Raw genomic sequence first — 72089 nt, 5'->3', positions numbered from 1 at the left:
ACGGGCATTTCTCTAGTATTTCGTAACTTGTTGAGAAGCAGAACTAATGAGGTTTTCTGGAATCAATAGTGGCAGTCAACAGCACTGGCCCCTTTTTTCGCACTAACCATGGTAACAGTGTTAAGTGTTGCCATTAACGTAACTCTATGTCACTTGCCATACTATGCATTATTTAATGACCTTTCTCAGATGTTTAATTGCTTTTTAAAATCAGCAGGTGATTTGTAAGATTGTTTGATTGTATCCCTTGGAGCTGGCTCATCATACCAGCCCAGCATATTGCTGTTTTTTAAGAGCACAGGAAGGAATGAACTGGCTAAATAAAGACAGCAAGTGTTCACACAATGCCCAGACTGGAAACTCAGAGGGATTTCATAGTAATCTGATGTTCAGGGAGTAAAATAATATAAATGACCAGTTCAAAGCCGTAGAAACAGCCACAGAGTTTAGTAAAAGGTCTTATGATTGTCTGTTACCTTCTCATTTTGAACAGATCATTTCCTGATGTTTTTCCCCAATTGATTCAATGGCTTTATCAGTTTTTAGTGACAGTATTTGATTTCTACATCCTCTTCAAAGTTTCAATATAAAATCAGAAGCTTTTTGTCAGACTTGGATGTCATCCCTCATTCCTTCTTTTCAGCTGTGACTGTTTATTTATTGAATTTATTCCACCTACCCTCCAGCTATTAGCTTTATATTGTCTCCATAGCAATCCCTCTCTTCTCCGCAGCATGGAAGCAGAAGGAGAGGCTTGGTAATTGTGATTTTAGATGCAAGGTGTCATTTGAATTCTTTCAGGAGCGCAAACAGCAGGGGATATGGCATTTCTGACACTTTTGGATAGCATCACTGTGTGCAGCATTTTTTCCATATTCATGTTTCATCAACCATTTGCAAATTTTCATTTAACTTGACTTACTTTAACACTGGCTTTGCTCACATTTTATAATCATTAACAATATGAGCTTAATAATACCACGTACTTCTCATCAGGCTGCTTTCCTGATGCAATTTTACATTTATACTACAAGTATTAAGAGGCCTTTGCAAATTATCCTTCCCATAATGTAGCGAGAAATGACTTGCTTAAACTCCCAAGAAAACAGGCAAATAAGACTCTTTCTCCCACAAACCTTTGCCATATCTTTTCTATCATTTTGGCTTTTTTTACAACAAACTAGTATTGTTAATACTAAGAAAGTTCACTTTCTCTCCACAGTCGACAACAGTATGCATCTTTTTCCTTGAATCATTCACAACTAAACCCATACTTATGAGAAAGAATACTTTTTTGTATGTGTACATTCAGAATGTCATCCAAGGGACTGGATGTTCTTTTCTGCTTCATCCAAGTTTTTGCTTCCATGTTCAGTCTCTGTGTACCAACAAAAATGGCACCCTACGTTTAGACTTTATGACAAAGAACTAAGCTGAGTAATATACACATGTACCACTGATTGCAATGTTGCTAGATAGAAGCTGAAATGTAGAAATTATATCTACGTCACCATGAAGCCTTTTTTATTTTGTATTACTACTTATAGAGTGAATTAAGTGCAGAGGGTTCTTTACAACACAGTGAACTTTAGGTTATGCCTTGGATAGTTTGCTGTCCACCATGAGCCTTAACTAAACAGTATGTAGGAACATGGCATGAGGAGCAGACAGGTTTATATATAATATTGAGTTGGAGCAACTAAGCCAAAGAGGGTTGACAGACAGAAAACTGATAGTAAAGATAGTCATATTTAATGTGGAAAAAGCAAGATGTGCCCCAAAATGGTCAGTGAAGTATAACATTTTCCAACCGATAAGAACCACAGGGGAAATTTAAATGAAGGCTAATGACCCAAAGTGAAGTTCAGACAGCATCATTAAGACCTACTTTTGAAAAACACAGCAAAGGGTACTGTGTTATTAACACTATACTTATTTCTCAAAGTCTATACAGGTTCATTAACCTAAACTAAATAAAAAGGATTAAATATTTGTAAGCTTGCAATTTTACTTTGACTTGAGGTAAAGAAAACTCACTATCAGATACTCTGTGCAGCAAGAATATTGTCTGAAGTTCACTCCAATTCTTTAAATATTAATTATAAATTCAGTGGGATCAAGGTAAGGGTCTAGGTAAGAATTTAATATCCTTTCTGTTGAAAAGTACTGCACTTTGAAGGAAACTTTGCTTTTCTGTCTATATCTTTCAGTTTATTGTCATTCAATTTCTACCAGATTTTATGATATTTAGGTGTATTACAGTTGGAAAGGCCAGTATTAATCAATGAGTATAGTAAACAGAATTAAAGAAGGAATGATTAATCTGTCACGCTTTTGACTATTTGTTGTCAATCAGCCCTTGATTGCTTTATGACTTTTTAATATGTTTTTGGCAATACACTGATTCAATACTTTCGTAATGGACACATTTCCTACTGTCAAGGACCTGTCATTCCAGAATTCTACGCTGATATGCAGAGATGGTGCACTGGTTCAGTTAAGGACCAGGTACCAGGGTACTGCCAAAAGATATTGCTCTACTTATTTATGTTGTTTCCCTTGCAGTCTATATATACAAGAGCCCACGAGGAGGATATGAACTTGGATAACTTGGAAGAGCAGAAAGAGGGTTTGGAAACAAGTTACTTTGAACAAGAAGATCAAATTACAGTTTATCTTTGCTGTTATTTAATAGTAAGGAAGATTCCATGAAAGATTTCAAGCTTAAATCTTTGCATATTTACTGTGTTAAGAGATGGAAGTATTTTGGAATAATTCCCTACCTGACTAGCCTTTGGAAAAAAAATCTGACGAAAAACACCCTCAAGAGATTAATTAGTAGCAAATTCAGGAGAATCACGTTGGTAACAGGCAGCGATTGACAACGTAAGTTATAAAAACATTTCTTATTAAACAACACTTGTTCAATGTTCGATATTGTTTTGAATCAAATTTAATTTTCACTCTTCTCAGATTCAGTCTTTTGTATATTTGTTCCCCAGATTGACAGCATGCATCTTGGCAAAAAGAAGTAGTAACTAAAACTAGCTAGTCTCAAAGCAGAAAAGACTGCATGACAAGTAGTAGAGTCCTTTTTTTAATGATTTAGCATTAAAAAAATGCTTCTTGAAAAAATTCACCACTGTAATTCAGTTTATACATATTAAAAGCAGGAACCTAAGGGCAGATATGGAAATCTCATTTTTAATGCAACTTACAATTCACTTCTTCGCTACAATAAAGTATCTTTGTGGATATAAGAAGGTTTAAGGAGGAAAAAAAAAGATTAGAGTAAATAATAAAATATTGTCTTTAGTCACACAAAATCAATGCCAGTTTGTATAAACAAACCAGTTACTAGCCTCAATTACAAAAAAATTTCCTCATTGATGTGCTTTTACATGATTGTCCGTTACAGTATTTTGGAATGTTTACTGGGGTACAGTAGGGGCCAGCTATTCTGAAAGAAGGGATACCACAAAAGGATCATTAATTTGAAATGATATTACAATTCCTGTATGTCAGTAATTAACATTCTTGGTCTCATCCTGGAAGTGAAAGAGAGAATGCAAAGGAAGACCATAAATTATCCTTAATATTAACAGAATTCTCCAGGCTACAGTCAAAGAATAGTAGTAGAGATAGCAAAGAAACTTGTGCTGCATCTCTTCTGCAGCAGATTTTGAGATACATAGATAGATAGATAGATAGATAGATAGATAGATAGATAGATAGATAGATAGATAAAAAAGGCTTTTTAGTGTACTTCATTTTTAGAGAGAGAGAGAGAGAGACATACATATACCTATTTGTAAAGCCTTTGGCTTTTACAATATAAATTAAATACACTGAAATGCCATAATTCCTTGTATTTTAAGATCTTATTATCATTGGGAGAAAAGAAAATTCACACTGCTGCAATGTGGTGTTTACTGGTGCAAGTGTATCTTTTCAGATATGTTGTTGATATTTTTCTGTGAAATTACTATTTTGGCACAAGAAAGAGCAAATAAGCATTAATGCAAAGTACTATGCAACATTTTTTGCAGTGGAAAAAGCAGGAAGAAAAGCAGAGGTGGCAGCACACTAGCAGGGAGATAAATTATTTGGATTTGTGAATTCTGGAATTCAGCTCTGTAACTAAATTAGTCTACAGTTATTTTAGAGGCATAGTAAAATATTTCTAAATAAAAATATATGTATTCTCTATAGATCAAAAACATATATGATCACTAACATGTAGTTTCACAAACCATTTACAATATATTAGAGATGTTTTTGCAAACAGGTGTGGCAAAGTTTGAAGACCTCCCAGATTTCTTATTTCAGCCCTTTCCAATCTTCCTATTAGTATTTGGCTTTCAGACTACAAATAAATATTTCTAAATTTGAATATTATTATTTAGAAAATTGATCCACATACAGAAAATGAAAGCTTTTTTTCTGTCTTCTTTTTAGATTTCAACGTCATTAAACGTGATTCTCGTTTTGCACAATGCTGAACATTTCTGTGTTGGCTGATCATGACCCATCTGCATTATGTAACTGTCAAAAGCCTGTCTTGGCCTTGGATCATGTTGAAAGCAACTATTGTACAGAGGGTCACTTGCCATTTTTATGTAATTGTCCAGAGAATGTCCTAGTTCACATTTAAATGACTCTATGATACAAAATTTCTCCCAGCACTCAATCAGGCTTTTGTCTTGCTCTGAATAGATCCTATTAAAAAGCAGAAATGTATGAATAGAGAGAGACCCCACTGCCTGCTTCAGCCCACTAGAAACTGAACATGCTTGTGAACAAACAATATATAGACATATATAAAGAGGAAGTTAAAATGAAAAAGTTTGGTGCGAAAAATAACATTTGTATTTGGATGGGGTGGGCTGGTGTGGCCAAGTCAGTACTGCAACACCTTTTCCTGAGAAAACTGCCATGTTTGTATGATGCCTTTATTGTTCCTTGTCCCCGAAATGTGGGCTGTTTGCCCCGTTATCATGGCCTTAAATAGGGCATAGCCTGATCAACGTTCATTACTGTTTTGCACTGCGGACACTAGTAGAGGGTGTTAAGGTCACACAGGCACTTTCGAATCATGCCGAGGAGCTGGAGGAGCTGGGGAGCCAATTCTGGAGTTCAGGCAGGGTGCTGCAGCCCCCAACCTTAGAAGCCTTTGTTGAAGCACAGTATTGCAAAGTGGTTTTCTTGCACGGCCCTGTTAGCTCAGAAATTGCCACACTCCTGACCCAGCCGCAGGCATTCCCTGTGTAAAACCACCTCTCCATCAGTGCTGGTCACGGTGTCCTTTGTCTCTGTAATCTCCACAGTCAAGTCACATATTCGCATCACATGTTCACCCATGATGCCGTAACGGGAAAGCACCATCTCTTCTCTCCCCATTTCTCATTTTCCTATTTGTCAATCACATGTACTGTCCTGTTTAGGTATCAGGCGAGAGACTGAAGAGTGGGACTACTCTGCAAATAATATAACTACAAAGGTGATTTTTAAATGTCAGCTCTTTCCTGCCAGTCACCAAGTTCTGAAACTAAGTACAAATCAAAATTCAGCAGCCAGATTCAGTAAAAGGCTAGGTAAACCTGGCAGATAGACCTGTATTGCATACTTATGTGCCCATATTTCTCTTTTCCAATGGCTTTTAGGGGATTTTTAATCAGTAACACAAATCAGGTTTTGAACTCTAACTGTAAGGCCAAGCAGCCGTGAGCCATGAGCTAAAAAGGAGTTCAAAGGAACATGAAAGTTCCCCGGTATCTCCATGATGTTTCACAATGTATTAAAAGGTTCCTTTTATTCAAATTACAGAATTCTGTATCCCAGCTATCTGTGGCAAGTCACACAGCTTTAGTTTAGCTCAGGGACAATCATGCTGTTTTGAGAATCAGTTTCACTCGCTTCACAAGATCACATTGAGGCAATTTGTAATCTCTATTTAGAAGAGATTTGCTATGGTTCATTCCTAAATTATTTTATCATAGGTATACTGACGTTAAGGAAGTATAAAAATGGGATTATCTAGTTTGATTTTCCATCTGTCACTGATCCTGAAATTATACACTTGTCATTTGAGAATGAAAGTTTCAATGGTCTCCTCAGCGCACTGCCTGGCACGGGGTGACCGCTCTGAACGCACACCTCTGTCTCGGAAAAACACGGATGTGCAACACTTGCTGAAGAGACTGTCCATGCCGCTGCGAGACACAGTGCAGCCAGCTCCTTCTGCTGCTGCTCGTGTTCCTCAGCCTTCTTATTACAGAATTCTCTCTGGTGCATTTTTATCATGTTTTATACATTGACTGTAGATTTTCAACTTCCATTTTTTGGTGCATCCACACTAGCTCTGTAAGTAGTATTTCAATATTGGTTTTGTTAAAACTTCAAGAAAAGGTAAAATTGCCTCTTCATACACTTATTCTTTGTTTAAGTATATAAACATCTTTTTTTTTCCTCCAGGGTCCAGCATTACAATCATTCTAGGTGACTCTGTGTAATGTTTTGTTGGCCTGTGTGTCAGATGCAAGTTTTAGCAGATATGGTATGATAACTAATTCAAAGTTATCAAGCAGACAGTTGAACACAATAGAAATGAGTCCTGTTTTCTGTAGAACCCTTCTACAAATCCCATCCATCGATAAAAATCTGGACATAGTATTTATGTAAACGTCGCAACTTACAAAAATACATATCTATATAAAGATACCAAATTTTATATTGTCATGGTTTTAGGCTGATCCAGCAACTAAAACTCACACAGTCTCTCCTTCTCCAATAAAGTAGAGAGGAGAGAAAAAAAAAAAAAACAAAAGGACTGAGGGTTGAGGCAAGAACAGAGGGAGCACCCACCAACCATGGTCCTGGGCAAAACAGGCAGCGCTTTTCTCAAAGCAAAACAGTTTATTAATGATTACTTAGAAGGACAAAGGGAAATAAAAACCGATTACTTGAGAGGACAGAAAGAAACAAAACCAGATCTTAAAACCGACACCTTCCCCCCCCCCCACCTTCCTTTTCCTCCCGGCTCTACCTCCTCCCCCCAGCAGCACAGGGGGCAGGGACTGGGGGAGTGCAGGTCAGTTCATTCCGTGCTGTTACTGCTGCTTCTTTCTTAAAGGAGAAGGAGTCCTTACACCCTTTTCCCCTGCTCCAATGGATCCCCTACCCACGAGGAAAAATCCACAAATTTCTCCAGCGTGAGTCCAGCCCACTGGAAACAATCCTTCCCCACAGATTGCTCCGGTGTGGGCTTTACCACAGTCTCGGGTACTTAGGGAGCTGTAGCCACTCGCTCCGGCGTGGGTCGTCACGAAGACTCCAGATGCCTTTCTGCCTTGCCGTGCCCCCAACACGACCATCCTCGGGCTCAGGCATCTTCTCCCCACGGGCTGCGAGTGGGTCGCTGCTCCACCGAGGCCGTCCTGGTTGCAGGGGGGCAGCCTGCCATCTCACCATCAGCCGCAGGGGAAACTCGGCTCCGGCACACCTCCTCCCGCTCCATCCTCACTGACCTGCTGTCGATGCAGCTGTTTCTCTCAGATCTCAGTCCTCTCCAGGTGAACTCAGCCCAGTGGGCACCCTGGGAGTGGGGTGCCCCCGAGTTCCCCAGCTGGCTCCGCCGCCGCCATTCTCCGTGGGCGGCGCCGGCCCGACGCAGGCAGCCGCCCGGCCGGGAGCCAGGGAGCGGGGGCAGTGCCCTCCTCCCTTCTCTGGTCGATCCTGGGCGAAAGCACCTTTTCCGGTTCCCTTGTCCTGACTTAAATAGGGCAATTCGCAGAGGCGCCCTATTGGCTCAACCCCGAGGGGGATGGCAGTCTGATCCGGTGGCCAGAACTAAGCCTAACCCGGATCCAAAACCGGGGAGGTCGCAGGGAGCAAAACCCCTCTCCTGCCACCAGAACCACCCCCCCCTCCACATCAAACCATGACATATATATATATTAAAAATCTGCCAGCTCACTTCTCTTAAACCCCTCTAAGGTCTGAATCATGGATAAAGCATATTGCTGCATTTTCAATCTGAATGTCATGGAATCTTTAGTTAAAAATTTTACAGGTTTTCATCAAAATATTAAAAAGATTTCTTTTTGGAAAATAAAATTCAGTAAAATATTTATTTGAATTGATTTTATTTCTGCCTTTTAATTCATAAGAAAGTGAATTGTGTATCTGTTTTCTGTTATTTTGCCTCAGGCTGACCAGCCTACTGTAGCAGGGGATATCTTGGCAGCACTATTTCAAAGTTAATATCATATACTTTTTAAAATAATATTTCTATATGTATCATCTTATTGCTACTTTTTAATAGACAATACCATAACATCAGATCTGTTTTTTAGGAACAGAAACTTGTTGTAGAAACCTACTGTTTATACATTAATTGAACATACTTCAGAATATCTCTAGAAATGAAAAAGCACAATATAGCCCAAACTCATGCCAACTTTGCGTAACAAAAACAAGGGTTGTGATGGGATTTACTCTTACTTTGCTCCAATATGCCAAGGAAGCGTAAGATCAGTGAGAGAGAAGGCTTATTTGAGATGAAGGAAACCTACCAGATGGGTCAGTTTAGAACCTGTGACGACATTATAAGATTGTTGGGATTTTTTTGTGGTTTTTTTTTTTTATTTTTATTTGGTTGGTTGTTTTGTTTTGTTTTTATAAAAATGCTGTTTGTGGATTCCAAATTGTTTTGCTCGCTATCTGGTTTCAGTGTAAGACAGTTCTGAAGGAAAACTGCCCATGGCTTGCATGTCTTCTCTGAAACCAGAGCCCAGCCCACCCCTGGGCGGAGGGACTGCTGTGAGCCTCAGGGAATGGAAACCTGTGAACTGCAGCTACTCAGTGACATAATAATTCTCACGGATCAGCAAAGGAGCTGTTAAGAATTGTAAAAGTTTCTCAACTGACAAGTTTTAGCTGCAGTGAGCCCTGCAAGGCTCTAAGTTTTCGGGTGCTGAGCAGCACTGTGAGTCCATGTGCCCAGCCAGGGCCTGTCCATGGACCACCTGCGTTGCCGCACCCGTGGGAAGAGCAGCTCCTCAATCATGCCATAAAGCACACGATCATAGAATCATAGAATCGTCTGGTTGGAAGAGACCTTCAAGATCATTGAGTCCAACCATTCACCCTGCACTGTCAGGGTCCCTAAACCATGTTGCTCAACACCAAATCCACACGGTTCTTAAACACCTCCAGGGATGGGGACTCCACCACCTCCCTGGGCAGCCTGTTCCAAGACTTCACAACCCTCTCTGTAAAGAAATTCTTCCTGATATCTAACCTAAATTTCCCCTGGTGCAACTTGAGGCCATTCCCTTTCGTCCTGTCATTCATAACGTGGGAGAAGAGACCGACCCCCATCTCCCTACAACTTCCTTTCAGGTAATTGTAGAGAGCGATAAGGTCTCCCCTGAGTCTCCTCTTCTCCAGACTAAGCAGTCTCAGCTCCCTCAACCGCTCCCCATAGGACAAGTTCTCTAAACCCTTCACTAGTTTTGTTGCTCTAATAATAATGTATCAAAAGCTCCAGGGTTTTCCTGTTCTAACAGAAACACTTTGCTGAAACTACAGGTTTTGCTCTCTTGACTTTTAAAGACAGGCTTTCAGTTAAAGCATAAGGTTGGTTTTATGAAAAAAATCATATCAATGAGCAAGATACATGGTTTGGGGTCAAAATCCATATTGCTAATACAGATCCTTTTTTTTATGTGCAGCAAAATCATGATGGCATTTAAATCATTGCCACATCTTCATTTCTTTCAAGGCTCACCGTCCTGCAGATACCAACCCGTTGTTCTGTGTGCCAGCACCTGCTTGTACCTCCATTCATGATCAGGCCCCGATTACCTACCGTGTCCGTTACGTATCGCTCTGCTCAGCTGGAGCTCACTGCTTGTCGGGACCTCACAGCTTTGCCTCTGACTTCTCTGACCCCAGCTGTAATACTTTGCCTTCTTTGGAGCGCCCTAGATCTTCTTCTGGTGATAATTCTTGTTTGCAAGTTGATCCTAATAATTTAGGGGATAGTTTGACTTCTGACTCCCTTGTCTCTAATTCTGTTTTTAGCTCTTTTAACCGGCAAAGTACCTGGTGGGCCACTATGCACTGCTGACCTGGATCACCGGACCTTGGACTGAGTTTCTGTTAAAGCTCTAGTCGTTAGGGCAATGGTCGTTCTGCACACAGCATTGGCATTCGGCAGGAATAAACAGTGCTCAGTCTTTCCTGTTTAAATTCCTTATAGCTCTTTCTCAACTAAAAATATTTCCTGTTTTTGTTCCCTTAGCCAGTTTTATCAATACATAGTTTTCTTAATCTGGGTTCCTCAAATTCTTGCAGCTAAGGCTCACAACTCAGTTTTATAGTTCTGCTTCAGTTAGGGAAATATCTGGATCTTCCAAATGCCTCTCATGAGAGAAGCTAAAAACAGCATCTACTTTCTTGGGAATAAAGCCCAGATACACCGGTCAAAACTCAACATGACCGTATAAACCACATAGAATTGTCTGACAGATTATTCAGTCAGGTGACACAGGCAAGGAAGAACTATTTTTGCATACTGGAGAGGAGAAGAAATTATTTTATTAAGCAAGGTTTTTATTTCTGGATTATTTTACCTCTCTCTTGAACACTGTGCAATCCAAGGTTACAATCATGTCTTATGGATATTGATGACAGCATTCTTCTTTCATTACAGTTGATCTAGGATTGTTTATTAATAATGCTGACAGTATTTAGCTAATACATGTTACTTCTATTGCTAACCATAACATTTTAAAAACAAAATATTGCTGAAAATATTTTCTTGTTATTTTACAAATAGATTTTATGCTTGTTTCAACATTGCATTTTTATAAAAGACATTATTTGTGTTACTTGATTTTATTCTGCTAACACAATTGACTCTACAAACTTTATTCAAGGAAAAAAAATCTCTGTCAGAATCCTCCTCTGGTACATGTGAAATATTTCCTTTTTTTTTCGTGAATTTTAAGCAGATCAACAGAATACTCCAAGGCAAAACTTCTTAGCTTTCAAAAGGAAGATTATATTCAAAATGTAATATATAATATCAAGCACCATTAAACATAATGTATTATTCAGCTAAACACCATAATGATATTCAATTCACGATGAAAATTAAAAACTAATAACTTTGCAACCATTGACTTTCTGTATTCTGCACAGACACTGAGAAAAGTGAACCACTCTATTTGAAAAGAAGTAGCAGCCCGTTATTACTACAGGTTTAAAGACACTGAACACCTAAACAGACAATAGAATGAATAACATTACCCAGACAACTTGGACTAATTTCTATAAAAGTGAAACAAATGCCAAGGCAAACAAAGGAACGCTGAAATATAACCAACTGCGGGCTGGGTTTACTTGTTCCTCTTTGGAAGATGAAGGAAGAAGCATTAGAAACTGCTGTTTCCTGTAATGAGACTAGTATCTGTTTTGCTCTGAGCAATTATTCATTTCATATAAATCAACAAAATACAACCCATCTTGCCACCTCATTAGAGAATACCCTGCATCTCTGGGATAACAGGAAGTGTTCTGCTTTTTTTAGGCAATTAAAGGAGAAACTTACATGAGAAAATTACACAATCCACAGAAACACAAAATTTTGAATGGAAATGAATGTTAACGATTTCAAGGAGGCTTTGAGCAACCTGGTGTAGTGGAGGGTGTCCCTGCCCATGGTGGGGGGGTTGGAGCTAGATGATCTTTGAGGTCCCTTCCAACCCTAACCATTCTATGATTCTATGATTTTTATTCCCAAATTGTTTAGAATCAGATTTTAGACAAAAAGTTGTAATAACTAAATTCATTCAGCCAGTAAAAACAATGTTTTTGCAACAAAGTAAGTTTCAGCATAATCTGTCTCACTGCATAAGACGTGATTTCGAAAGGCGCTGAGCACTCTGGCTGTAGATGAGGAACGCACTCAAACACGTGTATAACTTGAAGCACTTAAGCAGTTCCAAAAGAGAAATTCTGGCTGTACTGAAGCACTGTAATGGTAAAGGAATAGTAATGGTAACATTTCCATTGACTTCAGCGTAGCCAGGATTTGATTCATGAACTTTGTTGCTACTAATAAACTCCTTAAAACTCAGGTTTGTTGTAGAGGTAATGTCTTTTATCTAGATCCACTGGTGGAGCTATGGAAAAAAAGACAAGCTTTAGGGCACGCAAGCCCTCCTTCAGAAGCAGCAGAGTTCAAAGCTAAGTACAAGCTAAGGGTAAAAACCAGGATAGATGTAAACATAACTCTGGATCGAATGTGGGACCTTGTGTAACTGAGGATGAAGAGGAACGTTTCGGAGATTCAGCACCCATGCAAACCACGGCGGAGGCCTTCCTTTAGACCTGTTCCACACTGCTGCCCAGTAACGATCACGGAAAGGAGACAGGCAGTTTTACGACTTTGTTTCTTCTCCATCTTTTGTAATCAAAAGAATCCTACAGAGTCATAGCAACAGAATCCCAAGGTCTAGTATTAGGCCTTATATCATTGTCATGGTTTGAAGTGGGGGGGGAGGTCCGGGTGGCAGAAGCTGCCCATCAGACTGGACTCCCGTCCCCCTCGGCGCTTGAGCCAATCGGCGCCTCTGCGAATTGCCCTATTGACATCGGGACAAAGGAACCGGAAAGGTGTGCCTGTGCCCAGGGGCAAGGAGATGGGAGGGGGGCACGGCCCCCGCTGGCGGCACCTGGCTGGGCCAGTGCCCGTCCCGTCGAGGATGGTGGCGGCGGAGCCGCTTGGGGAACTCGGGGAGAGCCCCGCTCCTGGGGTGCCCACCGGGCCGAGTTCACCCAGAAAGGACTGAGATCTAAGAGAAACGGCCACACAGATAAGAGGTCAGTGAAGATGGAACGGAACAATGTGTGCCGCAGCTGAGTCCCCCTTGCGAGCAGCCCCTTTGCAACAAGTCCTCGGTGGAGCAAGCAGAGACCCACTTGCAGCCCGTGGAGCATCCACGTCGAGAAGAGATGCCAGAGCCTGAGTACGGTACGCATCTAGAGTCCTTGGGATGACCCCTGCTGATGGGGAGGTGTTTCGTTAAAGGAGATGCCTGAGCCTGAGACTATTGTGAATCACGGGCACAGGTCGAGGCGCATTTACGCATCTAAGTCTGTACGGAGACGCATTTAAGGTTGATACGACGACCCAGCCGGAGCGCATTTAAAGTCTGTATGATGACCCACACCAGAGTGAGTGCCTACAGCTCCTTAAAAGCCCAGGACTGGTAAAGCCCGCACTTGGGGCAAATCCGATGGGGTAAGGATTTGCCCCCCAGCGGGTAGGATTCACGCTTTCGCCGTGAGTAGGGGATCCACTGGAGCAAGGGACAATGGTGTAAGGACTCCTTTTCCTTTAAGAGAAGCGGCAGTAACAACATGGAATGAACTGACCTGCACTCCCCCATTCCCTGCCCCCCTGCGCCGCTGGGGGGAGGAGGTAGAGCCAGGAAGAAGAGGCAAAGAGGGGGGAGTGGTGTTGTTTTTAAGACCTGGCCTTTTTTTCTTGTTATCCTCTTAAGTAACCGTTTTTGTTTGCTTTTCTCTTTGTAGGTAGCTGTTAATAAATAGTTTTGCTTTAAGAAAACAGCCTCTTTTGCCCGGCACCGTGGTTGGTGGTTGCTCCTCTCTTCCTGTCTCGATCCTCAGCTCTTTTATTACATTTCTCTCCTCTCCATTTTACTGGAGTGGGAGAGCTGCGTGGGGTTTAGTTGCCAGATTGGCCTAACCCACGACAGTCATCACGCCTGGGGAAAGGACAGATCCATTCTGACATATATTTCAACATTATTTTACTTTGCATTTATTGATCAGTACTCACAGATATGCAACATTCTAAAATGGAAAGACTGCTGCTATAATCCACACATAAACGTTTGCAAAAATAAAAAGGACCACTTATTAAAAAACTGTTTTTCGTTTACATGCAAATGTCATGTACCTTTCATTTGCAAGAAAACAAATAATATTTATTGGATAACATGCTCATAATCTACTCCATTCAATCAGCAGACTTTACCTGCAATTTATTTTAAATTTGCAATTATTGAAAAAGTGTCTGAATCTCTGTAAGTAAACAATTGATATGCTTTGTCACCAAAATGGTTACTGGATTTGTAACATACTTATAACTAGGAATTAAAACCTTGCATTTATACATTATAGAATCTATTTATCACAATTAGTAATGTTCATATACAATTTTCAAATGCAGTAAAAGAAAACAGACTATTCAAACTAGCTACTCATAAGAGCTGCCTTTCAGAGTACGTGTGAGGACACTAGATATGATGGTCAAAAACCTGATTTATTTTCTTATAGTTACTCTGTGCTTACGTGAGAGAAAAACAGAACATTCCTGCAGTAACTTTCCTGAATATTTCCTTTATTATAACGTCTTACATAGTTGTTTCACTCTCTACACTTTTATGGATCTTGAATAGAATGCTTATCTTAAAACTAATTTAAAAAGACACCAATTCATGATGACCTAGCATTGTAAGAGCAAACATTATACTGATGGATATTTTTCCATGAACACTGATGTTTACTTCCTGCAACTCAAAACTGAAGCAGTCACTACAAAAAAGATTTACTGAAGCTTTACACAAATAAAATGATATCCACTCTATAATTTTTGCTGATGTGACAATTGCACATGAATATACATATCATGTATATGATTTTTACTCACATGCAATAATATTTACAAACACACTTAGTGGTTCACAGTGCTGTTTCGCACCTACTGTGAGAGAATTTCAGTTTATCCATACCTGCAAAGGAACAAATAATGTAACTGCCCAGACCACACCACAGAAAGTCATGTATTTAATAATATTACGTATTTAATAGTATTACATATTTAGCTGGTTTTTTGTGGTTTATTTTACATATAAATAATTTCTGCTATGAGTATAGAAAAAGCATCATGTTCTGAAGTTCTACAGGATTTTGTGCTGGACTCTTAGCACTATGGAAACAAATATGTACCTGTGTGTGTCTCTCCCTCTCTCTCAGAAATTAATATAATCTTTAATAATAACATAATGAATTTTTAAATGAGTTCTTGCTTTGTTTATTTATACTATGAAATTCATACCATGATTGGTTCATTTGCAGCTCAGGGTTAGAACAGACAGAAGAGTCTGTAGCTTCTTTTGCCGTAACTATTCAGAATTAAATCTAACAAGATAATCTTTTGAAAACATGCAGACTGCACAAAAAGAAATCCGCCTGCTGAACGTTTGCTCCTGGCTCTATCATTTCCTAGCAGAGGACTTATCTACAGTGTTTTGAACATTGAAATAATCAATTTACAGACTCGCAAAACTTGCTGGAATCTGCTGTTTTAGAAAGCTTAACATAACGTGAATTAAATGTCAAATTCCCCTCTGCCCCATTGCTGAGCCTTCTCCTAGAAAAATACACTCAGTTCACCTTCAAGGACCTCTGGATTACACTGTGTGCATACACAAAGCTGATTCTTGTTCCACATTAGTGTAATTAGCACGGCCTTCCTTAAAATTAACAGAATCCTCACTGTGTATTTCAAGGCAGCAGTGAGTACTAGGTTGTACATACGTCTCCCCTCCCTCCCAAGAGCACCATCCTCACAATATACACCTTGGAATTCTCTTGGAATCTCCCAAGGCATTGACAATAATTACTTGTATCCATATTAACAAGCACTATTGGTGTTAGTATGCTACCGAGTAACTGCTTAATCAATCCAATATTGTTCAGCTACAGTGTTAGAAAATTTTGAAACTGAACTTGTTTTGTGGTTCTAAGAAAATTTCATTTTGAATTAAACATATAAAATCTCTTAGTCAGAAAGGCCCTTCACAGAGGTATTGCACATGACATATGAGGTCTGCCCTGTCATTAGTGACATTGCTGAAGAAGGACATTATCATAGCTAATTAACATCTAAAGTATCCATTATCTATTAATCAATCACACTAATGAGAGAGGAGAATCAGCTCTGTGTACACACACAGTGTAATCCAGAGGTTCTTGAAGGTGGACTGCATGTATTTTGCCAGGAGAAGCCTCAGCAACGGGGCAGAGGAGCATTTGACTTTTCATTCGTATGGTAGATTTGTATTTGCTGGCTTTGATGTCTGTTTCACCATTAGTTCATCTGTTTAAATTTCAAATAGCATAACACAACATCTTACTCTTGGTTGATTTAGATGCGGTGCCACATGGGAGGCATCTAGTTGATCTGTAAAGAAACGGGGGCTACCAGAAATGTAAAGAAGACAAGAAGACAAGAAGCTGGCTAAAGGCAAAACTGCAACATACACATTTTAACAGTGAAGCAGTAGCATGGAAAAAAATACTTTGCATTGAACCTCGGTAATATTTTGTTTTCTAAATACGCATATAGTTACACGCTTTATTCAGAAACTATTATATCTTGGTCTATTCACTTTTCCAAAGGTAGAAATTGAAATTCTTTCCCACTTTCCTCTATCTATTTCATAACAATTATATTCAATTTCTCCTATGTCATTCTGTGTACTCAGTCTAGTTAAAGACAAGAGCAAGTAAGGTGGCTGAATCAGATTATTTGAATGAAAAGATGAAAAACAGCAAAATAGAAAGGTGAAGGCTGATCATTATCCCCACAAAACACTGTATATTCCATACCAAACACAAGAAATTTTATCTATTAAACTGATGCAACAGCAGCTAAAGATAATCTCACAGAAAAATGAGCCCAAGAGCAGGCAGTGGTGACTCAAAAAAAGGTCACACCGAACAACAGCTATTTGTTGTTAAAGCAAGCAAAACAACGAAATCTCTTGAAATAATCCTTTCTCTGCAATGAGGCCGCAAAACACACACACAGCTCCTGAGCAATCTCCCAGCTTGTCAGATGAAGGGAAAGCTGTACAATCCTAACTGTAGGGATGAAATACACTATCTCATACAACCATATTGCTGTGAAGCAATTCTAATCAGTGTGTTTGGAATAAAACTAATGGATGGTGTACTGCTCAAATACAAACTATATTTAACTATAGTTTCTTTTACTGTGCAGTAGAATATTTTAGATTATAAGAAAATACTTTAAGACACCAGAAGTGAACCTCTGCCATGTATAGATCTATATTAGCTCCAGAAACAGACTCAGGCCTCCACTGCTCCACAGCTTAACACCATGGAAGACATTATTTGTTGTAAAGCACTGCAGTGACAAACTTTGTTCTGAATATTGGGAGTTTCTTGGCCACGATAATTAGCACAATCATTCTTCAGCCTTCTGAAGCACTGTAAAAAAGAGTATGCCTTATTGCATGATCCTGAGAGCTTCTATTGATGCAAGATTATATTCTAGAATATAATCTTTTATCAGCTGGGCCATTAGTCCCTAAGCAGAACTAAACAATTGACATTGGCAAACACAGTTGAAAAGATCTTATGTTATTTCAAAGGAGCCTGCATGAGGAAATAGTATTGGTGAATCATATGTAACCTGCTCCTGTAACATTAAAAATTAATACAAACTGGCTGCAGATTTCAATACGAGTAACATGCATGTCGGAGAAAACATATGCAAGTCGATCTTCAGGAGTAGCCTTGTTTTTGATAATGTTGTCCATGTAGAAAAAGATACACCTTATCCACAGGATTGTAATAGGAAAAAAGTAGTAGAAAAGTCCATGATTATGAAATAAAGTGGTTTTAATATAAATAGGGCTAGAATTAGAATTAGAATTGAATATGTTTATATTTAAGACTAGCTAAATGTGTAAAAAGAGCAGATATTACACAGTTCTGATTTCCTGCTACAGGGTGAGAAAAAGAAAAGGCACTTGGGTCTATTTCACCCTTTATAGTTACGGGTGCAGTAGAAGGGCAGAGACAGATCTGTAGCAGACACTCTTAATTGAAAGTATAAAGATGTGTGTGCTGGGCACATGATTAAACGAAACAAAATCCATGCAAAACTGAGGTGTCCTACTTGTAGTATCTCCAGCCTTGTAACATCTACCTCTCTCATTATCACATATTTCCATCTACCATAATCTCTGCTCACTACTTTCTTATCCCTTAATCTGCAGACTTTCACTTGCCAATATTCAAACCACGTGTTGTCAATCTCAGAAATCATTCTTTTTCCTTTGTTTCCAAACCAGAAAACTATCCCTAGGCTTATTAATTTGCTTCTCCCCTCACTCCATTCTTTCCTGAGCCGCAGATTACATCACTACCTCTGCCATTTTGTCACAGGAGACACCAGGAACCCTAAAACAGGACTAGGTTCCCACGTGTGAGCGTAACGGTTTTCTAAAAACCCTTCTCCCATGGTACCAGGGTGGAAGCCTGCGCAAGAGAACACAAAATGGACTATGGACATGAACCACTCAGGAGGGCAAATGGCTGGTGGCAGAGAAGCAGTTCACACTTCCCATCTGCCCAGCCATTCTCCATAGCAGTAGCACAATGAAGATGGCCAAATAAAATGTCTCAGAGGTCTTACAATGTCTTAAGGGTTAACGTTGTTTGGGTCTTATTTAAGAAAGGATTTTATACCAAACTTTACTAGGGTTGAGTGCATGCTTACCCAGTAGAAAATGTTAAAATTATTTAAGTCACAGTTTAATTGAGCTTTATCTACTTCATTTTTTTCTTAATTACTTACAGTTTATTTGGCATTAGCAGCCAAAGAACACTGTAAAGAAGAAAATTCAGCTCATCCAATAAAAATTGAACATTTGATACACTTTTACATCAATATTAGTATTACAGGAAAAAAAAAAAACACTTTTAATTTACCAAATATAGGAAGAGCTGATTCTGACTTAAAGACTTTGTGCTTCTGTACTGCAAAACTCAGCTCTTTTCTAGTTTTCTGGGGGTAGAAATTCTTGAGATCCTAAAGAAACAAAAAATCCTAAGGACTCACTGGTGAAGATGAACCTTAATTTAGTAATTTGCCTTGTAGGTTCTTGTGTCTTACCAGATGTTTTGGCTGAAACTTTTTATGAGATTCACAAAGTTTCATCTCATGTGCAGGCTGTTAATCTAAGAAATTCTGTGAAATCTACTTTGTTTCAAACTGAGCGTGCTCACAAGTTGGTGGGGGGTAGTGGGTAAAAGTCACGCAGAAGCTCAGCTGACCCTGCTTTGAGCAGGAGGTTGGAGCAGATGATCCCCTGAGGTTCCTTCCAACCCGAAATTTTCTGTGATCCTATTATAAAGTAATAGGATCTTTCTTTTGTAATATGAACAGCTCAACATGTGCGTGGTGGGGAAAGAGTTGGAGACACTGCGTGTAGTTTTCTTAAGGGTTTTATACTAAAGAACGAAACAAGTGAGCAACAAAACAACCCATGGATAAGAGGGGGATTTGTAGACACGTGAGCTCTGAGAAAGTACGGCAGGAGCATGAAGAGAAAGTTGACTGAGTGGTTTTGAGCCACGGGGTGGGATCGTTTTGCTCGGCTTTACTTCCACGGGGGAACAACGCTGCTGACCGGTGAGTCTCAAGGGCAGAAAGCCCCGCTGCTGCCCCAGCCTCTCCCCCGCCGGCCTCTCCCTGCGGAGGGGACGCCTGCCCCGCAGCCCACTGGCTTCCAGCGCCGGTGAGAGACGGATCCCGAGGCCCTTCGACGGACCCCGGCAGCGCAGCGGCAGGGAGCGAGCACGAAGCAGGCGGGGCTGCCGGGAGCCGACAACGTCCCCAGGCGGGGCCGTGACTGAGCGGAGCGCTCTCCTCCGCCGGCTCCTGCTTCCCGCCACGCCTCAGGCGAACTCGGCCTCCGGAGCCGCCCCTGCGGGCGGCGGCCCGGCGCGGCGCTCCCCCTCCCACCGAGGGACGGACCCGCCTCCACAGAACCGTTTGAATTCGCGCCCTCAACGGTTGTTCCCCCGCCGCTGGCAGGTGCCCGCGGCTCGCGCCCGCGCGCGGCAGCGTCACGCAGACGACGCGCGGGAAGGCGCCCCACTCCTCTCGCGCCGGCTTTTAACCTCGTTCACGTTCGGGTTCCGTCGCGCGCCCCCGTCAGCGGCTCGCGGATGCCGCGCGCAGCCGCCCCGCCCTTCCCGCCGTGCGCACGCCCGCCCGCGCGCCACCTTCTCCACCCCGTTCAACGCTCCGCGTGGGCGGTGCGCGCGACCGAGCGCCTGCGGGGGGGAGGGGGCGGGGGCGGTGCCGCGGGAGCGCGAGGGCCGCGGCGGCGGGAGCGGCAGCCTCTTGGCCGGCGGCGGCGGCGCGGGGCGGCCCCCGGTCCTTGGCCTCCGTCAGCAGCCCTCTGCCTTCTCCCTCTCCGCCATCCCCTAGAGACGGCGTCGGGCGAGCCTGCGCCCGCCCCCGCGCTTTCTTCCTCCCCGCTTGCTTGCGTGTGAGGTAAAGGCGTGTGGCGCCTACGCCGCCGTTGCGTTTCAGGTGAGGGAGGGGGGAAAGGAGAGAGAGAGCGGGGAGGCACTCACGCCCCCTCCCTCCTCAGCGCCTCGCCGGCGGCCCCGGGCGCGAAACCGCGCCGCTCCCTTGCTTCGTTTCTCCCGGAGAAGTAAAACAGCCGCCTCCCCAAAATGGGCTGCACGCTGAGCGCCGAGGACAAGGCAGCGGTGGAGAGGAGCAAGATGATCGACAGGAACCTGCGGGAGGATGGCGAGAAGGCGGCCAGGGAGGTCAAGCTGCTCCTCTTAGGTAAGGGTTCCCGTGAGGTAAGGGTCCCCCTGCAGCAATTCCCCCCCCAACGCTGAGGTAAGGTGCCCCCTTCCCTGCGGCGAGGTGTCCCCTCGCCTCCCAGCCCTGAGGCGAGGGCCGCTGTGTAGGCGAGGGCGGGGCAGGTGCCCGCCGAGCCAGCTCGCAGCTCATGTGGCACCCGGGGATGGCTGAGGAGAGAGGGCCTCGCTTCTCGGGCTCGGAGGGCGGTGGGATGCCTTCCCCAGACTGTGTGCCGGAGGGAACGCCTCTCTGCCGTGGTGGGGTACGTGCTCATGGCCCCTCAGAAGTTTTCGGGGTCAGGGGAGGCACAGCAGTCCGTTAAGGCAGGTGGGTGCCTCGGCTTCTTTCGGGGTTCGAGGCAGGGCCGCTCTGGGGAAACAGCACGGCGCACTTTGTCGCGGGGCCCCTGTTTAGAGCGGGCCCCTGGTTTCACACGAAGGGGTAACATCTCAAACTTTTGGCGTGGATTCTGTGTGCTTCTGCTCAGAGGAAGGAAATTTTAGGTTAGGGGATGTTTGCCCTTAGTGTTTCTTGTAGACCCGAACGTCTCCTAAACTGTTGCTGTTATGAATAAAGTGCAGAAACGTCAAAGGAAGAGGAGGCAAAGCACCATTTAACTTTTTGCATAGTTTTATTTTTGTGGCAGTTGCTTATGTTGCTGAAATCTTACAACGGGAAGTACAGCCTTGATGGGGGCTCTAAATGTATAATAAATAGAGTGACTCACATAATACGCTATCATGCATTCTTGAGTTTTGCTCACAAGTACTTGAAGCTTGCTTTTTTGGGGTATTTTAAGTGATATACTTGTGTGTAAAGATAAGTAAAATAAGATTGTTTTTAAAAATTACTATAGAAGAAAAAAGGAAGCGGGAGTTTTACTTGGAAATACCTTTGTGCAGAATTAAAACTACTGTACAACTTGTAGACAGCTGAATGCTGCAAGATTTGCGTTGTATTAATGTTGTGGGGAGTTTTGCAGTATACGCCATATATCTAAACCAGACTGAATCCTTCCAATCCGGAGCTGAAAAGCTGTTGATCTGCAGCTTTCCTCGTGCTGCCCTTCCCCTCCCAGAGATACACTTTCAGGAAAACTTTAAAGGACTGCGCAGTTTCTCACTCCCCTCGACACTGATTTTGCTGGATTGCTCGTGTACAGTGCTCTGTTCACTACAAACATTGTAGTAGACCTCTTCAATAACAGTTTTCTGTTGCTAAATTCTAAACTAGCTCCAGGAAGGTACAGGAAACTGAAGCACTTTCATGGGTAGATGAAGAGATGAAACAAATCTAGTATGGGGAAATCAAATATCCTAAAATGTGTTTATAGATTTAAAATTTTGCTTATGAAAGGAACAATTAAAGCTTTTCTATTTGGTTTGTTTTCCAGAAAGTGTTAGGCTTTTGGTAGTTACTATGCCTAGTCCTGTACACCTTTGCAGTCCTCAGCTTGCTGCCTGGAAAGTTTATCCTGTGTGTGATCAACAGCGATACTGCAGAAGATGTTTCCATCTTTTTCCAAGGAGGCAGAGTAATGCTTTGTATGTCTTCTGGCAAGACATTTAAAATGATTTTTCAGATCTTTACTGTTCTGTATGGAACTTCTAGTATATGTAGTTTGGTAGTTGTCTTCATATCTTTCATCATATTCTGTGGTTATGGATAAAGTCCACATCTATAGACAGATGCTTTAAACTTGAGAATGAATTTTGTCGCTGTTTTCAGTTATTTAATGATCTTGTGTGTACAGTCCTATGTTATGAGACTTATTTTTAAATTTTATGAATTCTGTGTTTCTAATACAGAAAAGCTTTTCAGGAAAGTGTGTTTTTTTTCTGCTGGTATCTCGTGAAATCTCAGGATATGGAACAAAAGCTCAAATACATGTGTTTTCTCATAGTATTCAGAGCTGTAGCTCAGTTGATCTAATATTTCCTCATCCCCTATGAACAAGAGATGTGAAAAGTAGCTGGCTAAGTCCTTTTCAGACCAGTGTTTGAATCGTTATTTAAACAAAAATTACTAAATGTTTACTGAACTCAGAATGAGATTTTGTGTTTACACTCTTGGATGCATTTGTGTATTTTACATATCTTGGAATGAAAGTTTTTCTGTTACTTTTTCTTGCAACTGTGTCAGATGTCTTAAATGTTAGGTGAATGCTTTATCTGACGGCAAAACTATTTAAAGTTACTTCCACTAGAGTCACTTTCTCACTGCTCACTTTCCCAATTGCTTGTTCAGCCCATATGTCATAGTTTATCATCTACTTGGTTGTACTCCTACATCTATTTATGGGCTTGTTCTGCTAAAAAGATACTGAAATAAAAGGAAAAGTACAAGTTGTGGTCTGCTGCCAGGAAAATACAGTATGAGAGAGGCGTCTAAAATACCCGCTTATGTAGAAAAAGAGCATGTAACTGTATACCTATTGACCCAATAGGACTGATTTATTCCAGCATCTATAAAAACTATGTTTTCGTGTGGTGGTTAGAGAATCCTACTGAAGCTTGAGCTAGAATGCTCATCTGAGGGAAGGTGTGTTTATAAAATCAGTCTGTTTCTGGCCTTTCAATCTGATTTTTTCCATTATATGCTTTTCTAAAGGTTTTTCTAAAACAGGAAGTTGCAATGATTTAATTAAGAGATAGATGTGACATTGTTCACAAAGTCATGGTTTAGTTACAGCAATATCACCGATCCATGTTAGATTTATGTTTTGTTGTCCTGTTGCTAGGAAGAAGCAGGCATATTTAAGCTATGCAAAGTACTGTTGGCCTGGATTATCTAAGTTCTTTCATCATATCCGTAAATTGGTACATCATTTTGTTCCAATTTTACTGCAGGTCATGCATCAGGTCTTGGAATAAATATATCAGATTCTGAACGTTAACTGTGTATAACAGTATTTTAACCTTGTAATTCTATGCACTTCAATGTGCTGGCCCAACAGCAGGAGAACTTTTTCTGGAAAATTTCTGAGCGCCATCCTCATTATTAAAGGAGGTTAATTTGAGCATATGGTTTGTAAGCAAAAAGGAAAATGCTTGTTTATACATGAAATTTTGTGATTTTGTTTTTTAAAATCATTAAATAAATTAGCTTCTTTTATGTAAAATTTTTTCAATCAATGTGTGACAAAGAAATACTCAAATTTTGTGTGATCTCAACAAAAAATGTAAGTGCAATCTAGTGTACTGACCAACACTAAAAATGTAACATACAAAAGTACTTTTCCTTCAGCACTTTAATATTTGTGTCAAGTTGACAGTTCCTAAACTTCTGTTTCCTGATTGTTTGAAGTAATGTGTTTTATTGTATTTTCTTGTTATTGTTGTTTCTTGCAGATAAGCTCATATACTTCGTGTGAGTGAGATTTCTGAAAAGCAATATATATTTGGCTGGCTTCCAAGCTGAGAAAGCAGTAGACCCAAGTTGTTTTTCTCTTCCATGGTTCCTCTCATCTTTAGTGTTCAACAAATAAAAATTCCAGTGATGCTTGCAGAATGAGTGTAATTCTGCTAGTGTTGGGAGATGGTGGTTCTGTGTGACTGATCTGTGTGCTGCATTAATATACATGTGATCCAGATCAGGTGTGGATTTGCAAGTACTTTTCTGTTGAATTAGTTGAAGCATGTAAGACTGAATTTATGCCAACTTCAGGGGAACAAGCAGTACCTCATTTAGTAGAAAGCTTTCTGGTATGAGGTTAACTCATCAGGTTTTATGAATACATTCAAACTGGCAGCATGAGTTTATAGGATTAGCGCGTTGTGTTGTGGATTATCACATTCTTCACCTAATATAGCAAATTCAGTGTTCAGGCAAGAGGTGAAAAAGGCAATAGATATGTCTTAAACATTCTTTAGGGGCATATCCTGGGATCCAGGAGATAACATACCATATATTTGACAGCTGTTAATTATCTATTTTTTTTCTGGATAATCACACTTGCAGATGTAAGTTCAACAGGTACCTTTATACTCCTGACCAACAGAGCTGCTTTTCCATTGCTGAAAATATTCTTGTGATTCATACTGGAACATTGGCATGTCACGTTCTTAAAGATACCTGTTTTTCAGCTTAAGACACAGTACTGCTCTTAATCTTTTTCATTGCAGTTCTTCCTGTTCCTTAAGGCAGTAACTAGAACAATTCAGTTGTTTTTCTAAATATTCACATCTCAGGCATCTTTTTCTGGCTGCTTTTCTTTTGTTACAGACCTGCATCTTTTTATCTGCTCAGTCAACTGACTCCTGCTGTATACTCATCTTTTCAACAGCACGATCCTTGCAGTCCTTGGCAATACCTGCCTTCCTCCAAACCTGACTGTACATTGCACTAAAAAATACATACATATGCTGTTTGTACCATTACTTCTCTTGCGTTTCCTCCAGAGTATTCTCTTTCTCCGTACTTGCAGACAAAAAAGACTAGAATCCGAGCTTATGTGACCTCTTGGAAAAGCCTTATTCCCACAAACAAGTATTGTACATTTCAGAGATGTTGACCTCACCTTTATAAATTATGCCAGCCTAGCCTAAAACATTTCTGACAGAACATTTCCTGTCTCACCTTCAGAGACAACTATCCAACTATCTATATAGGTATTTACCAAGTTCACCTCTTATTTAAAAGTTGCTTTGTGATACCTAAAAGAAAAGTTTAATGTTTTGTTTGATATTTTTGTGGGCTTTTTTTGGTTGTGGGGTGTTTTTTTTTTTTTTTTTTTTTGCGTGTTAATCTTGTCTGTCTGCCCACCCTGCACCCCCCCCCCCGCCCCGACTTTCTGCCTGACTTTCTGCCTGTCTGCTTAGATTTAGCAGGAGTTCTGAACTAGGAGCTCTCTTGCGTTTTAATATGGTATAGTTGAACTCTGGCAACCAGGATGTTATTTATGTAGACTTTTATATCTGATTTTGTGTTTAGGTCAATGAAATCCGAAAGCCTTTGTACCAAATATAAAAATAATTTCAAAGAACAAAGTCAAAATTGCTAGATTCCCATAGTGTAATAATCCCCCTTGCTTTTGTGAAAGGAGGCTCATAGATGTACAGAAAACACAGCCATTCAGTTATGATTATGTTTGCATAATTACAGTTTGGGTTCTTTTATGTTTGTCTCTTTCTGTTGGAATTTTGGTGTAATAATTTACATCATCATAATATTGGTCTTTAATATGTGTATAGACTTGTATACACATTATGATACAAAGTATTTTTAGTGATTTCAGGTCATCTGTTGCATTGTTATTTTAAATCTTCATTTTGGAAGTTTCTTTATACAATCACCATTTATGATTGTATCAGGATTTTAATTCTTTAACATTCTTAGGAAAAAAATTATTTCAGTACATGTTGTTTTAGAAAGGGCTAAAGAGAACCTGTACGTTTTGTACTATGTCATGATACCGGTAGTACTGACTTTCCTTTTTTAACTCTTGGTTATAAAGTGTAGTTATGGATATATAAAAATTACTTGAGCTTACCTTTTGCATCTGCCAGTAAGGCTTTTTTTAATATTTTAAGAGTTATAAAATATTTTAAGGTTAAAAAATTATTTTCCTTCAAGTCGTCTTTTAAAAACAATGTAATGCTGCCTTTTTCTTTTTTTTTTTTTTTTCCCCTCCTGAGTTGAAGACCAAAAAAGCTCTGATAAGGTAGTTTTTGGTAAGCCATTCAATCCAAGCATCAGTGGGGCCTCAAGCCTACACATACGTTCTGTAATACACTGACTTAATTAGCTTCTTCCTGCTTTTTCTGGGAGCACAGTTTATTGTATCATCGTGCTGATATGACAATTTACTTCAGTCCTACAGATTATGTTACTGAAATGATTGTGTATTTAAGCTAACCTCCTTTTGTGAAGTTATTTTTAAATCACTTCAGAACTAAAGTTTACAGTGTAGCTCCTTGCATAGTTGTGTTGGCACAACTTTAACGTGGGCTTTGTGCTCTAAAGAGTTAGGCTGTGCTGATTTATATAACCATCGCCAAAGTGGTTTGTTCTTTTGCTGCCACGTTTTACCCTGTAGTTGCGTTGGTCTTCTGAGAGGGAAGAATTGGGTAGTCGGCACATCCTTAAGTCTGTCTAAATATTTTGAAACCGAGCCATGAGTCAGGCTTCAGAGGGCATGAAATTCTGAAGTCGGTTTTGCTGCTGAGCTTGACGGATGTCTGCAGTGTTTCCTGTAATATGCTCTCTGGCAAATGTCAAGGTAGAAAACTGGAAGTAGAAAAGAGAAATTTAAGTGTGAAGTTTTTCTGCTATGGAAACACTGAAATAAAAATCTGAACTGACTTGATAATTAACTATTAAAAGGTGTTTTCCAAGATGCGTATAGGAGAACCTGTACTGATGAAAACTGACTATTACGAGGTTGAGTCTTAGTCATTGTCCAGCTTTACTGAGGTCAGCTGTTCTATTTATTGTCCTTGTTTGCTTAGTTTCCTACTGTTACCACAGGCTTTGTGTAAATTACTGTTCTGTTATTCTGTAAATGGAACTTGGTTGACTTCACCTCAGAGATTCTGTATCGAAAAAAGTGTTTAAGTTGGTAAGATATATAGATAGCAGTTGAAAAAAATCAAAATTTTGAACTTGTGAGAACAGGAAGTTTTGAGTGCACTATTCAGAAAAATGCAGAGTTTTCGAAGTGGCTCAACTTAGTGAAATTTCTGAGTGGAAGGATAATTAAGATATTGAAATTTATTGGACGATTAAGACAAAAATAAACTCTTTTTAGTGAGATGCTTTTGTGTACTAGGAATGTATGCTTTTGCAAGAAAAGATTTGAACTCATCTGTTCTTAATGCTGAATATATTCTGTTCTCCTTGTCCATTGAGTAGGAGCAAACAAGACAAAATAAAATTTCTTAATGAGAACCAGGGCGTGAAATGAAGGAATGATGTGATGCTAATTATCCAGATTTGTGGCTGCTTGTAACCCTTTAACAGTGTAGCTGTGAGAAGTGTTAGAGTTGGGGATTTGGAAAATGTTTTCTATTATCATGACTTTGCCCTTGGAATTTGCAAAGCTGTGGAGCCAGCCTCAAAACCTCTGGAATTATCTATAGCTTGAATGTATAACAGAAGGTAAAGTATCATATATCTGTTTATGCTGTGCCAGCAAAATGGCCTAAAAATCACCTAGTGTCACAGATACCCATATGCATTATTCCTTGATTTGAAAGTATATTATCTGTTCATGTCAAATTTTGAGTTTCTGTATCATTTTACTTTAATTGAGGGCTAGCCCCTTCCTTGAAAACCATATTTCTATGCAATTTTTGGAAAGAATGATATTCAGAGAAATGTTAAGATCTCAACTGATGGCGGTAATTGACAGAGGGCATTTAAGAACCAGCTCTTTAAATAAGAGATTTGTTGTTAAACATATGATAGGCAAATAAATTGCTTTCCTTTCCTGGCTTTGGTAATTGAAGAATCATTGAAGCTCTGAATAAAGATTTCTTGTATGTTTAGGTATCAACTTAATAAATCAACTAATGGTGTAGACATATCTGTATGTTAATATAAATACATAGTGCCCATATAAAGAGATGTGTGTAAACTGCAGTAATATATGTACTTAAATAAATCGATACTGAAATTAGAAAATACTTTTCATAGAGCTACTTATTTAAAGAAATCAACACCATTTGAATATACAGTGCTTCAGTTTATGAAATAAACTGTCCCTCATTACTTTTTCGTATATGCTTTTTAGAAATGTAGTATTGCATTTGAAGTGCATAATCTACTTAGAAAAAGGTACCTGATTAAATCTTTAGTGGAATATAACAGTATCTAGGCAACCAGAGTGGACAAGAAATCTTTACAAGCATTGCTCTAAACATATTGCTTTTAAAGAAGAAATCAATGTACTGTAATGAAAATTGCTATTGAAGCTATGAAGCAGGTTTATAATTCTAAATATCTTCTAGAATTTAATATGATCTGTTTCTCAAAATGGAAATACAGTTGGAATCAAATGGCTACCTTTATCCAGTCTTCCCTTTGCAAAGTTAAATTTTTTTTTATTAATTTTTTTTTAATTAAAAAAAAATAAAACGTTGCCTACAACTATACGTTGGTTTTGTACGTGGTTGAAGCTGTGGTGTTGTTTGGCTCATAATACAAATTGTTACCCATCATGATTGTAAGGACGTTCTGAATCTCTGGGGCTTTTTGTAATAGTTTCCAGTAAAACTCAAGAGGTTCTTGCCTACTTTCTAAATCCGTATCGGAATGCTGGAAATAAGCAGTGCATGTTGTCTAAAAAGCAGTTGAGCCATTCTAGAAACTCTGTTGCTAAAAAGGAGAGTGCTTTTGCAGCATCTGGTCGAATGGTTTTGCCTTCTCCCTGGCATTTTTAAATACTTATTTCAGTTTTATGCTGGTTTAATAGTCGAATTGACTGTCTGGTTTGGACTTAGTTTGCTGCTAGAGTGATTGCTGCTCAGTTTAACTGATATTTCGCAAAGTTCTGGTGAGGACCTGAATAAAAGCGTGATGAGGAGCAGAGATGCAGGCCTTGTGCAAATGGCATACTGGAAATGCATGGCAGTGGATGGAGGGGAAAATGAGTGCAAAATAGGATTCTTTCAATATCTGTATTTCTGTGTCAGTTTACTGTAAAATTGGATTAGGAATAATGTGAAATTGCGTTCATGTGTGAGTTCCAGTTGATAGACATGTTAAACTCTATTCAAAACCCATTTATTTTAAAACCTCATTGCTGGAATACAAGATAGTACCAGTCCTTCTCAAAGAGTGCGTTGAGTAGGGCACTTGATTGGAAAATGGAGGTAGGAGGTTGTTTTTGTTCCAAGTCCAAGGAGTCTCAGACCTATGTTTCCTTATGCTATTCTAACTTAGAGGTCGTAGGCTTGACTAGGAAGGATCCTGTTCTACCTAGTACTTCGTGAAGAATGCAAGATGGTATTGGTCAAGAAGAATAACTGCCAGCTCAGTGTCCAAACAGTGAAGAGGAAAATGGAGACATTAATCTCCAGTTAAAACAGTAAGTTGTCCTAATACTATTAGCAAAATACAGTGTGAATGTAATATTGGAATGCAATTTTAAAACTTGCTATGATTGGAGATAATGCCTTGTAATAACAAAGTTGGGAGTAAACAAGACAATTGTCTTGAGTACTTATAGTTTTTGTTTAATTAAATGTTATTTTGAATGCTCGGTGATTTCAAAATCTACCAGTGACGTACTGTACAAGGGTGGACTAAAAATAAGGTGCAAAGTCTCATTTAAGTGTTGTCTTGCATTCTTGACGCATTAAATATTTCTTGAAGCATTTTGAAAGTGGATTTCTCAGCTGCATGCAGATTCAGTTACTGATCCTTAATAAATCCGTTAAACTCTTAGCAAGCCATTATATACTTTCTAAAGCTCTTCAGGACATTGACAAGGATTCCTTCTAATATGCTTTAGTGCCTCTGTTTGCTGGCAAAGGCTGTCATTTAATTCCTAGATGAGAGACTACTTAGGTTTCTCTGTCTGCTGTTCTGGAACATGGGATCTTTTGAGGTTAGGTTAGATCAGGCTTTGACAACATACTTGTTTGAGGCCTAACGAGCCACTATTTATGTAGGTGTCTGTCTTATTCCTTGTTCTGGGCTTGTTGGGTGCAACTGCGTGTTTGAATGGGCTGAAATTTTTATATACAATCACAGAATGGTTAGGGTTGGAAGGGACCTCAAAGATCATCTAGTTCCAAACTATACTTCAAAGCTTTCTCAGTTTAATTTAAGACCAGTTAAATACAAAGTCTGTTTGAACAATAACAACAAAAAAGCACCAGATTTTTCTTTTAGTACTGTTTACCACAAATAATATTCTGCTTGTAGATAACTTTATGTGGAAAAACGCATGTGCATGTAACAAAAGAATATGGTTGAGTATACATGTGAATTTTCTTTTCTGGTTCAAATGGAAATAAGAGCTCTGAAAATGTTTGCTTTTGAAAAAGATTCATCTGGATAGCTAGATCGTTTCATTTAACATTTCAATCTGTCACATTTTAAGTCCTTACAATTTTTTTGATGGAGGTAGAGATGTTTTTGTAGTGAATTTAGGTCAACTATCATTATGCTTATTCTCCTTATTTTTCTAGATTTTAGTCTGTGAGCTACAAGAGGAAAAACATGGCGAAGTTAGGCATAGATGAAGACTGAGAATTCATGTGGACCAAAGTTTATTGCAATACCATTACTTTTGCAATAATGGACTAACTTTTAGTGGGACTGTATTCTCCCTGGTATAAACTTTGACAGTATTCGTTTATCTCATTTGCAAATAATGTTGTCGTGTTACATGACAAGTAGAGCTTTGAATAAAATCAGTTGAGATTTATATGAGAGATCTTTTTCCTATTTCCATAGGAATACATGCACCTTGCTTTCTGATTTTCCCAGCTCTTTGTGCAGTTACAAAGTAGTATGAGGTAGCAGGGACAGTTGGATCTGTCACAATTGTAGATAACACAACAGTAGTGTTGTGCTGGAATTGCAAGTGGAGCCTGAGATGAAAATATGCTGTGAATTCCAAGTTTTCTTGTTGTATCTCTCCACCAGAATAACTTGCATAAAGTATGCTGCTGTTGCAGTGGGGGAATTATGGTAAAGTATCTCTGATTGTGATTAATGATAGTCTGCTTAGTAGTAGAAGTTCTCTCTGGTATCTCAGTCACTGAACCTAACATCTTTCCGTACCATATTTATAGCTTAGTGAATAGTAAAAGGCCATGAAGGCCAAACACACTGTCAAGAAAAATGTCAGGGCACTCTGGATTTCCATAAGTTTATTAGGTATATATTTGTAGGTCTGGATGAGGCATGCTGTACTCTGTTGGCAGAAATTGACAGTAACTGTCTTGGTAAACATTGTAAGAGCAAAGCAGGTGGTTCTTTCTGTTGGAGCGCTCAGCATTTCTCATGTGTAGTGTGGTCAAACACAGTATCCACTCGAATTTGTGTTTTAGAAGGTCTTTAATCATGTTCTTCATACCATGATTTCAAATTATGTAGAGATTGTTTCTGAGCATACTACTATGTATGGAAGAAGATAACCGCTTTTGCTTCAGGGTTTTTTTTTTTAAGTCTTATTTTAATTTTGAAGAGAAGATCAGTTATTTGCTTATAGCGAAGTTCCATTAGAAACACTAAGGAGTTTCTGGACTTTGAATTTTGAGGAGATTCCTAAAGTTTTTATGGGGTAGTAGTGTGGAGGCTGGCTTTTCATACATTTAAGTAGTCAACTGATAATCTTACCAAGCTGCTGTCAGCATTGACATGTTAGATAAACCTGGAGTTGCAAACGTTTTAGCTGCTGGTAGTATGGCATATAGTTGTCAGGCAGCAAGCATGATTATTATGTGATTTTCATCTCTAAATGGGCATCATTCCCTTAATTTCTGGCATAAGTGAGAGGTTTATTTCCAAACCTTTGAGTTTCAGCTTGTCACGGTGCTGCTGGGTTTGGCACCTCACACAAAAGAAGCTGCACCTATATCTTAATTGAAGAAAACGCTTCCTATTTTGGAGTACAATGGCACTGTCCCTCTGTAAGGCAATGATACTGTGAGATACCGTGTATGTTCTCAACAGATATATATTTTTTAAGTAGAATTCGATTCCAAGGTACCATATTTCCTTTTGAATGTTTCACAGAGTTTCGGAAATATAATACTTGAGATTGTACTGGGCTCCTTTATAGTGAGACAATGAGGCCACAATATGGTTATGGTACAAGTGATGATGGTTATGGTATAATGATAAAAGGATTCTTACTATATACCAATAGCTGTACAGCTAGCAATTTGAAACAGTTGAGGAATATAAATATAAGAACAGTTTTGAAGAGCTCGATATAATTTGTATTGAAAAACTGTATGTGTTTAAGTGTGTTGTACATAAAATTGCGCATAACAAAATTTCTGCAAAGGTTCTGTTTATCACATGCATCAAATTCTAAGCAAAAAGAAGATTTCATAAAAAGATACTAAGCACTAATAGAAAATTTGAAATACCTGAAAAATCAATTCATACTTCTAAAGGTAAAAGTGTGAATAAAAGTTACTTTAAAAGTTTGCGAAATTGAGTTTATGCTCTGCTCGTTTCACCATAAGCTTTATTTTTTTGGAATTCATTGAATTCCTGAGGTTATACTGAATATAAACCCATACTTTTTTCTTTATTGTTTCAATAGTAAACTAATCAATGCAGTCTTTATCGCTTGCTTATGTCTTTACTATAGTAATAGCCTAGGTATCTAAGAAACTTGAAGCAGTTTATTGGAGGTCTAGACGTGAATAAACACACAGGACACTAACGAGAGTTAATACATGATTACTTCTTGAGGTAACATTTTATATTAACGGTTTTCTTAAATTATGTTTTACACCTGATGTATTGACCATGTTGTTGAGTACTATTGATTTCAAACATCTACTAAGAGCAATACTGAAAACCTAGGAAAGAAATAATTAGTTATAATTAATTCTGGATTTGTTAGGGGATTTACAAAAGTGACAGTGGCTTAGAGGTTTAAATGGTGTTTCTTCTGTAAAACTAAGCCAAAATGCAGCTACTGAAACCTTGAGAATTATCTCAGATCTTTTATCTGAGTCAGTGTTATAATTTTAGAATTTGTCACTCCTGTGTTTTCAGCCAGTGATGTAGTCTGGATTCACACTCTGTTACTACATGGCTAAGTTACTGAAATATTTTCTTCCAGATATTATTCACGCAGCTTCTTTCTCATTCAAAGTTTCCTGGCACATTCAAATTCCAGTAGCTATGGAAATTCCGAGGCTAATGGCGCCTTACAAGTTGTGAGTACTGTCAACCTTTGGTTGACTATATGAAAACAGTTGAGAAGGGGAAAGGAAGCATAAACGGTGTCAGTGGCAGCAGCTGCCTTGGAATTAGAAGAATAAAAAAAGGCATTGGATGAGAAGGGTAGCTGCGGAGTGGCTTCAAAAAGGGGGAGTAGGGACACAAGATGAAAAAATAAATTTTGCAGGAAGATATTGTGATGTGGATGCTGGTGTCAAAATGTTTCATTTACTTGTCAGCCTGTCTAGTGGATGTGTAGCTACAAGTTTCCACTGTTTGTGGATTTCTTGTACTAGCATTGGTGTATTTTGAATATACTAACAATGATTAACAGCTTGAATTCTAATTTAAGTCTCATGTCTGGTAATATGTCATGAGGAGATAAATTTAAGAGGTTCTACTTCCAAGCTATCTGCTTGCCACGTGCTTTTGTAGGAGATTGCTGGCCCCATAGCAGAAACACGAAAAATCCCTGGGCATTTAGCTTGTGCTGTGACCACTGGGGCAGCTGAGGAACAGGCACCATTCATCTCGTGCCTTCTCCTGTGAAACGCTAACATCTGACAGAAGATTGGATAGGAGAGTTGTGGGGAGAGGACTTTACAGTAGGTGAATCAAATGATTCACAAGTCAATGTGGTTTTATTCTAAATTTTGTGTGTGTCTTTATGTTTATGTGGTGCAAGTCTCCTGCTTCACAGTCTGAAAAGCTGACCAGCACCCTTTGAAAGTTTTGTATTGGTGACTCTTGTCCTCCATACTTGAGAACTCTTTTCTGGCAACATACAAGACTATTCTATGTTGTTTGTGGGTTCTGTTCCTTCATCCAACTTAGTTGGTGGTTCAGAGCCAGCTCCGTTCTACTCTTCAGTTTTTATCTAACTCTTCTCTTCATCTAAGTTTTCTTTTTTTTTTTTTCCCCCCCTCAATACAGTATACAGTTTTTTCCTATGTTAGTGTTGCGAGGAGGATATTTGTGCTATTAGGAATTGTTCTACTACCGAATTGGTTTCCCCCAAAGAGGGATACTATGAACTTGAACTTTGCATTGCCTTTTTATTTTGGTATTTGATTAGTTTCTTCAGTAAGCAATTAGCAAATGCTTCACAAGTTAGAAATGTTGCTATTAAGATCTTGGCACTTAAAAACAGCGGTTTCTGTGCTGGAGTGCATAAAACATTTGTTCCAGAAATTTGTAGTTCTGGAATGCTTGCTATGTAGGCAGTGTGTGGGATAATAAATCATGAGACAGTATGAGTAGTTTATAGTAACGTTTTTGCTGACCTGTCATTTTAAATCAAATTATAAAATACTTATTTCAATTCTTTTTAAACACAGACTTGCTCCATTTGGAAAGTAAAAGAATATTGAATCTGTCTAAAGTGATGTTTGCTACCATTTCATAGTAGTGAGTCATAGAATCATTTGGGTTGGAAAAGACCCTTAAGATTATAGGGTCCAACTAAATCTGTCTTTTTAATATTTTTTAGTAAATTGTTATGTAACTGGCCAAATAGCAGCTTGGAGAATCAAATATTGATGTAGCTGTTTCTTAAATTTATTTGAGCTTTGCTAGCCCTACTCATTTCCTTCAGAGTACTATACGTGAGATTGATCTGTTAAATATTTTTGTGTGTGTGGTTTTGTTGGTTTTTTTTGGGGGGGGGGGGGTTGGTGGTTTGGGGTTTTTTCAAGACACTTAAGCATGAAGATGATTTGATTTATCCAGTGTTGAAAGTTGTCTTTTAAAGAAAAATTATAATACAAATTTAGTCCCTCTTATTTAGCTGAGCTTCAGATTAACTGTGCCATGGATGGTGTAGCAGGGTTAGTCATAGACCTGGGTTTATGTAGTAAGTATGAATTCACTGAGTGCTGTCATAACTCATGTTGAATCCAGGCTGATTTGGATAGCACTGATAGCTGTGGAAGTATTGACATATGAAGGTGAGCCTGAATGCTAAACTTCGAGGCAGAAGACCCTTCAGTTTATGGTAGAATCTATGGGGGAACACATGGTTCTGCTGTTTCCTGTGTTAAATTTTGCTTATTAAGTTGAGCATGCTTTGCTTCCACACGTTGTCAGTCTGCATAATGAAGCATAGGGATCTACCTGCTTTCTTGCAAGCAGATGTAATAAGAGTGTTAGACTTAGTTGAAGTTATGTTCCTACTGAACTATGTGAATAAAAGTTTTAAAATTCTGTGCTTTAAATTGGATTTTCATAGGATATGTGTTGCCCTCCTTTTTTTGAGAGAAGCGCTTGAAGGACACGCAGCGTGCAAGAGAGATCAAAATGCTTGTCAAATAAAACTTTGTTTTGTCAAAGTGATGACCTAACAGTTTGCTTAGACTTTCATTTAAAACTAAGCAAACAAAAAATCCCCACCATTCTTTAGAATTCAGAACTGATACACTGCTGATTTTCTAGTCTGAGCAGAACTGCTATGTCTCTTTATTAATATTTTTGTTATACATAAATAGTAACTGAACCAATAAGACTGTTCAGATTATTGACAGTAGTGAAGCTGAAGTCAAATATCACACTGAAGTAGTAGGCAATAAATAGCATCCTTTACTAGATGATTGAGGAATAGACGATCAAGTCTGTCTAAATTTGGGTAGGGTTTGGTTGTGACAGTACAGCTAGCTCTGACATTTTATATGCAGCTGTCACATGAAATATTTAATGCTGCTTGCTCCTGTCTAAAACTTTCTAAATCAGAGTTAGTTCTCATTTTGCTGTATGGACAACTTATTCACACTGAGATAAAGGAGGAAATTTTCCAAACGCATCCATCAGAAAGCCTGGCTGAATTCTGCATTCAGGAGTGCAAAAATAATGAATCTCCTTTCAGTATGGGGCAGTGAGTAAGGTGTAATTTTCTTACATACTTCACAAAGATTATTAGGCAAGCTGCAGGCATTTTAGCATGCAGTTAAAAAAAAAAATCAAAGCAAACGCAACTGTTTATATTTTCCATTAAAAAAATATAGGAATGCATCTTCCAGGAACTCATTGTTGATGTTAGGTACTCTGTAACAAATGACTTTTTTTTTTTTTTAATGTTTTATGAGTGTGGTTATGTTACTGAGAGGGCTTTCATGTGAATTCTAGGTATTTGGTACACGTGAATTCCAACACCATAGAGAAACATGCATATCTGACCCAGGAAAAACTGTGTAGAAAATGTATTGTAAAATAATTAAATTTTGATACTGTGACTCGCCCTGACACTGACCTGCTCAGTCAGTCAGACGTGGCGATAAAAGAAAGAGCACTTCACAAGGTAATGTAAATTAAATGCTGTAATAATATTTCGTATCATTTCCAAAATGGCTGTTGAATGCAGGGGTATATACGTTGTTCAAATTGTTTGAATAAAAATATTACCTCAAAGCAAATTACTGTAGTTTCATTAATAAAACTCATCTTTAAGCTTTTGTCACCTATTAGTGCTTAAGTGCATAATTAGATATTTACAGATTAAGTGTTAATTTGGTTTATAAATGCTTCAGCTGTCACAATAAAAAATGACTTTTGTACTGGTGTCTCTGTTTTTTGTTCATATTAGCATACTGATATGGAACTTCCATGGCAGCTCAGGGTCTGAGAACTATTGCTACTCTATAAAGAAAGTTGCAGGTTTATAAAAAATAAGTCTTTTGCTTGGACGTTAGCTGAAGACGGCATTAAGCAATCTTAGATAGATGTTGACAGGCCTACTCTATTCCTTAACTACTTAATTCTACAGCACACTAGCTTCTGTTGGTGCCAACACCACCATTCAACTGTGTGTTGGAGGAAGGGAAGTCTTGCCACATCAGTAGCAGTGCTGGGGAGGAGGTGGGCAACTTTTGGCAGCCAGTCTTAAATTGTCTTGAGCCTATCATGAAGCTACATATTTGGTTTAATAGGAGGAATAACCTAAAGGCATTGCTATACAGTAGTCAAAGTATAGGAATATGTAGTTATACTGACATCAAATAATGCTTTAAGTTGGAAGAAACCTCTGAAGGTCATCTAGCTCAACCCTTGGCTCAAAGCCAGGCTAACATCAAAATAGATGATGTTGCTCAGAGCCTTGTCCAGTTGAATCTTGAAGATCTCCAAGGCTGAGTTTCTACTTTCTTTATGCACAATTGGTTCTAGTGCTTAAACTCTTCCATGGGAATAGGTTCCCTGCCCACCCTTATTTCTGTGAAACTGCCTGTGGGACAGCTTCTTGATTGCCTTGCATCTTTTTGTTGTGTACCTCTGAGAAGTTTGCTTCTGTCTTTCTGCAGCTGTCTTAAATGGGTTTTATGGAGAGGACAGCAATTAGACCCACATCCCACCCCCCACCTACCTCCCTTCGGTAGCCTTGCCAGGATTAAAAAGCCTAGTTCAGTGTAGCTTTTCCTTGTATACCGTGTGCACCAGCCTCCTAATCAACTAGGTGACCTTTTACTGTTTTTTGTCTAGGTTATCAGTGTCTCATTTACTGGGTGCTGAGGTGGGGAACAGTATACAGTACTTAGATTATAGCATCATGAATGCTGTCTGCTGGGAAATAACAGCTTCTTTTGACATGTTGACTGCAGTTTTGCCAGTGCAGCAGTGGTAACTGTTGGCTGGGGTCAACTTGAACACTCACACAGCTTCTTGATCACTCTCCTCTCCCTCGAGATTCAAAAAAAATAAAAGGAAGGCGATAAGATTTGTGGATCAAGATAATGACACATTAATAGAGAAAGCAAAAGCTTGCACACAGAAGCAAAGCAATCAGAGGAATTAATTCCCTGCTTCCCATTGAGGGGCAGATGTTTGGCCACTTCCTGGGAAGCAGGACCTCAGCGTGCATACTGGTTGTTTGGGAAGATAAACACCATGACCACAAATGTCCACCTTTCCTCCTTCTTTCCCTGAGCTTTTACTGCTGAGCACGGCATCATGTGGTATGGAATATCCATTTAGTCAACTTGAGTCAGTTGTCCTGGCTATGTTCCTTCTCAACCTCTTGTCCACTCCCAGCCTACTTCCTAGGGGTGGGGACAGAGTGGAAAAAAGAGAAATTATGCTGTGCATGTACTTTTCAGCAATAGCAAAAACACTGGTGTGTTATCAACACTGGTTTAGCCACAAGTACAAAGCACAGCATCATATAGGCTGTGAAAAAAGTTAACTCCATCCCAGCAGACCCAGTGCAGTAGCCCAGTATGTGGTTGACCTTCACTGTTACAAGGGCCCACTACTGACTCTTCAGTTCAGGTTGCTGATCCCCACAGTTGTTTTCCAAAAGGCGGTTCCCTAACCCATTAGTCCCAAGTCTGTATTGTTGCTTAGGTTATTATGTGCCACTTGCAGGACTTCACATTTGTCTCTGTTCACTGTCATGAGACTCCTGTCAGCTCAGTCCTCCAGCTTGTTGAGGACCCTTGGAATAGCACCTCTGTTTTCCATCACTGTGACCACTTACTGGCCTCCCGGGCTGATGGCACCTGCAGACTTGATGTGAGTGCATTCCATCCTGGCTTTCGGGTCACTGATGAAGATGTTAAACTGTATTAGTCCAGTATCATCTCCTGAAGATTTGAAGGCTCTTCTAACTGGCTTCCAGTTAGATTTTAAATCATTGACCACAAACCTTCAGGTCTGGTTGTCTAGGCAGATTTTCAGACACCTTGAAGTTGATATTTATCTGATTTGGTACAAGGATATTATGGGAGGTGGTGTTGGAAGCCTTATTAGAGTCAAAGTAAATGACATCCATTCTTGTCCTTCATTTCCAAAACTAGCTGTTTCCTTACGAAGAGTTATTGTTAGGTGCAGTTTGCACTTTGTAAATCCATGCTGGCGATTCCAAGTCACGTTCTTTTCATTAATGTGCCTGGAAATGACTTCCAGGAATATTTGCTGTGTAGTTAGTCTGAGGATCAAGGTGAAACTAACTGTCTCATAATGCCTCAGATTTCCCTCCTTGCCCTTTTCTTAAGATGAATACAACCTTTGTGAGTGGCTTCCAAGGTTATACTTGCTTCTGCAAAACTATATTGAGGAAGAGGAAATGTAAGAGAGAGAATTCAGCAAAAGTCACAGATGAACTAAGAGCATGCTGTCTAAAAGGATTAGATCACAGCTCTAAGTTCCGTAAATTTTACAGAGAGGAGCAGACTGAAGAAAGTGAAGGTAAAGTAAACTAAGGTTGTTGAGGTGGCAAAAACCATTTTTTTTCATCCCATTTTGTCGTCTTCCTTTTTTTCTTCCCATTTGCTGACAGACCTACTAATATGTTTTTTTAGTATGCTCTGTATTTTAACTTAGCATGCTTTTTTCTTTTTTTGTGTGTGTGTGCGTGTTAAGCATTGAGAATGGTATCAGTGTGTCTGGCAAGCCTCATGCAATCTGTTCCAACAACAAGTATTCTGACTGCGTTGGCTTATTCTTGCAAGGGCCAAAAGATAGTTACAAGGATTAGAACCCTGAAGAGTTTGAAGATGTTTGTTTGCAACACTGAAGACCGTTAATACATCGAGAAGGACTTGTAAAGGAGGTTTTTGGTTAGGTGTTGATTAAAAGGCAGTTGGAGGAATTGAGCTTCAGACCCCTTTGAAGTTGAACAACGATCATCTGTTTCCATTAGAAACACCAGCAGACTGTGTAAAGATTATGCTCACTTCTGTAAAAAGAAAAACAAAGACTTTTTAGAGCTGAACGATTTGTTCTTAAAATATCTTGATTTTGAAAATTCCAGCTCAAGATACTTACATTTTTATATTAAAAATTAATATGTAACGAGTCTTTTTAACTACTGAAGTCGGTCTCTTCTCCCACGTGTCGGTCTCTTCTCCCACGTGTCGGTCTCTTCTCCCACGTGTCGGTCTCTTCTCCCATGTTGTGAATGACAGGACGAGAGGGAATGGCCTCAAGTTGCACCAGGGGAAATTTAGGTTAGATATCAGGAAGAATTTCTTTACAGAGAGGGTTGTGAAGTATTGGAACAGGCTGCCCAGGGAGGTGGTGGAGTCCCCATCCCTGGAGGTGTTTAAAAACTGTGTGGATTTGGTGTTGAGGAACATGGTTTAGGGACCCTGACAGTGCAGGGTGAATGGTTGGACTTGATCTTGAGGGTCTCTTCCAACCAGATGATTCTATGATTCTGTGAAGGTTTTTATATTGGTTAGGTATTTGAAGTGTAGGAACTAAATGTATTTTCAAAGATTAATTAAAGTCTAATGAATTTTCACACATTTCTTTTTCAGGAGCTGGTGAATCAGGGAAAAGCACAATTGTCAAACAAATGAAGTAAGTATGGTGAAATACTATTCAAAGAGACATATTTTTTTCTTATTTGAATAGAGAATTTATTTTTTTTGCTTCCCTAGGATTATCCATGAAGCTGGTTATTCAGAAGAAGAATGTAAACAGTACAAAGCCGTTGTCTACAGTAACACCATTCAGTCCATTATTGCTATCATTAGAGCAATGGGGAGGTTGAAGATAGACTTTGGTGATCCAACTAGGGCTGTGAGTATTGAAGTACACACAGATATATATAGCCGAAATATCCATTCATTTTCAATTTTTGTCTGTTGCTGTTTCATGAAAAAGCTCTTGATATCCAAAAATCTTCGTTATAGGTTACAAAGTTTGATACATTTAGCTTGAAAACTAAATGCCATTGGTCTTCATATGGCAACGTGGCCTACAGAGCAGTCAGCACTGGGTTGATTGACAACAACTATTTGGTTTAGATACAATTCTCCAAATTCCCTCTAAATTTGGAGAACTAAACATCTGAGTCCTAGGGAGTTTTTGAAAAACATTGAACCGTGCAGTCATGTCTCTTTATTTGTATGGACTTGTGGGCAAGTAATTCTGCAAGTAATTTAAGTTAGACATCTTCATGTTCCTTAAAAAAAAACCAGCTTAAATGGGTAGGCATCTAGCTACTGTCTACACTTCTCAACCAGATCATAGGCACAGTGGTGCCTAAAACATTTCCAGCCTCTGAGTTTTATTCTGTTTCGTACTGATTTCCAATGTGGAGGACTTTGTTTTACTTGAAGCAGAGACATGGACATAGGCCTGCAGCTGTTATTTCATTTTTTCATGATGCCATACGGATTAAGGACTTTTCTCAAGTAATAGAAGAACTTTTTCTAAGCTTTTCTGCACCTTTTCCATCTCGTTTCATCTAATGTCTTGCATACAAACCTCTGATGGGTCTATTTGCTGTTCTTCCTATTGAAACTGGTCTGCAGAATTGATTCTTTTGTCTTATTGTTTCTCCAGTCCTAACCCTATGCTTTTACCTGTGGTGAGCCTGATTAAGTCCATGTCTGGTCAGAAGGCTCTGAATCTCTCTGTAAAATGTTTAGCTTAAGTGTTTTTGCTTGTCCCCTGGTTACAGGAATCTACTCTGTGCTGCAGTGCTGAAATTGGTCACCAGCGTTGTTAGTCTGAGTAACATTGAAACTTAGTTCGGGATGCGTGCCTTTATTTTCTCACCATAGAAATCAATGTCAGAATATGGAATGCTCACCACTACAGTGAAGCAGGAACTAGCCACATTATGGCTGTCTCACAGGAAAGATAGAGGGAGATTTTTTTTTCTGTTTAAGTGTTGAAATAAGTATGTAAGGTAGTCAGAGGGATATTTTGTTATAATTAAGTTCTTTCTGTCATGTTAAAGTTGAATTACAATTTGAGGGGAAAGGAGAGTCTTGAAAAATAAGAAATGGTATGTAAAGTCTTAATTGATGATAAAGTCTTGTGTTCAAGATCTTATTGATTGCTTAAAAAGCAATTTATAAATATTAGAGTATACCTTCAGTGACCTTATGGTTGTCGTAAGGAAGGCAAATGTTCACCAAATTACATAAAGTGAGTCATAAAGTTGTATCTGAAATCTAAGTCTGATTGACAGTCACGTGAGTTATTAGTTAATTTTCATTTTGCTCTTTGATAGTCATTATTTTTATGTCCTGTACATATGTTAATTCTACCTGAAACCTCTTTAAGTATAAACATAACTAGTAAAAACTTTGTTTTCATTGGTTATTCCTCTTTACATTTGTTCTCATATTTGCTGTTGTCTTCCCTTAAGACCAAAGTTTTCCAGGGCAGCAGCAGTATCTTATCGTGTGTTAGTTCAGTATTTTTGCAGTGGAGTCCTTTCTGGAGTCTGGCAGTTAATGTTGGAGAGAGGCAGATGGTAGACTCATGTTACTAAATACATAGTAAGAGAAAACAGAGGAGGAGTAAATTCAGGCGTTAGCAGATAAAATGACTAACAAGAAGATTTTGAGAGCTATTTTGTATATGATATCAATTTGAAGTAATCTGAGTTTGTCGACTTCAGAGAGCTATATAAATGATAATGCAAACTTTTGTCATAATCTTAAAAATAACTGTTCATCCCTTTGCTCTAGGCAGGTCTTAGTGGTGAGTTTGTTTTTCAAAGCAACACTGCTATGGAATGTCATTACTAGATTTTTACCAGTTGTAAAGTTAGAAGCAGAAAAAGGAATTCAGAGCTTGTGTTATACATCAGTCTCACATTTAAAAAATGTATAGTTACTCCTTGGTTATTATAGTATAGCCTTTTTAATTTTATTCTGTTTTGTTGTAACTTTGTCATTTTTTGGCAAAAACACAAAGCTCAAAATAGCAATTCCTGAGGAAAACTGTTATATTCGGACTCTTCCTTAAATTTTGAGGGGAATTTGTGAGGGTTTTACTCTTAACATTAAGTTCGTTTGGAAAATCATATAATTCTGTTGTAAGACTAATGGTAAAGCAGTGAGTGAGTTGAACTTTTTTTAAAGCTATTGAATCAAGGGAGCACGGATGACACCAGCAGCTTCAGTAGTGGTCAGTCTCAAGACTGGTATATCTTCCTTTGTCCTACAGGATGTTTCAGTACTATAGTAGAAAATATGTTTGGAGAGACATATAGTGAATGTGCTTTAAAGGAATATGGACCACTTTCTGAATATGACTTTTGCTGTAATTAGCTAGAGAGATGGTTAAATTAGTTTCTTTACATTGTCTCATTTATGAAATGTGGTATAAAAATAGCCAAACCTAGAAAGGAAGCTGCCCCATTCCAGTGTAATTAAAGGAAAGTATCTAGCATTGGTTAATAATGAAAATAGGACTCAATCATTGCATGCCACCTCTTTTGTGTTGTCTGTAGTACTTGCCATCCTTTGAAAAGGGAGCATGGGGGGTAACAGAGACCACTTTTTATTTTAATGTTTGGGCTTTTAAAAAGCTGAAATTGATTCTCTTGTTCCGCCTCTCCTTTCCCACTCACCACCTATTTCAGAGCATGCAGAGATTAGAGCTATTTGAAACAGAGTAAATTTTGTATGTTTGAAAGTCAGACCATGTTAGGTATAAAATGATATAATACTTCATGACAAGATTGACTGTCAGTTTCCAAGGTGTTTCCATCATATGTCTTAATATATTGGCTCTTCTTCAAGATCTGCTGCTTCTTTGAGTTGTAGATCCTTGGCATTTGCATCTACAAACAATAATCGAGACCAGAATTGTAATTCGGGTTTCTTTTATGCAAGCGTATTGCTCAAACTACAGTCAGTGAGATCTACCCATCCAACCCTTTGATCTTTACTGCTCTGCTTTTTTATGTAATTATTAGTGCAACCCATTGAATTTTCATTTGTTGTCTGCAATTTGTCCTGTGCATGTACAGTAATCAGTATTCTGTTAATTTGTTTGACAAATGTTCGTTTTTAGATTTGTAGCTACTCTGACTTTCGAAAGACTGAACTGTATATCAGTTACCTGTTGTTTGTATGTATAACTACATATGTGTACATATAGATATAAATAAATCTCTTCAAGTTTACCTTGAGCTGACTGATCTGCAAGCTTTTTATTTTTAGCTTGTCAATATCAGTATTACTCAATCCAGCTGCAAACAATTTCCCTGTTAGCTGTCATAATCTTTAATTATTGAAGCCTACAGCGGCCAATATCTTCAGAACAACCACTACTTTCTCTGCTTATCCTGAGAAGGTGTGGGTTTTTTTCCACAGCTTATTGTTTGAACAGCAAAGGTGACAGAACCCGATTTTTCTACAGATTTGTATCTGTATCTACACTTACTGTTTTGTGAGAATAACCTTATATGTTGCTTGTTTTAATCCTCCTTTTTCTTGAAATACTTGCAGTTCCCAGCTGATGTGCCTAAGTCCCTTTTTTCCTTCCTCCTGTGCTCTTTCTTTTAATTATTGGACAAACAGTACATACTGTGGGTAGTAGTTAAAAGCCACAAGTATGCTGGTTTTTCTGGCTGACATACCCTGGCATTAGATCGCATACAACTAATAACCAAGGTCAAGCAGCTACTCACAGGAGAGTACTAATGTGGATCTCTTTCCTCTGCGCAGCTGCTATCTTGTTTTTCCAACACCTTACAGGTCTAATGTTTTAAAGTTTCTTTCCTCAGTCAAAATTAGATAAAGGTAGCCAACTGATCAAATTCTGTTAAAGGAGTCTGGTATACAGTCATTATACGTAGTCTTAAAATCCAGCATTTACTGTCTTAAAAATCTTGATGTTTATTTGGTATGGCATTACTGAGAAAAATTGATCTCTATAAAGTAATTAAGGCAATGGATATTTGTAACTGCTTTATCTGAAAAGGTGTTAAGAAGTATTTTTGTATCTCCTGATGCACAGTTTGGGAATAAATAATAATTTGTCACTTTCAAAGAAAGTTGTTTTTTGAAGCTTAAGTGATTAATGTGTTTTCTTCAGTCAATCAATACACATTTGCTTTTCTGAAGGTTCTAGTATCCGTTGTAACCATAGAATCATAGAATGGTTTGGGTTGGAAAAGACCTTAAAGTTCATCTAGTTCCAGCCCCCATGCCATGGGCAGGGACACCTTTCCCTAGATTAGGTCAGTTTGTGGTATTTGAGAAGTGAATAAGGTTAACTGGAGACTTGAGCTCAAAATGTGTTACTGCTTTGGTTTAGAGAAGCTTAGTTCAAGTTATAAACCAACCAGAAGAAGCTTTATCAGCTAATGAGGAATTTGGTTAACTAGTCTTGCTGTCGTCAAAAAATGTGGGAATTAATATCCTATGCAGGACAATAAACCCAGTGGTTTTCCTTCACATTTTTCGGTTGCGTTCACGTTTACTAGGTTAAGTAACTAACTCATTTGCTGAATAGAGTTCTTAGGTGATAACACTTCTGTTGTATTTCTCAATGTTTGTCTCTCCACTTCCTGTTTACATCCTAAAGGATGATGCTCGGCAACTCTTTGTGCTAGCTGGAGCAGCAGAAGAAGGATTTATGACTGCAGAGCTTGCTGGAGTTATCAAGAGACTATGGAAAGACAGTGGAGTTCAAGCTTGTTTCAACAGATCTAGAGAATATCAGCTTAATGACTCTGCTGCCTAGTAAGTACTATGTGACAAACAAGACTCTCTTTGTCTTGTAAGTGGAAGTACAGAATAGAAGTCTTATTTTTTGAGAAATCCTGCTCCCACGTAGATGGAAAATTTAGAAGTATCTGGACAAAGATATTGTTTACTTGGGTCAAAATGCTGCAGCTAACCTTCAGGGTTGGAGAGGAAGAGGTGTGGTATAATCATGAATTTGAGTCGTGTTCTGACCAATTGTTTCATTTCTCTTGAGGAAGACAAAACTTGCTTTAAGGTACTTTGATATGTTACATAGCATGTTTTTATTACAAAAACGTAACTCTGGTACCTGTTAGTATCTGGACGTGTCCAAGAAGCTTGATCACATGATGTGAACCTGTATTACCAAGGATGCTACTTTCATGTTTATAATAGTTTTCTTCTGTGGTTCAACATTGCTGCATTTTCTTTGTTAACTAATGGTCTCCGTTAGAAATGTATTGAGCAAAGGTAACAAACAGGATGTGTCTTCTATGCTAGGGTACTTCATTAAAAAATAAAACAGTAAGGAATCAAGGGTGTGAGAAATAAGATGTGATTGCAGCAGGTGAAGGGAAGTCAGTCAAGGAAGAGTCCATTGAGGGAGAGGTAAGATGGTAACAAATGGTATGGCAGTGATATTGGCCTTACAGGGCAATTTTTTAAAGGTGAATTGATTTGTAGTGTTTGAAGTTGTTTTTCACTTTCCTTAAAATAAGGTATTTCTATTCATTAGAATAACTGTACATAAATAAATAACATGCAGGTAAGGTAACCGTGAGAAGACTACAACTGGAGTAATGTAATTAAAGGCATGCTGAATGAATAGAAATGTAATCAAATTGTATTGAAATGACGCTGATACTTCCAGCATGATTGTTGCTTGTTTGCTGAAGTTGTTCTAAGAGTACAGAGGGTAGATGGCAACAAGCTGAGCTCACGATGACACATCTTGTGACTTGTACAAATTTTCTTCAGTATGGAGCACTTCATTTGAAGTATCACTTACTTTGCTCTGGTAACCTCCTCTGTTCTATTTTGTTGTTTTAGATACCTCTACCTCCAGTTTCATATGAAAACTGTTCTTCTAGCCATACAATTACATCTTTAAAATTGCTAACTGCTGGTTAGACTGAAAGAACAACATAATGCCTTCCCTATTTACTATGAGAAAAGCACAAATAAGTTTTGTATGGTTTTTAGAAACACTGGGCTGCTTGGCCTGCATTGCAAGAGTTTTGGCAATGAAAGTATACTATTGTAAAAACTGTGTGCAATTAGGAATTCTCAATAGAAGGTTAATTGTTATGCATTAAGCATTTTCATAAACACATTAATTCTGGCCAAAACACTGGGTTATCCTTGTCATACCCATTATCAAATCCTGCGTAATTTTGGGCTTTGATTATAGTTCAAAGAAACTTGTAGTTCAGTAGGTTACAAAGATGAAGGTGGTGTTCTAGTTCGTGCAAATAACATTGGCGTACGTGGAACCACGTTTGCTTTTTGGGATTTCAAAAGAAGAATTCTTTGCAGTGGAGTCAGTTGCATAGGTTTTCTTTCTTCTAGGATGAAATATCTTCATGTCTCTAAAGCTTATTTCAAAAAACATTGGAAAATTGAGGGAAGTAATGTGTTGTGTCTTGTCTTTTGTCTTCAGAGAAAGCTATTCTATAAAAGTCAAGCACAATATAACGAATGCACCTAGAACTTCTGTAATTCTTTGTGATTATCGTGTTACTATTTTATGAATAACTGAAAGCAGTGTTTATTTTTTACCTTCAGTTACTTGAATGACTTGGACAGGATAGCACAAACCAGCTACATTCCAACCCAACAGGACGTTCTCAGGACTAGAGTGAAAACTACAGGAATAGTGGAAACTCACTTTACTTTCAAAGATCTTCACTTTAAGTATGTAAATCATACTGCATGTGCATGTTCATCTGTCTGTTATGGTTTCTGTAAAGTTCTAGAAGATGGACTTTCAATGACGTAATATAACAAATTTGTCTAACCACAACTTTCATTTCCAGCCCCTTTTTTCTGAAAAAAATTCCTCATGCTTGACTAAATTTTTTGAAGGGATGAGGGAGTGGTTGGAACTCCTGTAATAACTCAAAATAAATATGCAGATGTTAAGTAATAAATGCTTTGGTTTTATTGGAAGCCTTTTGTAAAAGTATTTTATATGTAAATTAAATCTCAAAATGTGCAATTTTCTGCCATGTTAAATAGCTATTCTTCTATCATGTTTTTCCGTTTAAATTCAGTTGGAGAGCTGGAGGCTTTTAAATGTTGATGTTGTATGAAAGAGTAAGTACATTTTCCTGAAGAAATTCAAATACGAAGAGATAAGAAATCCTGAGGAATTAAAATACGTGTTGTATTTTAAGATAGTACTTTATTTAGCGATGAAAGAATGTGACTTATGTTTCCTGTCATGTGGGATTTACAAAATCATGTTAATATTCTGAACATTTTATGTCCAAAGAGATTTCATGATGAAAGCATAGGATAGTATAAATGTAATAATATTCTACCTCCTACTGATTGGGAAGAATGAGAAGAAAACAGTAAAACTCACATTACATCTGCATTTAGATTGTGCAGAGATTGTCAACATGTCTATTGTCTATACAATATTTTTGTTTAGTATCTTCATGGAAATTTTTTTTTTCATGTAAATATGTAGCAAGTACTGTAATACGGATGCTTCAGGGCCATCAGTACTGTGGAAATGTATTTTGTTTCCTTGGTTTAGGGTTTTAAGTACACAAAATTGGTATTTATCCGTAAAATAGTCACTGGTAAATGGGAATGAATCTCTTGCAAACTGAAGGAGAGTAGTCCTTAGCCAAGCCTCAAGAGTGGTCTTCAGTATTTTGAGGAGCTATCCATTTTCTTACTGATTTTTCTAATGTTTCTTGTTCAGTTCCTTACTGTAGGTGGGTTTTAATTTTTTTACGCTCTCAATGAATTTGTATGCAGGTAACTACTTCCAGTCTGTACTGATTACAGTCTTATAAAGTCAATTATAAGGACCATATGATTACACATCTATAAAGTGTGTAACTTTAAGACAGACCTTTGGAACTGTTTAGCTGTAATGTATTACGTACAGCAGGTGTTTAAATTCTGGGTGCCTTAGGAGATAGGCTTGATGAGTTATTGGAAGGGCTTGAAGAAGTATTCTCCTACATAACATTGAAAAGAACTTTTAAGATGAGCTAAAGACATAAAAGACTTGATTATACCTAGGTGAGGGTGCATAAACATGACTAGCTGTGCAATGTTGCGTACTTCAGGGTTTTTTTCATTACCTTTTCTTTCATGTTTTGCCATATGCGTTTAGATTCTTTGAGGTCGAGTCTCATTTCAGCCTTCTCTATAAAGCGCTTAGCGTAGCTTTGACTATTGATTCAATCCAAAATGCAAATAGCAAGTCATCTTCATCCTGTTTCTATAGACTAATTCAGAAGTTGAGTCTGATTATTTACTACTTTTGTCTTCAAAGAACGCCTTATTTTGTAGAAGTGTTCTGATGATGATTTAACAAATTCTTATGGAAATTCAGGTCTTAGTATAAAATTATAAAACATTAGCATTAGAATTGACAGAAGTAATGACTAAAATTTAAGATATTAATTATTAAGGTGTACAAGTGTGAACTATCTTCCTATGGGTATACCAATCACTATTTGATAACTAAGTAGGAGTAGGTAGCTGACTTGCATTTATATAGGGCGATATGGATGAGGATGGGCAACCTGGTGTAGTGGAGGGTTTCCCTGCCCATGGCAGGGGGGTTGGAACTAGATGATCTTTAAGGTCCCTTCCAACCCTAACCATTCTATGATTCTATGATATCCAGAGACTTCCTCTCAAAGATATCTCTGAATATAAGGAACACTTCTAAGGAATCAATCCTTCATTTTTAAATTCAAACAGGAGTAATCTTTAAAATGTTTTTTAACATTTTAGCACCACTCTGAGGGTGGTGAGGCACTGGAACAGGTTGCCCAGAGAAGTTGAGGATGCCCCATCCCTGGAAGTGTTCAAGGCCAGGGTGGATGAGGCTTTGAGCAACCTGGTGTAGTGGAGGGCTTCCCTGCACATGGCAGGGGGTTGGAACTAGATGATCTTTGAGGTCCCTTCCAACCCAAACCGTTCTGTGTTTCTGTGTTTCTGTGATTCTATGATTCTATGATATTATTCCATTGTAGAACATTAAATGGACAATAAGCATTGTCACTTGCATGATAGTATACCCAAGTAGAGTACCTCATTAGTGTTGCGATGTTTCTTACAGTTCTTGATCCGAAAGCCAAGAGTCTTTAGTTATCTTCTAATTTATTACCTTCTCTACTTATTTTTACTGTGTGTTTTTTTTTTTTTTTTTAAATCTAGCAACTCAGAACACTTTAAGATTTCTAAAAATAACAGCTATAATTGAATCCTTTCAAGTGCAATCTACCTTGTCATGTACTATGAGAACATTAAATTGGTAGGGTTTTTTATTTACCTACCCTCCCTGCAAATTTACAGCCCAGGCAAAACAGGAAAGAGAAATAGTAAAAAATACAGGCGAGTTTTAATAAGTGTGTAATGTGTGAGACTTTCCAGATATGTATCATGTTTTTGTAAACGATCACCTTCAAAAAAATATTTGTCAAATTCATAGTCTTTTGCAAGGATGGAGCCTGGAAGAAACAGCCTGTATAACCTTAAAAAAGAAGTGAAAGCAGTCATAATAAACATCTGATGTCCTTTAGGCCCATATCACATTTTGTATGAGTACTGGAATCATATTCTTTGCTTAAATAGTCTGAAAGAAGCAGAACATAGTAAATCTGGCAACACTGGCTTTCCAAAACATACTGTGCTAGTTAGAGGACCTTACCGAAGTACTTAAATTTGCACAATTGCAGATACACCATTCCGAAGGCCACCCATTTGTTATAGTGAAGTAACACAGCTTAGTCGAGTGATGACTGGAGAAGTGTCTCTAATGCTTTACATCTAGTTCGGTGAAGTAATTTGTCTCAATGTGGCATAGTCACCTTGGAAACTCCTTGGAGAAGTCTGCTTTCTTAAAATAATGGAAAGTCATTAAGATGTTTCTCTAATACCTTAATTCTTTTGATAAGGGTGTAGATTCAACTGTTAAAAAGTTCAATTCTTTCAGCTCCACCTTTTACTTCTTTTAATTCGTTGTAGACTCTGACTTACCTTGCATAAGCAAAACGTGGTGGTTCTGAGTAGTCACAAGTAGTCATAGTACCATGGATGGCACTAGGAGTTTTAGCACCTGAGGCAAGTGCTTAAAAAATAGGCTTGCACACAGTCCGGTGTGCACACCCTTCCCTATTGGAAGGTGGAATCTGTAAATCATTTTTTCAAAACTTTTAAAAATTTATCTGCTTCTATGAGTGCTTCAGTCTTTTGGGACTGTGACCTAACAGGCCTCAGCATGAATTCTAACAGGACAGATGGAAAGCTTAGGAACTTCGAGACCACTCTGTTCAGAATGACTAATTTTTCTGAAAGGTACTTGCAGCTTTATCTGTTTGGGTTTTTTTTTTAGAATTTTGTGTGCCAAAGAGGTTTCTTTTCTGTATGCCTATATTTCTCTCCAATGATATCATCTGGAGAAGCAGCTTCATTACATAAAACAATCCATCAGGTTCTTACTACTTGCTGTTGAGGTGTTCACTGTGAAACTATGGTGCCAAAACGTAATCATAGAATGGTTTGGGTTGGAAGGGACCTCAAAGATCATCTAGTTCCAACCTCCCTGCCCTGGGCAGGAAAATCCTCCACTACACCAGGTTGCCCAAATCCTCATCCAACCTGGCCTTGAACACCTCCAGGGATGGGGCATCCACAACTTCTCTGGGCAACCTGTTCCAGTACCTCACCACCCTCAATGTAAAGAATTTCTTTCTAGAGTTTGACATATAAAAATTTCGAAGATGAGTGCAAAAAGATGGTTTGCATAAAGAACTGGGAGTTTGTGAGGTGCACTGTTAGAAAGATAACCCCAAAAAGAGACAAGTATCACTGGCGAAATAGACCACTGGCAGAGAGGCTATTCTGAGCTGAAGACAACAAGTGAGGCTAAAATTAGTGTCTGCGAATACAAACTGGAAATTACGCTTCTTTTACGTTCGAGAAGCTGTCTGTCTTCTGCGTTTTCCCTCCCTTCCCAGGATACGTGCTGGAAACATAGTCTGAACAAACCAAAATCACGCAATGCCTCTTGTGCAGACCTGTTTTATGTATTTTTTTTCTGTTTTTTTTACCGCAGTTTTTTATTATTATGGGATGTTGTGCCATGTTTTCTTCTTCCTCTTAGTTACCTTAGTAGAAATATTTTTGCATTGAGCAGTGCTGTAAGATATTATTGAACTAAGTGATATCCATGCACGTTGATATCACAGAACTGCTATCACTATAAAGCAGTTTAATTTCTCGTGTTCCTTAGAAGCTAGTGTCCACAAAAAAAAGGAGCAATTTTGCTATTCAGTTTCTCTGTTAATTTGTTCTGTCTTGAATTCTGTTCTGTCCTATAAAGAATAGGTGATTTGTTGTTGTTCAACCCTACGTGCCCTACTGTTTACCAAAAGCCCTCAATGTGATAGCCTTATTACTAATATAATTCTGAATTATTTTAGGCCATGCTAGAGTATCTTTTCAAGAATTACAACTATGCATCTTAACAATTGTTGTTCTGGTCTGGATTTCTCTTCCTGTTCATATGACATTTTTACCCAAATAAGGCTTTTGTGATAGAGCTGGTCATTCTACTACTTACAGCAAAGAAGATGGAGATGCAGGAACTGGTCTGTCCTCTGTTCTTTCTCTTCTTTCTTTGTCCTCCTGTTTGAACGTTTTTATACCTACTGAACTCTAAGCTCCTTTTGTGCAACAATGTAGAAAAAAGTTGAAATTACTTGTGAAAACCTCTGAAGACAAAAGTCAGGCTTCTTTTAAAAGAAATAATTGCATTTGCTTGGAAGTAGGAGCAAAAATTAAATTTTCACATGATAGAATAATGACTGACATAGCAAGGGAAGTAATATATGACGTATTTGCATTGTTTCGAAGCCATAAGTCATCGCAAGAATTTGAGACAACACACTTCTTTCTCTATGATAGGGAAGAGGCAGGTGGAAAAGTTTGTGTTTTCTCTCTTTGAGAAGATTCTATGATGTATATACGTCACTTATTTTCAGGGTACCACTATTTGTCTTTTTTTTTTTTTTCTTTTAGTGTTGGGTCTTTCCTCTCTCTCCCCCTGCCCATGATTCATAGTTCATTGTATCAGGCTGCTATTTATCCAGCTTGCAAAATAACTTGAAGTTCCTAATGATGTCTAATGAAAGTTCTGTCTTTCAAAGTGGTTGTGGCCCATAATAGATAGTAAATGGCTGTTTAAAGCGTCTAAGTGATGCAGCAGAGAAAAGCAAATCCATTCATGTCATGCTAACTTGCTGATCCTCGGTTGTTAAGTTCTGGAATGTGGTCTTTTCCTATTGCTCTACTTCTGCTAAGTTAAGTATTCAAAAGAAACAAGACTCACCTTTATAGCTGTTTTCCCACTTTATTAGAGGAAAAATTATTATTCTTATTATGTAATGCTTATTTTGTCTTTTAAGAGAACTTTGAAAATAATTTTAGTTTCCCTTAAAAAAAAAAAATCCATTTAAACATGAATGGTTCAAAAATAGATCAAGTTGCAGTTTGATTTAGGAGAGAGAGGAACTGAAACTCACCAGGATTTAGAGATTCCAGATTAAATGTGAAAAAGTGAAAATCAGATTTTATATATTTATATTCAGAATACTCAAACAACAATAATCAAGTCACTGTTACTTGTATCCATCTTCCTTGGTATTGCGTTATTTCCAAGTATTAAAACAGACACCACTGTGCTCTTAAAGAATCTTACATTGTTGATCAATACCTTTTATTATATTAGACTTTTTGTTCGTTTGGGTTAAGGACTAAATAACTTCCATCTAGTTTACATTTAGAAAAGCTAACTCTGTATTTTTATTTTTTATAGATCACAAATAACTTTGTTAATGAAATATAGTACAAATTTATTGTAAATAACCAGTTTTGTTTAGCATTCTAATTTCTCATGTCTCGTAAAATGTTGTATAGGAAGAATTTACAACTTTATTAAAATTGAGATTTTTATACTGAGACATTAAATAGTAGAAAAATTTTGCAGATTTTTATGCCTTTTAAAAAAAATTTGTGATCAGACTTACACAGCTGATACTTTCAGATTTTATTGGTTAACATTCAGAAAGCTCAAAATGCCAAAGTTCATTCCCCGCTTTGCACTTCTGTTTTGCAGGATGTTTGATGTTGGAGGCCAAAGATCAGAGCGGAAGAAGTGGATTCATTGTTTTGAGGGTGTTACAGCAATTATTTTTTGTGTGGCATTAAGTGATTATGACTTAGTCTTGGCTGAAGATGAGGAAATGGCAAGTACCTTCACGTTAAAGAACGGAGTGATTGTTGGATAGAAACTAGATAAGTTTTTTATATAAAGCTATAAATACATCTTTTAGAATATTACTGCTTTAGATAAATAGAATTCATACTTCCAGGTTTCAAAGTATTCCTCTTATTCTCAGAAGGAATACTATGAGAAAAATATTCTTTTCAGCTACACTCTTTCATGTTTCAAAGGATGTATAAATTAATGAGGGTAGATTATCAGTAATATACATTTTAGTCTCTTTATGGGTGCTAGAAGTATATAACAAGAAATTGATTGACTTATCTGTTTCAACTTTACAGCATGTTTTGTTTTCCTTTCCTTCCCCAGTCTTCACTTTTTCTTTCTTTCTAATTGTGTTTCTGCACTCTCTTTCCTTGGTTGCAGAAACTTTTCTCTTCATTCCCCCACCACTCCTTTTTCCCTCTTTGAAAGTGTGATTCCTCCCATAACAGTATGCACAGAGTTCATGCTTTTTACTGAGTGGTCTAAAGTGATGCTTATCTATTGTGTGAATCATTAACAGACTTCTGTGCTCTTCCTCATGTTCTGCAACTTCTTATAAAGTATACTTTGGGGAAGAAAGAGAAAGAAAAAAACCTTTCAAGTCACATGTAGTCAAAGAAGGTTATAGCTAGCACCCTGCTACCTAAATGACTGGAGCTTGATCGAAGAACGTACTTGTTGGCTAATTTTTCTACAGAGTTAAAAATTAGGGTAAAAGGAAAAAGTCCTGTTCACTTGATTCTTTACTTCTAGAGAACTGTTGTTTTTTTTTTTCGTATGCTGGAATCTCAGCTAGGTGCAGAATTTAATTTTCAGTTTTTGGAAGATCTAATTAGTGTAAGACAAATTCAGGTATCTCAGCAACTCTTGTGGAATGTCTGTACTGCAAAATGTCAAAGCACACCAAAAATTTCTAAAATACGGATCAGCTTTAGCCTGGAAATGAGGGGGGGGGGGGTGGGGGGAGGGGTGGAAGAAAAAGTAGTTGCTTAAACTCTACTTGTGAAACCGTTCTTTGTAGTGGTCGTGGCCTCTCTGTATTTCCCTGTGGTAAAATGTGATTCTGTATGACAGACACTTAGTTTTGTAACTTACCTGGTTCTTTCGTAGCTAATCAGAAATATACGTGTCTTGATTTTGCTATCGAAGTCTGATGAAATACAACAAGGTGTTTTTTTCCAATTACAGAATCGGATGCATGAAAGCATGAAATTGTTTGACAGTATCTGCAACAATAAATGGTTCACAGACACTTCTATTATCCTCTTCCTGAACAAGAAAGATCTTTTTGAAGAAAAAATCAAAAGGAGTCCTCTCACTATTTGCTACCCTGAATATGCAGGTACTGGAAGGGAGTGCAGGTGTCAAGTAATTTGTGGTTAAATTACCTCATTTTTTATGCACAAATTAGGAGGAGTTAAATAACTCTAGATATTTAAAATATTTTAATGAAATAAAGTTTAAGATGGGGGGGTTGTTTTTATGGATCATAAAAAAAATAGCGCTAAGTCAGATTTGTCTTTTTAACCAGGTGAAATAATGCTGGTCCACTGATAGCGTTTAAATGTTACTGCTGCATCTCTTTTCAGCCTAATTTATTTAGCCCATTCCTTTTTCTGATGCCTTCCTATTTTTTGACTTGGATGTAGTTTTTTTTCACTAGAAGGAATCCCTGAGGATACCTGAGAGTTTATATGAACAAGGAGTGTACGTACATGTTAGAAATAGGTGGCTTATTCAGGAAATACATAGCAAAAGAGGATGAATTCATTTAAAAAATTTCAGCCTTTTCATGCATTATTTTCATTGTAACTTCAGACTATTCCGTTGTACAGAAAATAGCACATTGGAGATAAAAATCTTAGGAGAAATATGTATGCAAAATGTCTTTAATTGAGTTTGGGAAATACACAAATCTTTTAAAAACATAAAAATTGAAAGCAAGTAACCCAAATGAAAGAAACAAAAACCCCTAATGTAGGGAACGGTGGTGGGTCATTTTAACGACTTGCTCTGTCTGCCACTGAAGTAAATGGACAGACTCTTCCTGCAGCTGGAATTGAATTGAGTCCTTAGTTTTTGTTCTTAAAAATGTGTCCAAAAGATTTCCTTCAAGATTTATTTATACTATGGTAAAGCAATGGCTGTGGAATTACTTGTCTTCAGGTTTCAGTTAACTATTTCCAAAGAACCACTTCCTTCAGAGATACAGTATGCATCTTGTTCTTTCTCAGTTTGAAACCTGCTTACTGAGCAATTTTTTCCTTCTAGGATCAAACACTTATGAAGAAGCAGCTGCTTACATTCAATGTCAGTTTGAAGATCTGAACAAGAGAAAAGACACAAAGGAAATCTACACCCACTTCACATGTGCCACAGACACAAAAAATGTGCAGTTTGTTTTTGATGCTGTAACTGATGTCATTATTAAAAATAACCTTAAAGACTGTGGCCTCTTCTGAGAACAGACAAAAGGTTGTTAAACGGTAAATTACATGCCTGAAAATAGGACTTAGGCATTTGGAATATGCCCATGCTGTGTAAAACCTGCATAGATATACTTATTCTCTTTTATTTTATTTCTAGGTTTGGAGAACGACTTCGCACAATTATAATCTGATTCTTTTCAAGGTGAAAGAAATACAAAATGCATTGTGCTGAATGATAGATCAGTACTGTACTTGCCTGTTTTAACAGCTTTATTTATGTTTGTCTTGTAAATTTAAGTAATTAGTTAACACTGAGATGTCAGTTGATTGTATGTAAACTTATAATTGTAGTAATGTATTTGTATAAACGTTGAACGGAATATTTTAGTAACTTGATGTCCTCTAAAATTTCCATGTTTTATGAAGATGCTCTTAGAGGAGACAGACACTTTTTGCCTTTGGATTATTTAAACATCTTGTAAAATTAAATTTTCTTTTCATCTTAAGGGTGCATGCTGCCTTATTCTTTACTTTTGTTGGTAATACTGTATATGACGTTAGCTTTTTTGATATTTAAACAGCCTCGTACACCTGCTCAGACTTAAAGAAACATAACCAATAAAACTTGTTTTTTGCCTTAAGCTTTGAAAAAAAATCTTTTTATAAATTTAAGATAAATGCAAAGATTATTTTTTAAATTTAAATGAAATCCACAGTTTATGAAATCTGGGCTTGCAGTCTTTGCAGTGCATGTGTGGCAACACTGAGAAATTGAATTTTACGGTTCAGCTCTCATTGAAGCTGATGGAAATGCAAAAAGGAAGATGTTAAAACCATATTAATTAAAAAAAAAGTTTGAAGCTGTGGTCTTTACTCAATGGAGTGAATGGCAAAATTACCTAGGGGTTTTTTATAGATCATTAACAAAGGCTGGCTTCAGAGTAGGTTTTTTTTTTCTGCTTAAGAAGTAAAATCATGTTCTCCTTAAACTTTTTGCTATTTTCTGGTAATAAAACTAATTTGATAATGTAATAACCATAGAAGCATCAAGTTTTCCCAGAAGACATGGCACAATGGCTTCACAGATTAACGCAGTTTCCTATTGCATATAAGAAGAATCTTCAGTATTTTGGATAGGGTGTTTTAGTAACTTGCAAATGCTGATTTTCTTTATTTAATTTCCTCTTTAATTATAATTAAAGTATCACAATTTCTTTAAACAGTAAGTTAAAGAATATGATTTTCTTCTGGTTACGCATTCATTATGTGATTTACTATCTTAGGTACATATCATCCATTGCCTTATGGGTAGTGCCAAAACCAATTTTTTTAATACAGATTTTAAAATGAATATGCTTCTATTTGTAAATAAGTTCATGAATAGTTGTCTTAAATGTATGTCATCTAGAAAATATGGACGTACTAAACTTGGAAGTATGATTTTTCTATAATTGTTAAAATATTTCAGGCAGCTACAGTACACCATAAGTTCTTTGAGAAGTAAATAAGTCTTTGAACCTGTTGCTATTTTTCTATATTATCTTAGCATTTATGTTCGTAGAAATGTTAAACCAAAATATTTTAGTCATTGTCCTGTTATTTAATTTTTAATTGTGTGTGTGTTTCACTTAGGCCTCAGCTTGAGTAAAACTTGTCTGCACTTCTCATTCTTTAACGCTTCCTTTGTTAGGTACAGAATTGCTAGATGCGTTTCGAATGAAAGATTAGAAAGGAGATAACTTATTACTGGAGGCTGTTAAATATGTTCATACATTATGAATTCTTTCAGCAGTAATGGTAAGCAATCTGTATATCCTGGGCTGCTTTTAATTGTGCTTTACAGTTCTGGATACATAACTGATTTTAAGTCTCATTGAACTACTTTGTGGAAATTGTATTTACACCTACGTTCAAGTTGGTTTTTGTACTTAATGTAAAACAAAAATTGGGATTAATTGAATTACATAAATAAATCTAAATTTTGTGCCTTGCTTGAAAGAAATGTTTTTCATTAAATGTACTAATGGAAATCTTTTTGTATCTATCCTGTGGAGTATCCATCCTGTGGAGATAACTGGGTAGTAAAAATGAGAACATACAAAGTCAAGAGTAAATTCAAAAACTTTTAACAAGAAACAGTAAAATTAAAATGAGCATAAACTGATGATTATTAATTAGTTCCTAAATATTTTTCCTTTGCCATCGTTCCTAACACTTTCAACTGGAGAACTTTTGGAATTTCCTAAGTAGTGTTTTCTGAAGTATTTACATCTTAAACAGAACAAAATTGTGAAATACTTGTGCTTGCTAGTCCAGGCAGATGAGCTTGTCTTTTCTGACTTGATGAGTGGACAGCAGGTATGTTTCCTTATAGATGCTCTGTACTGGTTGATCATTCTCTGTCCTGAGATGAAAGTTGTCAGCCTAGGCTGCTGCGCTGGGAAAAGCTACAGGAGGATTTATGTGCAATAGTAGGAGCCACACACTTAGTTTTCACTGCAGTTGTAATAAGACTCCACTTCATCTCTGCTCTGTCAGGAGGCTGCTTCTCAGTCTGAGACCACTGCTGAAAATGGAGGAAATCCTACAGGTCTGCCACTGAGGAGGGAGTCCCCTCCAGGGACAGACTGAGTCTTGTCCCTCAGCAATCTGAGCCTCTTGTCTTCCAACTCTCCATTCCTCTCATTTCTTCATGTGAAGTATCCAGGCAAACTGCTTTTACTAGCCTTACACAAGGAAACTCCCTCTACTAGCTTAGATACTCTTTCAGATTATTTTAAATATTCTAAATTTAGTACGTGTAGCAAATTATAACCTTATGTATGGAGGCTTCTTCAGCCCCCGTGGTCTTGTGAGCATGTTGTCTGTGGTTGAAGTCTCTCAGTAAAATGCAGCCATCATTAAACCTGTAGTTGTTTTTAAGAGGCTTAACTGTGAGGAAGTCCGGTTTGGAAAATGTGCTGTTTGGCTTCATGATGCTACCTATTGAATTTAGAGGAAGTTTGATGTTAAATGTAATAACTTCTCAGTAACTAAAACAGGGTCCAGGATCATTGCATGGGAACAGCATAGGATTTGCAGGATTGCAGTTTCTGTTTCCATGTGCGCAATCAGCAGCTTCATGATTTAAGTTCTACATAAACCTTAGGGAGCAGGAGAGATCAATCTGCAGCATGCTGAACAGCATGATGGCTCGGATGCATTTCAAACTGGGGAAAATGAAAAGACAAGTTTCTTTTCCAAATCAAGCAAAAGGGAAACCCTACCAAGATCCTGGGTATCCTACTGTGTGGATGTCTCTTGAAGTTATTATACTTCATATGAATAACTAATAGCCAGTAGGTCATAGAGTAATGCCAGGGTGGTAAACTTCAAATCCTTTACTATTTAATTTTGAAAAAGTGTGGAAGGTGCAACCAGAGGCTGAAAGCAGCTCATCTTTGAATAATTCATAGCCTGCGAGAGAGTGCACTGACAGGTTGTGAATGAGGAAGATGAGACTGGTGAAAGAGGACCCGAAAATCTAAGGGACGTATTTTATTGAGTAACGGAATTACCAGTCATTAGCTATGTCAGTGGCCATAGTTTTTGCAAAAATCTTGGGGTTTTGGACTCTGAAGAACAGTAATACTAAAACTTCAGTTGCCTAGGTGCAAGAAAACCATTTCCAGCTCTCTCTGGAGTTCTTGCAAAGAAGCTGCCTTGACATAGAGGCAACTAGGAGCAGAATTTCAGTTGATTGTGTTTCCAGGTCATGAAAATATGCTCTGTTTAAAAATGGCCGAGTTAAAATGCATTTATCAAGCTTTTTTTATCCATAGCATATTTAGGAGAGCTGCTTTTCAAAGTTGGTCATTGTTCCAGATAAAGTGTTTCTGGTTGGTTTGCTCTGGCATGTGGTTTCTTTTTTGTGGTAGTGGGAAGACTTTCTGACTGTTACCTGACACAGCAGAGATCAGGGTTATTGAGCAGTTGTACTTTAGTAATAATTTGCTTGGACTAAGGCTTGATTCAGATGATTTTTTTAAAGTGCAGTCAATGGACTGAGATCTGTATGAGGTAGTGTAATGCTATGCCATTTTTGGTCATACTCCCTTCTGGATTTTTGGAAGCAAAAGGAGGAATTTCAGAGCAGCTGTTAGAGAAGAAAGATGTCTGTATGCAAGGATGTGCTGATCAGAATGTGCTGTCTGAAATTTGACTGTGTTTTTAATTGCAGTGGAATAAAAGATGTTTAAGACCAAATATGTTGTCAGCTGAAGTCACTGCAGCTCCACAGAACTAGCTGTTCCTGGCTAACTTCTTTATTCTCCCTCCTATTCTGTCTTTCCACTAGTAGAGAAGTTTGGGAAGAGGTGTTGTCACTGTGCTTTCCCACTCCCAGGTTGTGCTATTGTGTAGACATCTCAGGAATGGGTACCTTGAATTCTGCAGAATATGCTGATCTTTCATTTCTTTTGCAGATAAGATTATTACTGTATATTATTATGATCATACAGATGTCTGTGTGTAATGTAAGATTATTAGTATTTATGATGATGATGTAAGAATATGCAGACTGATTAGAGAATAAATAACTGTACTTAAAACTGCATGTGTTTATATTGAAAAGCATGACGAAAAGTCTAAGAAACCAGGAACTTGAGCAGGTGAAGCTTTTCAGTTATGTAGCATATAGTTCCAGAGTGATACACGGTCTGATCAGAAGTCCTTACAGTATGACACAGAGCACATCTCAAATACCTTTTACAAATACGTGTCCTAGCTTTTACAAAATCAGAATGCACTTTGAGGCTGTACGGTACAAATGGCTGACTGGGAGACACATTTCAAATATATAACAAGGTACTTCCAGAAGGGTTTGGCCATTTGTCGAAATAAAGTAGCAGTTATCTAAACTAAAACAAATGAATCATCCATCAGTTTTGTGCATAAGCTCAAAGGTGTAAAAAATTTACCTCAGGAACCATAACATTTTGCTCTGAAAAAATACACGGAGATATAGTCACAGATTCTGACTCTTCCTCTGTTCCAATATAGCGATTCTCTTACAATATGATAAAAGCCCCTGCGAAATCTATTCTAAAAACCCGATGAAGGTAAGTCATCCTGAGACTGTTACATGGTTATGATTGAAAAAGGCTAATACTTGTCTTGTATGCCAGGATTTTCTTGGTAGATTAAAACAAAGATGCAGCTATTCCTGTTTCGATTCCATAAATCACAAGCTTGAAATACTTTGTCTAACTTTCATCGAGAACTTTGTTATTAAAGATAATTTTCCAATTAAAGTAGCATTAACTTTCACTTGGTGTAAATTGCCAAAGCTTATATTTCTTGAATACAAATTATCGATGGATTTATTATAATAAATCAAAATCAGAAGTTAAAAACTGCATAATTTAGAATATACAACTGAACACCAGCAACCAGAAGAACCATATCCAAATTACATTCAGTGACTTTACTGTAGCAAACATATCTGAATATGTGTTCAAGATATGATTTTTGTCCTGTGTATTAAGTGTTAAGATACCTGTAAGTCAGCAAAGATAATTACAACCAGTTTCTAATGCTGATCTTTCTAATATTTTCAGTCTTTAACGAAAATATGGTTTTAAGCCTTCATACTTCTAGAAATGTTGTAAAAAAAAAAAAGCTTAATTTGTTAGATACTGCAAATGGAGTACATTTGATCAAATTCTGAAGTTGTTGCTTAGAGATTCTGCCAGGATCTTTCATAGCCAAGTTATGTTGGTTTGGCTTAAATGTTGTTAGTTTGCTTTGTTTTTCTAATTGTAACTTAATTCTTTATAAAAGTCTCAGTCTTTGGCCTTCTGGCTATTTAAGGGATGGAAGAAAGTCATAAACTGTATCATCTACTGAGACGAACATTTTCAAGATGTTTGTAGTCGGTCAGGCATACAAGACGGATGTTCTGGGAAAGCTTTAAAGAAAATACTCTGTGATGAACATCACAGCTGCGTCCAACATTGGAAGAAAGCAACACTGGGAGAGTGATGTGGTATAAAGTTTTTTTTGGTATGTTCTTGTATGTTTTTGTTGACTGAAGCTCTAATTTTGAGGAGATACTGAGGTATGTGCTCAGCTACTTACCCCTTTCTCAGGTGAGACTGTTAGATGTCTGCATATTAAAGGCCCAGGAAGCTTCATCTTATAAATATTGAGGAAAAGGGTTGTGCCCCTTTAGCACTGTAATCTAATGTTCAGAGTTCTTTTGAGTCTGAAAAGCTTTGAGCTCCTTTCTGCATCTGAGGGGACGAGTTACGGCTGGTGGTAATACTTGTTTAGGGTTTCTCTTCAGCGTGCCGGAGCTGCGCAGTCAGGAGTAAAGCGTTGCTCAGCAAACAGAAAGGCACAAGGCACCCGGGTTCTCCTGGAGAGGAGCGAGGGAGCGCTCCCCGGGGTGAACAGAGACTGGGGGAGAGGGATGCGACTGCTCTTCTGATGTGTATTCAGTTTGTGTATTTTAATGCTTTCAGGGTTTAATGCAATTTTACAAGAAGAGGTGATGTATTTGGGTGCTGTTAGGAGAAAGTTATTGATATATTGTGCACTTAATCTTGAAACATCTTGTCCTATCCAGGTTCTCAACCCTTGAAGATCTATCTTTCTCTAGCTAAAAGCCATGCCAGAAAGAATAAAATGTTACTATATCTACAGAGTCATAGTTTGCTAGTCTTGAATGAGGTTTTTTTTTTCTTCAAAACCAGAATTTTTAGTGGTGTAATCTCAAAGATGATCTAAAAGATAAATCCTGAGGTTTTTAAAGGAATTTTATCGTGTTTTAAAAATTAAAAGTGCAGAGATGGGAACAAGGTATTTTAATTCACTTCATTTTCTTCCCAGTAACTCTGTGAAGGGAAGATTAATGGACCACTCAAAGTGCTCTGTGTGAGCCTTCCTGACACCAGTGCTGAAATACAACATTCCCCTAAGCTGCAAGAGGGAGAATGAAGCATTTGTATCTTCCGTGGAATTGCAGCAAAGAAACAACAGTGCTTCCTGATAGTTCTAATGTTTTAATCAAGTACATGGACAGTTGACATCCTTGATGAATAGAAAAGAAATATTAAAATAGTATCGATGCTGTAGGACCCTAAACTACCAGAGCACAAGTTTTAAGGTTCTTTGAGGCCAAACTGATGACTGCTGTAGAAGGGTTGTTTATATAAAGTGACTTTCAGTGAAAGCTTTAAAAAGGAGTTGGCTGTTTCATCACCCTCAATAGGACTTCAGAAAGCAATGAGCAGTTCTGTTGGAAATGGGATAATTTGCCTCACTTCAATGTTCAGCATCTCAAGTGAGTTAAAACAGTTGTCAAGTGATTGCCAATCAGCTGGCATGTGGTAATTAGTGTGTTTTCTTAGCCTTTGACAAATGCAGGGTAGTTCAGTTTATTTAAAACACAATGAAACTTGTAGTCTAAGAAGTAAGGAAGACATGATCGTGATGGAAATAGTTTGCAAAACTAAAATTATGCATCTTAGGTAACCAAGGCTTGTGTTTTTCCTGTAACACTTAACACACATGGTCACGTTATATCAGCATTTCAGAAACTCATTTAGGAAGTAGATCTATGCCAGGTTTTCGGAGATAGCGCTTCTCTTTGTCCTGCTAAATACAGAACTGAGGGGATGATGTACTAATAGTATTTTCTGTAATCCAGTTACAAGGCTCTTCAGCTGGCGACTGGGACGCTAACGTTCAAATTCAGTCTAATTTTTCAAATGTATTTGGCCTGCTCAACTCTGAGAAAAATCCCCTGACAAATGGGCTGGTAGATACTCTGAAATGTTTTTTGGTTTTTGGGTTTGTTTTTTTTTTTTTTACATTGTCCTGTTAGATTGATTTCACTTTACATAATACTGACTTTTCATTTTTGCAGGGGCTAGAATCTGTATGTATTAGTTACCAATCCTAACGATTCATTCTTTCACAACAAGCACGTGTATCTTGTACAAAGAAAAGTAAATTCAATGGAACATCTCAGACTTAGACCTTGACTCAGATCCTTGCTCTGTACCAAGGCAGATGCTGAACTCGTTTGCCTGTATCCTGAAGGAGTACCCTAGCCAGCTGCATTATGTTGTGTGAGACTACAGCTATGTCCCTCCTCTTCACCTTGGAATGGTAACAAAATCATCCTTTTAGACCTTTTTTCCAGATACCATCTTATTTATAACAGTTTACAGTGTCTAATTCAATTTGAAATTACCAATTATTTTTTTAACTACTACCGAACAGAAGAAACTTACAGAGCTCACTTAAGACTGATGTAGTCATCCTTTAGCTATTTCTTTGTTGAGTTGGATGGATTCAGCCTGATGAGACTTTCTGTACAAAGCATATTTTTTAGCCCTTCATTCATTCTTGCAATTCTTTCCTGCATCGGTTTCCATTTCTCCTTGTGTATCTTGAATTGCAAAGCTATTTATAAGTGAAAAGAGTTTAAAAATGGAAAGCTTTTTTTTTTTAATTTTAATATTCCTTTTGGTAGGATGGATGGGAAAAGAATAAAAAATGAGTGTTTTACCAAAAAATACCAGTTTGAATCATCTCAACAACCTTCAAAATTTTCCATTCCCAAAGTTTAAATATTAATTGAGAGATCTAACTAGAATAATTAACAGATGACTTGCATTAAGTCAGGATATCGTAAACTAGGGAAATAAAAAAATCAGAATGCTGTATTCATTCTGGAAGAATTCAGGTGGCATGTTGAGGAAAGGTCATCAATGAAACAAGACCGCAGGAGATTAACTGGACAGCAGAGCACTTTAAATTTCTGAATGACGGTGTGCAGCTTCCTTGCGAGGTATTTTGTGTCTCTGCCTCATTGCCAACCAGAATTCTGCTCTAGACCCATTAGTCTTTGACTACTGTGTTCAGAAAGAGTTTCCTTAGGAAGTCCATTTTCTTCTTTAACTCTCTTAAGTCCTTAGAGGACTTTTATATTCTTAGGTGGGCAATAGCCCAGGAGGTATATGCCAGATATCTAAGGCAGATCTCTTATGAACTGTGTTCTGGAACGCAGAAGAGTGGAGTTATCATGTCTATATAGATTTCTGTGCTTTAAGCACAGCAAATTAGTGTTTATAACTTTTCATTATACTAAAATAGACTATTTTGTTAGCCATCGTATTAGCACAGCTCTTCACTCGTATTCTAAGTAGGTGCCCAGTGGTCTCCTCTTTCAAAGAATTCAGCACAAGAAGTGTAGTGAGAAGCGACCATCATTTACCTTCCTATATATATAAATCTTTAAAATCTGATTATTTTTTTTTTATTGCTGTCAAACAACATGGAGAGCATGCCACAGAGCATGATGATCGTGAAATGGCATCATCAAAATGTGTTTTGAGTCACAAAGATGAATTTGCTTCTAATGCCAAAGGCTATAGGTAATGGAGAGGTCAGAACCAGATGACGGAACTTGGTACTTCTGTGGGGTATGGGAATAGTTTTGCTCAATGGATCTTTGCTTTAGGTCTCAGCCGCTGCTGCTCATGGGAGGCTCTTAGGCTGGGGAGGCAGGTGGTTAGTTTTGTGGCCTTGGTAGTTGGTAACGCTTTGAAAAAAATCTCCTACTGTCTTTGTTGCAAAGCGTTCTATCATAACTCTGCCTCCCTTCCAGAGCCATGATCTTATGCAAAATACGGAAAATGCCTCAAATAACCATCCTACAGCTCTATTCTCATTGCCCTATTATAGGTTTAAATATTCACGGTAGTTTTTTTCCCTTTTTTGTTTTTTATTCTTCTCTGTTGCTGCTCTCATTTCCATGTTCTGTACCACTACAGCTGTGCTAAAGATACTGAGAAAAAACCCCACAGGTACTTACAGTCTTGGTGATACGATGATTATTGTGGACCACAATGATTAAACGTTTCCTCCACAGTTTTTAGTGTAGGCTACCTGAAATCTCTCTGTAGCCTAACTTGAGCCATTAGCTCATGAAACAAACTTTGGTCAAAGCCGAGCAGTTTAATGAAGCTGTGAGCCAGTGTACCTTTCTACTTTTTTTTGTAGGTTTTTTTTTTTTTTTCCCCTGTAGTTATTTATCTACAATAAATGCACTTGCCAAGTAATGCATTGATTTAGGGGGATTTTTATTAGCAGAGGGAGGTAACAGGAAAGGCAGTGAGTGGATCTTGGGGAAGAGGAAGCAGCTGGGGACGCCAGTGGCTGTGGGATTTGTGATAGCTGAAAAATAAGACTTTAACGTCTCTGTTGTGAATGCTATTTTTAATGCTCTGGAGAGGAAGCAGATGGAAAGAGACTGTCAGATCTGCACAACATGGAAAGATAAAGAAAAAGCTCTTTTAAAGCATTACATTGTCCTTATGGGCAGATCTCTGTTCTGTAACAGTCTCCATATCATGATCATATGGACTTACATGCAGCCTCTGGCTGTCTTCCATGCAACTCCTGAACTCTACACCGTATGTATGATCAAAGGAGGATTTGGCATGTGCTTCCTAGCACTTGCTTGTGTTGTGTTTTCACGTGCTTTGTGCACGACTATCAACTGTATAATGTGTGGCTTTATTGGGGTTGGTACTTCTAAAAGTGCAGTTCTCAGTTACTGTTACCCCGCTGATGGCAAAAGAGAGCTCCCAACTGGCTGCTGGCTCTACAGTAGTAGTCACAGCTGGTCAGCTTGATCCAAGGCAGTGGAGTGCCAAGTATGAAACTGTCCTGAATTAGAGATGAAGTGATGCTGGTACAAGAGGATTTAGATGACTGCCAAAAGCAGACTTTCTAAATCTTTTCTCATTTGAAGGAGCAAACTCATCTTGAATTGGAAGTTGCCTCATTTCCTAGACAAATCACCCCCTGTAATCAAGAATGCAAAATCCTTTTAGCTTTGTTTGCCTAGATGATCACTTGAGGTGAACTATCTGGAACAGTATTTCATGGAAATAAGACATGAGTAAGATTCAATTTCCCACAGTTAATCGGGATACATAAGAAGTCATTCCGCAAAGTGAATCGCAGCCGAAGGAGTCTGCAGCATGTGCAGATGACATGATGATTTACTGGTCGGATAGGATTGTACTGCAGTAAACAAGCTTGAGAGATTAGCCTGGTCTTGAGAGGGATATGAATCCTCTTTAGAAAGAGATCCACAAACATCAGAACACTTATCACACTTCATCCCTCAAAAAACAGCATCAGAGGTAGGGAATTTCTCTCAAGACACTAGCAAAAATTGCTGGTACTAGAATACATGTCCTGGTTTTAGCTGGGACCGGGTTAGCTCTTCTTTTTAGCAGCTAGAAGAGCTCCATGTTTTGGTTTTACTCAGAGGCTCGCTCTGAGAAGAATGTTGATAGCAAGCTGATGTTTATAGTTGGCACTGAGGTCTCAAGGACTTTTCAGCTTGCCATGTTCTTGCCAGTGTGCAGGAGCACAACAGGATAAGGGGAGAGCATAGCCAGGACAAGGGGTCTATGACTCTCCTTACGATTTGTACTTGGACTTAAGATTGAGGGCCAAACTGGCCAATTAGTATTCCATATCATGCAGCGTCATGCCCAGTATAAAAGTGAGGGTCAGCCGGAAAGAAGGGCTTTTTGCGCTTTGGCTTTTTTGCCGCTTCTGCTCTTTTGTGCTTGCTGCGCTTTTGCTCTATTGCCTTTTTTTTATCTCTCTCCCAGTACTCCCACTCTCGGAGTACTCTCTCTCTCTCTCTCTCCTCCTCTCTCTGTCTCGGGGCCTCGTGTTTGTCCGGGATTGCAGCTTTGGGACGAGACGGGCTGCGGATAAGAGGGGATGGTGAGCATCTACACTGTGTATTAAATCATCTGTATTAAATTGTTCTTATCTCAACCCACGGGTTTCCTGTTTATCCTTTAATTCTCTCCCTCATCCCTGGGGCTGGGGGAGGGTGAGTGAACAACTTGGGGGGGTGCGGTTTGGTTGCCAGAGCAGCCTAACCCACGACAATACAACAGTAAAATGTACCCGACAGCGCTGCTGATTGCTTTGCTGCCAACATAGGACTTTTGTGTTCAACGTTGTCTGTCCCACAGATCTGAACTCTGCTTCCACTAAGGTGAGACGACACTGGCTAACGTAATGCTGACTTACCTGTCAAAGTGCCGTGCAGGCTAGTAAGTCAGGTGAACCACCACTTTCTAACACAGCAGTACTTCTAATGGATTTTGTTGGATGCATAACGGTTTAGTAGCAGTACTTTTTAGCAAGAAAATTGGTATCTGGCAACCATTTAAGATGGGCTCTGTTCAGTCTGGTGCAATTAGATCCAAATGCTGTCATAAACAATAGCATTGTGTAATAACTGTATTAATACTGTGTTTTAATGAATCTAAATAGTTTTGTTCTACTATATACTTTAAAATCCCACTTTTATTCTGAATTCAATTACTTTTTAGTTATGATGTGTGAGTATATAAACAATACCATGTACAGTACAGGCAAGGATGGTTCTTGTACCTGTAAAACAGACCCTTTGCACATTGTAACGTGTTGTCTTGTGCTTAAGATATTTTCTGTAGGAACAAACTGGAAATTCTTTTCTGATGGAAATGTCATGAGGTATTACTCTTATTGAAAACAAGTCCAAAATTGACTTCAGTAGAATCTCTCAAAGACCATTTCCTGGCATACCTAATCATTGTAATAAATTTCTTGCTATAAGTTGCAGGTGAAGTCTGTAGCAGAACAAGTGGATATGAAATAATCATATTCAGCCTTACTCTTTAGGATATCTCCAAAACTGCACTATTAGCCCTTAGCCATTTCTGACATCTGGTTCTCTGGGCTGCAGTGATATAATACAGGAAACTTATTTAGTACTTAATTATACTTATGACCTGGAAAGGTACTGAGCCTTTCCTTAAATACACTGGTTAGAAATGTTGTATAACCTTTCCAACGGGTAAAACACTTCTCTAGAAATTAAGTATATAATCTTTTCCTTGGAAAATGTATGTTTATGTCATTTCAGAAAGCGTGTTTACCTGAACCTTATCTTAGGTTAGTCTGTCTTATCATGTTTTCTCTGCCATAAGAAATAGCTGACTTCAGAGTGAGATTAACTTCTTGGAAAGAAGTTATAGCTTCTATAGTCCATAGCTTCTCTTCATATTTTGTGTGCTTCTCAAATCCAGTTGTAAGATAGTAAATGTTATGTACTAACACTGTTTACAGTATGATCTGTCAGCAATCCTGTTAAACAACCTCTTTTCAAGGATTCATAAAAACTGATACTAAAACCAGTTTGTAGCTGAAACTGAAATTGCCAGACCTGTTCCAGCCTGATGTGCTTTTTGTATCCGTTAGAGAAAAACAGAATGCTGCAAATGCACCTTGAGAATGAAAAGAAGCTGAAGAAGGTCGGGTCTATGCTAACATTAAGAGGCATTATGAAGCACATCTAAGTCCTCCTCATCCCAGGTGTTGCAGCCTGGCTTGGGACCACGCTGTTCTGTCTTCCTGCGCTCTATAGTGGCTGCACCATGGTTCAACTGCAGCACAAACTGTGTCTTTTTCTGGAATATGTTTCTAGTGTTCCCTGTGCTCATGGATCACTTTCTCCCACTCACCTTGGCTATATCTGTTAGTGAGCAGTGCAGACCAGGAGAAGCAGATTTGTTGAAGTGCCTGTTGCTAAGGATGCAGGACCCCAGCTCTCTGCATTTTGGGGGATTTTGCTCTGAACTAGCTGTAATCTGCTCCTTTGGACCAAGTGCTCCTTAGCAGCTGGAACGTGGTAGGTCCATTCCTGGTTCTGATGTTGCAGGACTTGTCCATGGCGGGACCCAGTGAGGACGACAGGAAAATTTGCTTTGGAAGCACATTTCTGATTTAAAAAAAAAAAAAATCTAATGTAGACAAACCTTATGCTATTCACTCTGTGTAAGAGCATATGCAGAGATGCTCAGCCACTGTGTATCACTGGTGAAGCAGGCAGCAACCTGTCTACAATTACCCTGCCCAGTGCTCTTATTTCTGCTGAAGGGGCATATGGGCTCCTGGGAACTCACTCCTCTGGAAGAGAGCCTTGCCATTGCCCTCTGGATCTTGGGAAATCCTTCACTTGCACCGGTCAGTGAGGAATCAATTCAAAGACAGCCATTTGCTGGTGGACTAAGCTTGTGATGCCATATTTCACTTTCAGTGTAGTTTGGTCCATAACGGTTGCATATCTGAAGTTAATCAGTACTGGTGGTGTTATCAGGGATCTAACAATTGAAAAGGAGTCCACATCCCTGTATGCAGCTTTCATAATACAGTTACCATTGTGTTAACCAATAATTATCATTCTGTCATTTGGCAGGCCCTGTGAACCATTGTGGAAGATCAGTGGTTTCTGTGAGTCTCTGCAGCAACAGCTTACATCACAAATTGGTTTTTATATCTCAGTCATTTTCCAATGAAGATGCAGTTCTTCTCCTCAAAGAAAACCTCATCCTCCAGAGTACCGGTATATGAATCCACTCTCTTCATTATCATTCAGCTCTACCAGGAGACCAAGAGGCTCACGCACTGGCTTTGAGAGGGTCTTAACTCCTCAGTGGTGACATGCAGCGTGTTTTCTGTCATCTCCCTAAGGAGAATGATGCTGTGGACAGCCTTTCTGCCAGCAGTGCAAAGTGCTTGAAATCCCTGTGCAGGGAACAGAGAGCTGTGGTGTACCCCAGGGAATCGTTCGGCAGGGCCAGGGGTCAGCAGGCTCAGCCTTGTCCCAGGCTGCCTTTCTCCAAACGTCCCTGCCCCCCTCTAGCACAACTGACATTGCACTCATCTCTGCTGTTTCTGTTTCCCTGCCTAAAGCACCGATCTTTTCTCCATGGCAAAAGCATGCCATATGCACAAAACGTCCTGTAGTGTATAAGGGCACTTATGAGGGCACTTGTACAATACAAGGCATAGGCAGAATGTTGCTTTTTATTCAGACCTTTTAATCCTCATAGAGATCATCCCTATTCTAAAGGGGTAGGAAATTTTTTGTGAAAAACTCTCGGGCATGTATGCTGGAACGGTGTTCTTTAGCCACCACCAAACCTCTACGGGCTTCTGGGCGTTCCTCCGTACTGCTGCCAGCTTTTTATCTATGGAGA

The 72089-nt window shown here is 38.4% G+C and overlaps 1 protein-coding gene across 2 annotated transcripts; it reads left to right on the top strand.

Annotated features, from left to right (window-relative positions):
• Positions 1-20490: 20490 nt before the first annotated feature.
• On the top strand, positions 20491-57649 carry GNAI1 (G protein subunit alpha i1). 2 transcript variants are annotated; one of them, XM_086610018.1, is made up of 9 exons: positions 20491-20719; positions 40840-40882; positions 40963-41104; positions 45863-46020; positions 47809-47937; positions 54395-54524; positions 55736-55889; positions 56819-57022; positions 57134-57649. In XM_086610018.1, exons 1-8 carry the CDS (start codon positions 20602-20604, stop codon positions 57007-57009), a joined length of 1065 nt encoding a protein of 354 aa, XP_086466144.1. In that variant the 5' UTR covers positions 20491-20601; the 3' UTR covers positions 57010-57022; positions 57134-57649. The 2 variants fall into 2 exon arrangements, with proteins under 2 accessions (XP_086466144.1, XP_009978546.1); XM_009980244.2 differs by having other exon boundaries at positions 56819-57033.
• Positions 57650-72089: the final 14440 nt, after the last annotated feature.

The sequence above is a fragment of the Tauraco erythrolophus genome, chromosome 4 (assembly GCF_009769465.1).
Source record: "Tauraco erythrolophus isolate bTauEry1 chromosome 4, bTauEry1.pri, whole genome shotgun sequence".
In the NCBI taxonomy this organism is placed as follows: Eukaryota; Metazoa; Chordata; class Aves; order Musophagiformes; family Musophagidae; genus Tauraco; species Tauraco erythrolophus.
This window is presented reverse-complemented; position numbering and strand designations above follow the sequence as displayed.

Excerpts from the sequence above, each read along its gene's own strand:
- GNAI1 (XM_086610018.1), top strand. The coding sequence starts at position 20,602 with ATGGGCTGCACGCTGAGCGCCGAGGACAAGGCAGCGGTGGAGAGGAGC. Across the intron at positions 40,883-40,962 it reads ACAATTGTCAAACAAATGAA|GATTATCCATGAAGCTGGTT; the intron begins GTAAGTATGGTG and ends TTGCTTCCCTAG. Across the intron at positions 55,890-56,818 it reads TTGCTACCCTGAATATGCAG|GATCAAACACTTATGAAGAA; the intron begins GTACTGGAAGGG and ends TTTTCCTTCTAG.